Raw genomic sequence first — 64,296 nt, 5'->3', positions numbered from 1 at the left:
CCTAGGTTGGAGAGCACACCCAACTAGGCAAGAACCACTAGGCCACTTGTAGTGGTTAAATGACAACTAACTTGGGAATGAAGTTTTTGCACCACTTTCAAATCTGGATTGCTGGAGTTTTGTTCACTCTTATAGTAACCTCATCAGCATTTAGAATTGTAACAGGATAAAGTATCAATTCAATAACATAAAACTTTCAAGAATGAAAAACCAAGAGTAAACACCAAACTAAAACAGAGCTATCGACCACACCTACCTGTTAACAATACAGAGTTCTCCACACTATTCAAATAAAACCCAATTCTCATCTAACCACTTTCTACCAAAAACATCAAACACCATATTGAAATCAAACAAAAAGCTTGAAACTTTTTGAACTTTATACCAAAAGGGTTCACGTAATGCAATCCATTAGTTGAAAATAATGAACTTTATGATCATAGTTGAAAACAAGAGCTAGTTCAATGCTATAATGAATCCAATAATAACCAGAAACCCAATAAAGTAAGAGCCGAAACAACAGTAGTACCTCAAAGACGAAGTTATCAAGGAAGAGCCTAAGTGTAGGGAAGAGGAGAACAAACAAGGGAAGGGCCAAGAAGTCTCTGGGAACTGGGTATGACTCCTCCTCCAAGTACTTGACCCAATCACTGAGACCCGAATCCATCTGGATGGGAACCGAACCCGGGAATTTGGAGGAGAAGGAAGGACAGGACGATCTGCTGTCTTGGAATTTACGCCGAAGAAGACAGAGGCTGTTTTTGACTTTCGAAAAGGCCACAAGTGTTTATGATAGATAAGACCTTCGACGGTTTTCCACCGTTTGTCAGAAACTAGGTCCCTAAGGTTTTGGGACGACCCGGTTTGGTTTACCCGATTTTGGGCTTTTTGGGAAAGTTTTTGTCCTCGAGTCCAAGGGTGGTAATCAGCTTTGGACTCCTAAGTCTGGGGTTAGGATCAGCTTTGGACTCCTAAGTCTGGGGTTAGGATCATAGTATTAGTACATCATTGTTTGAAAATCATTCTGCACAAGTTTATTACATAATTAAATTTTTGGGATTTTAGAAAACAAAGAGTAAATAAGGGTACATTGACTCATAAATCTCGTACTATGATATTAGATACCGTATTTGATGTGGAAAATGATACAGTATTGCCAACTATAATATGTATTTTTCTAGAAAATAACGTGTTGGAACTTTGTCGAGATTTTATTAGTGGACGATGGAGGAAAGCATGAAGAAAAATGAATCTGATGCTTGTTCAATCCCGAAAGTGACATAAGGAGGAACATGATAAAGGATATCGAACCCAATAGCTTTACAATGTTGGAATCATAACTAACCAACCAGCCACAACTCACTCTAAGGGATCTATTATTAGAGCAACTTTTCGATCACATATCGACATCTCTAACGTTCGGTTTTTAAGTCTATATGAGTATATCACTTTTGCAAATTTTAATTGTGATTTACAATTATAAGCATGAATGGTTCAAGTTAGACAGATTTGGTTCGTGCATTGATTAAATCTAGTTCGATATCTTAAAAGTCATCAATTTGGCTGAAAATTTACATGAGTGATCTATGCATAGAGTTTTAAGAACTAAACAGTCGAGATGCTCATATGTGATCGAAAAGTTAATCCCACAAAAGATCCCTTAAAATGACCACAAAAATGAATCCCTTCATGGAACCGCCCTCGATCATATATATATATATATATATATATATATATATATATATATGCATATATGCAAATAAACTTTTTCCAATAAGATTAGTTATCTGATGTGGTACAAGAGGATGAAATTCTATCGTAGTTCAAACTTTGGAAAGTTGTTTGATTATGGATTCTTGCGAGCGTCTATGTGTGAGATTGATTAAGGGCCTTAACAATTGATGGATATTGCTAATGGCTTCTTTATTGTTCAATTCACTATATTGAGGAGGACATGAAATTCATTTGCACTAAACGCGGTGAGTTAGATACATGACACTTGAAATAAAAAATAGTATTGACATAATTTAGCACTTTTTTTTTTGGATTAATTTTAGTTTATCCCTCTGAGATTTGAGGGTGTCATCATGTCACCCCCTCGACTCTCAATTTTGAATTTTTACCCCCCAAACTTTCCAATTTCAGTCAGTCATGTCCAATTTCTCATATTCAGTCCAAATTAGACGTTAATTCTGACGATCTAACTCACTTTGAAGCCTTTTATGGTCATTTAAAGACAAAAAAAACTCATATGTGTCCTTAAAAGGTTTCAAAGTAGGTTAGATCGTCAAAATTAACGTCCAATTTGGACGGAATCTGAGAAATTGGACATGACTAACTGAAATTGAAAGGTTTGGGAGGTAAAAATTTAAAATTGAGAGTCGAGGGAGTGACATGATGACACCCCCAAACCTCAGGGGGGTAAACTGAAATTGATCTTTTTTTTTTCAATAAGATTTGATATTATTAGTTATCAAAGCCATAAAACAGGCCAGTGTTTAACATACACTTACACAAGAAATCCTGTAAAACCAAATAACCTATCTAAGCCAATACTAAACTCATTAAAATCTAAAGGGACGCTCGCTGAAGCGCAAGCCTAAAACAAGCAAGAACAACCTCGTTATTCTAAGAAAAAATCATTCATCTAGTCTAGTCTGCCAGCACTCAATTGTGGTACAAAAACAACTAGAAACATCTTAGAACAACACATTGAGATTACTCCAACTTTAGAAGGCTTATAACCAGATGTCTAATAGCAGAGAGACTTAAGAAAATGCTAGCTCATCCCCCTTAGGGTTGGAGCCAGCACCTTCCTCAGTCTCTTCATGAGCCAACAACCTCGGCAACAGGTTGGTCTTGCTCTTCTTGTCCATTGCAGCAGACTCAACCAGCCCAAGCTTGAACTCAAACATAAGCCCAAGAGCCCAAGCACCCCTCATTCAAAGGTTGAGCCAAGACCCATAAACCAAGGCCCAAACTCAAACAAAGAGAATAGTAGCCCTAGCCTGCCCTGGCCAGGCTACTTTTGCCGCCGTTCCCCCTTCTGGTGGCCGGCCGTTCCACAGCAGCATCAGATCCGGCAGAAAGCAACCTCCAAAGACCCGACGATCCAGGCGGCTTCCCCCTTGCAGCCCCTCGCACAGCATGCTGGAAATCACACGCAGCAGATTCAAATTCTATCTTCACCAAAGTTGTCGCCTACAACACCGATCACCTGCACCAATCGGATCAGAAAAACCTCTCGTTGCCGACCACCAAGAATGCCACCGGGATGTGCTCAACCCATAACACCAAGACCAAACGAGAATCATTGCAAGAGCAACAACAACTTTCACCAGCCACGATCACCACTGAGCCTGGGCTAGAAGAACCACCGACAACTAGACAGGTTCCTCTCTGTGTTCGGTGAAACCCTAGGAGAGAGCGCCGCTTTTTTGGTTTATAAACCAAGTCCTTCAGTAATTTTAATATAATTTATCACTTATGGCATGTGATGTCGCTTTTGGGAAGCGCATAATTTAACCCTGAAATATCGTTAGTAGTATAAGCAAATAGGGATCATTCTATCCGGGGATTGAGGGTACACTTGTAATTGTGAAACAAATAAAGAAAAGTATTATTTACAAAAATAAAATAAAGAATATAAATATATACAATTGTATAAACAAATAAAGAATTAAAATAATAAAGTATTATTTACAAAAATAAAATAAAGAATAAATATATACAAGTAAACACAAATAAGGGGGGGATTAGGATTCTTAAAATTAAAATTAAAATAAATAAAATAAAGAAAACATAAAAACATATATACAAGGGTGGAACGCAAGGAACAAAGATCAAAATCAATTCCATGTAATCAAATTCAATTCAAACCCTATAATTGTTCTTCCAAGTCATGAGAGAGGAGTTGATCATGTGAAACATTCGAAAGCAAATGATTTCCCATATTTTACTTTTCAATGCTAATTAACCTAAGCGAAAGCACCTAGATTAATTCTATCAAACATGCAATCAAGCCCTAGAAAGCTAGTCAATCATGACATGTTCAATGCATTAGACATAGAGAAAGGCTATCAACTCAAGTGTACAACTTAGTTATGGAAAAGTCCACCTAATTGCAATCCTCTTCAATTAAATTCGATTCTTGTCCAGAACCTTTACTACTTTTGATTCAAGTTACACAAAACGAAAAGTCGATTTCATGTTCTTAAACCTAGCACCAATTACATGCAAATCCTATAAGTGTCGACCCAAATAAGATAAACATATAAAAGTTTTCTGTAAAGCAAATTTAATCGAACAAACTCACATAAGCGACTTAGAATCACAATTATAGAATTCGAAAACTTTATTTAAACATAGAAATTGGGCTTAAACTTTGCCCTAAACATTATTGTTAACTAGAAACAAGTTCATACGAAATCAAACAAGGAAACCAAAAAGGTTACAAGGAAAAGGAACGAATTACACCGTGAGTGGAGATGGAGATGGAGAGCTAGATGGTTGGATCTTGAATCTTGGAAGCAAGCCTTCAAGGTGGATGATGGAGGATATGATCTTCACGGCTCCTTCTTCTTCTTCCTCTCCTTGCTTGAAAATGCAGAAACTTAAAACTAGAGAATGGAGAGAAAAATGAAAAGGAAATGGAGAGACAAAGAAGATGAGATGGATGAAGGAATTGGTGACTAAGGAAAATGGAGAGGAAATGGTGAGACAAGGAGATGAAATGGATGAAGGAATGTGTGACTAAGGAAAATGGAGAGGAAATGGTGAGACAAGGAGATGAAATGAATGAAGGAATGTATATAGGAAATGGTGACTAAGGAAAATGGAGAGGAAATGGTGAGACAAGGAGATGGAATGGATGAAGGAATGTATATAGGAAATGGTGACTAAGGAAAATGGAGAGGAAATGGTGAGACAAGGAGATGGAATGGATGAAGGAATGTGTGTAGGAATGAGAGGAGAAGGTGTTTATATAGGGAAGAAAAAGAAGAGTGAAATGATGAGTGGAAGAAAAATAATGAAAGTGGAGTATGTTAGTGTGAGTAATGATGGAGAAAACATGATGATTACACCCTAAAACATGGAATGTTTTTGGGTGATGATGATGGTGGATTAGTGTGAGAAATGATGGAGAAAACATGATGATTACACCCTAAAAGATGGAATATTTTTGGGTGATGATGATGATGGATTTCCTACTCATTTACTTCAATTTTATCTCCACCATTTGTAGGTAAGTGTGGACATAATGCTCATTTCACCATCATTTACTCCAATGTACCTAAGAAAATAGAAATTCAGTTAAAAATCGATTCGTTAAGGAATTAACTAAGTAAAATATGAGGAATTAACTATTAAAATACCACATTAAAATGCTCCTATCAAATTCCCCCACACTTAGCTTTTGCTAGTCCCTTAGCAAAATCAAAACACAAAACAAAATAAAGACTCAACAAAAAGTAAGTAAATGACTCTACTGCCCATAACTGTTGTCTCAGAGACTCCAAACTCATGGCTTTCACGTTAAACACTTAATCAAAATCACAAAGATAATTCCATGGTTAATAAACCTGTGACATTCATATGACTAAGCAAGATATGGAGAACTTAAGTTATACAGTGAATGATAGCATGTTTTGAACAAGTCCAATCCAAACTCACAGGGCATACTCTCGATTTTTCTCTCAGAAATGGCTATGCTTAAAAGCTTCACACTCAAGTATATGCAAGAGAACAAATTGTAAGGCAACAAACAGCTTGCATATTTCATCAATAAACACATTTTGTGAAGAATTTTTAAAGACCTCATGAAATGACTAAGTGCACAAATGGACCTAAACCATAAGCTCGACTGCGTAACTGACTCCACTAACCAAAGATTGCCCATCTCAAGGATCAAGTTAGCACTTAAAACAGGTTGTAATGGGGCTAAGCTAGGGTTTTCGAAATGAAGATTAAGGATACAAAAAAAATCCTAAGGACCTAGCAGAGCATATAAGGACCACCTTATGTCATTATTTTTGTAGACCAAATATCATTGTTTTGGGCCAAACCTTCACTCTAACCAACATGGGAATGGACAAAGGCATAATTTTCAACTTTGAGCCTTCTACAAATTTGCAAGTCCAAAACCACACTTCAACATTTTCCCAAGAGTTTTCTTTTCAATTTTTTTCTTCTCTTTTGCCGCTTTTCTTTCTTTCTTTCTTTCTTTTTTTTTTTTTTTTCAAGGCAAAATTTTTTTTCTTTTTTTTTCTTTGATTTTCCCCACCCCACACTTGTCTTTCATCGTCACCCCTACATACTATGTCATGCTCTACTAAGTCCCTAGCACAAGGGTAGAGATATCCTGTACTAAGCTCATGGTAGGGTAGTGAGGGTGATGAAACAAAGGTTTTCAATGTAGGCTCAAAGGGGTTCATTCTAAAGAGTCCCACGACGGGCACTATTGGGGACACAAGCTTGTTTGGCTATGGTGGTTACCCTAATGCCTTCTATCCTATCCAAGATCAGGGCATATTATGGCATACAAGTTTTGACAGTCACAAAAGTCGAGTTCTAGTATTCTCTAGTCCATTAATATCTATGACACATGATCATTGGATTTTCAAAGAAAGATGAGGTTTTGCAAATACAGCCATGAAATTATGAATTTATCAATAAGCACTCGAAAAGAAAGTATTTTAGCTCAACAACTCACTTAGGGTCAAATGAATTAGACTTAATCCTAGCATGCTTAATGAACCAAGTTACAATCCTATCTCAAATCTTCATACAAGCATCACAATGTCGATTAACCACAGAATTCAATTAAGTCCTATTTCGATTGTGAAAACCTTCAGCCATGAATTCAAAGACATGTTCATCCTAGACGTTAAGAGCATCCTAAGACTCAAAAACAAAAACAAAAGCAACGAAATTTTTTAAAAAAATTTTTGACATTTTTCGATTTTTTTTTTGTATTTTTCAATATATATGACTCAAGATAAAAGTGTAAATCCCTTCCCCCACACTTAAATATTGCATTGTCCTCAATGTAATCAATTATTAGCATGCAATGAGACACTTAAGCATATAGGGATGAAATTTACGAAAATGACTACTAAAACAAAGGAAAATTGGAGAAGTAAAAGGGAAAGAGAAAACAAATCTGCGTTGACGACTCCTCCACAGCTACGTTGGAATTGGGTTGCCTCCCAAGCAGCGCTTGTATTTTACGTCTTGCAGCCAGACGGTACCTACATTAAATAAAGTTAGTAACTATAATTAACAAAGAAATACAAAATAAAAACAAGTATAAATATTAATTACAAACTACAAGTATAATTAACAAGTATATTGTACATAAGACACAAGTTAAGTACTCAAGTGAGTATAAAACGTGAAAAGTATTTTTACAAGTTTAAAGTGTGAAACAACAAAATAATTTACACGTATAGAGTATTCACAAGTATTTCTTTTATTATAAACATTATTGATATCGAATCAAATTCCAAGCGGTAAATCAAGTGGACGTGCGGCCCAAGTATAGTCGCCTAGACACAAACTCCCTTTCAAATCGTTTGGGCAACCTTACTGAAATGGCCAGGTGGGGGAGGGCGAACACGAGAGGAAAAATCCATTTTGGCATGAGCTACTCCCACATTGTGGTTTAGGCCCATTTGCAAGCACTTCTGGATTCAAAAACCCGTCATGAACGTTGTCCCCTTCCTAGACACCATTCCACATAGGCTATACTTACTAAGATGAAAAAGTTCATAAGTGTGAAGACAGTTCAACAAGTGTTAATAAAGGCCGCCCTCAACCTTAAGGGACCTGAGCTAGGTACCAATAAGGGGTTTAGGCCAATATTAACAAAAGAGACTTCACCTATTCCTCTCAATTTACAACCTACAATTAAAATTCGTGTTCAATAATATAAATAACATCCTAGTTAATTTAAACTAAGTTTCAAATAATTTATATACAACAAATATATACAATAAATGACACAATTTAACAAGTGATTTTTCAATCCCCGGCAACGGCGCCAAAAATTGATGCGCCTGAAAGCAAGCGCACAATTTTTTTTTTTTTTTTTTTTTTTACAATTTAATTTAATTTCAACACTTAGGTACGGGAACAGGGAGTCTCGATGTGCAATGGGACTGAAACAGCTACCCTTTTTCAAGACTATGTTTAATCCAATATACCTTAGTGTATCACAACATCAATTAAAAACACAATAAAAACACAATCCAACATCAACTATTTTTTTTTTTATTTTTTTTTATATATACTAACTACTAAAACACAATAAAGCAATAATCCGTCCCCCATACTTAATTCATGCATTGTCCTCAATGTATAACAAATATAAATCATGCAAAGCATAAATCAAGCATAGAAGAGAAAGTTAACACAACGAAACCTAAAACAACTTAAAATTCATGAAAATAAAATAGAAGGAAGAGTTTAAGAAAGCAAATTTGCGTTTGATGTCTCCTCCACAGCTACGGTTGAAATGGGTTGCCTCCCATGCCGCTGCGCTTAATGTTTAAAGTCTCTCAGCCTAGACTTGTACCTCCATTTACTCCTTTGGAGGAGCGGTATGCGGGCGAGTGGCAGCCCTCTTGCTGGTTTCAGCCTTCAGAGGCGGGTCCTCATGTTGTGATGCAGTAGCGTCCTTGCGAGGAAACCCAGGAGGATAACTCTGCAAGTTATTGACTTCCTGAGCAAGCTTGTTTATTGCAGTGTGACAGCGGATCAAAGAGCAGTTCATCTCAGAGATGTAATCGATCATGCAATTGACTCTCCAATCTGTCACCATAATACCATCGCGGAGAGAGGAACGCAAATCATCAATCAAATCCGACAAGCTTTCCAGGGTGGCCATAGGCCGAGGAGCACGAGCAGCTGGTGAGGAAGAAGACTCTTCGGGATGCAGTCTGGGAGAGCGACGAGGCAGAGGAGGGGGACTGCGGGTACGCTCACGGATAGGACGATGGTCCCATGGACGAGTAAGTCCAGCTCTAGTGGCCGCTTGACGACCTTCTTCTTCCAAAGAGAGAACACGGCGTTGATTGACGCCCCTGCGAGAGGTAACCTTGGTTCGAGCCATAAGGAAGTAGAAGGAATTTGAAACTGCACGCTTAGACAAACCTTAGTAAAATCTGGAGGAGACAAAAAAGGATGTATATGTAAAGCACAAAATAGGGTAGAAATCTCAACAGGCACACGGTTTTAACAAAGCTTCTCCGGGAAGGAGAAGAGTTATGATAGTTCACGGCCCAAGAAACTCCCCCACGTGTAAATATTCCTTTCTTTTCCTGGATTTATGGCATGCTTTCGGCTATAGCTTGTCTGTCACGGATCCTCGAGATTCGTTTGATTCCCCCACGCGTCCTTTCTTTTCCTTGATTCACGGCAATTAAACCTGCTTTCTGCTGTAGCTTGTCTGTCACAGCTCCTCGAGATTCGCTTGGTTCCCCCACGTGTCTTCCACGCACCAACAGCTTTTCCGTGTTTTCGGGTGACTTTAATCCAACGCGTAGATTTAATCTTAGAGATCGTCCATCCAACGGTAGAGATCCGCTCACTCGTTCTATAAATAGGTGCATTCTGAGGGAGCGACTATTCACTCCAAAAGAAAATTCTTCCGAGTTCCAGCCTTTCTCTCTCAACCCTTCAGCCTTTCTTTCGAAACTCAAATCCTTTCTTCATCAACATGGAACCACGAACTCTGCAACTAATGGAGCAACAGACCCAGCAACAAATCGAGGATGGAGGAAACAACCAAGCAGCCGGGACTAATAACCGGTGGGCTCCCACACCGCCTCAACTAAGAATCCTCAAGGGCATTTACTATGATAAGGGTTTTAAGTACCCAACTCCAGAGCAGATTCAAGAGATCTGCCTCCATCTGAAACAGTATGGGCAGATCGAGGACAAAAACGTCTTCTTTTGGTTCCAGAACCTCAAGGCTCGTGAGAGGCAGAAGTTGAAGGAATTTCGGAACGTTCCGGTTGGTGGATCTCTCGATCTCAATTTTGGATCCACTAGTTCTACTGATGATGGTAGATCCATTGATCTAAACTTTGGGTCACGTGTCGGCTATGGTGTTGACCTATATTCCTCCTCACCCTTCAACACTAATACCAGTACTACCTCCTTTGGCACAACAGGAGGACAATCTTTCATGGAACAACGAGGAGGAGATCACCAGGAGATTGAAACCCTTCCACTATTCCCCATGCATGGTGAGGACATCTTTGGCAACATGAAGATTACTTCCGACGGAGGTAGCGGCTATGGCGGTGACTCTCGCATTTCCCTTGAGCTCAGCCTCAACTCCTACAAAGATGCAGACATGGCTTAGTTTAGAGTATTATTATTATTATTATTTTTTGTTTTTTTTTTTTTGTAAATAGCTGAATTTAATAAGACTGAATGAATGCAGTTTTTTTTTTTTTTTATATATATATATAAAGGACTCAAAAAATAAAAGACAAATATAAATATATATTGGACTCAAAATGAAAGACAAAAATATAAATCTCTTCCCCCACACTTAAATATTGCATTATCTTCAATGTAATCAATTAAAAGCATGCAATGAAATAAGTAAGCATATAGGGATGAAATTTACGAAAATAACAACTAAAACAAATAAGCAAAAACGAAAAATAAAAGATAAGGATAAAGAAAGCAAATCTGATTTGCATGGGTTGCCTCCCAAGTAACGCTTGTATTTTACGTCTTGCAGCCAGACGGTACCTACATTAAATAAAGTTAGTAACTATAATTAACAAAGAAATACAAAATAAAAACAAGTATAAATATTAATTACAAACTACAAGTATAATTAACAAGTATATTGTACATAAGACACAAGTTAAGTACTCAAGTGAGTATAAAACGTGAAAAGTATTTTTACAAGTTTAAAGTGTGAAACAACAAAATAATTTACACGTATAGAGTATTCACAAGTATTTCTTTTATTATAAACATTATTGATATCGAATCAAATTCCAAGCGGTAAATCAAGTGGACGTGCGGCCCAAGTATAGTCGCCTAGACACAAACTCCCTTTCAAATCGTTTGGGCAACCTTACTGAAATGGCCAGGTGGGGGAGGGCGAACACGAGAGGAAAAATCCATTTTGGCATGAGCTACTCCCACATTGTGGTTTAGGCCCATTTGCAAGCACTTCTGGATTCAAAAACCCGTCATGAACGTTGTCCCCTTCCTAGACACCATTCCACATAGGCTATACTTACTAAGATGAAAAAGTTCATAAGTGTGAAGACAGTTCAACAAGTGTTAATAAAGGCCGCCCTCAACCTTAAGGGACCTGAGCTAGGTACCAATAAGGGGTTTAGGCCAATATTAACAAAAGAGACTTCACCTATTCCTCTCAATTTACAACCTACAATTAAAATTCGTGTTCAATAATATAAATAACATCCTAGTTAATTTAAACTAAGTTTCAAACAATTTATATACAACAAATATATACAATAAATGACACAATTTAACAAGTGATTTTTCAATCCCCGGCAACGGCGCCAAAAATTGATGTCGCTTTTGGGAAGCGCATAATTTAACCCTGAAATATCGTTAGTAGTATAAGCAAATAGGGATCGTTCTATCCGGGGATTGAGGGTACACTTGTAATTGTGAAACAAATAAAGAAAAGTATTATTTACAAAAATAAAATAAAGAATATAAATATATACAATTGTATAAACAAATAAAGAATTAAAATAATAAAGTATTATTTACAAAAATAAAATAAAGAATAAATATATACAAGTAAACACAAATAAGGGGGGATTAGGATTCTTAAAATTAAAATTAAAATAAATAAAATAAAGAAAACATAAAAACATATATACAAGGGTGGAACGCAAGGAACAAAGATCAAAATCAATTCCATGTAATCAAATTCAATTCAAACCCTATAATTGTTCTTCCAAGTCATGAGAGAGGAGTTGATCATGTGAAACATTCGAAAGCAAATGATTTCCCATATTTTACTTTTCAATGCTAATTAACCTAAGCGAAAGCACCTAGATTAATTCTATCAAACATGCAATCAAGCCCTAGAAAGCTAGTCAATCATGACATGTTCAATGCATTAGACATAGAGAAAGGCTATCAACTCAAGTGTACAACTTAGTTATGGAAAAGTCCACCTAATTGCAATCCTCTTCAATTAAATTCGATTCTTGTCCAGAACCTTTACTACTTTTGATTCAAGTTACACAAAACGAAAAGTCGATTTCATGTTCTTAAACCTAGCACCAATTACATGCAAATCCTATAAGTGTCGACCCAAATAAGATAAACATATAAAAGTTTTCTGTAAAGCAAATTTAATCGAACAAACTCACATAAGCGACTTAGAATCACAATTATAGAATTCGAAAACTTTATTTAAACATAGAAATTGGGCTTAAACTTTGCCCTAAACATTATTGTTAACTAGAAACAAGTTCATACGAAATCAAACAAGGAAACCAAAAAGGTTACAAGGAAAAGGAACGAATTACACCGTGAGTGGAGATGGAGATGGAGAGCTAGATGGTTGGATCTTGAATCTTGGAAGCAAGCCTTCAAGGTGGATGATGGAGGATATGATCTTCACGGCTCCTTCTTCTTCTTCCTCTCCTTGCTTGAAAATGCAGAAACTTAAAACTAGAGAATGGAGAGAAAAATGAAAAGGAAATGGAGAGACAAAGAAGATGAGATGGATGAAGGAATTGGTGACTAAGGAAAATGGAGAGGAAATGGTGAGACAAGGAGATGAAATGGATGAAGGAATGTGTGACTAAGGAAAATGGAGAGGAAATGGTGAGACAAGGAGATGAAATGAATGAAGGAATGTATATAGGAAATGGTGACTAAGGAAAATGGAGAGGAAATGGTGAGACAAGGAGATGGAATGGATGAAGGAATGTATATAGGAAATGGTGACTAAGGAAAATGGAGAGGAAATGGTGAGACAAGGAGATGGAATGGATGAAGGAATGTGTGTAGGAATGAGAGGAGAAGGTGTTTATATAGGGAAGAAAAAGAAGAGTGAAATGATGAGTGGAAGAAAAATAATGAAAGTGGAGTATGTTAGTGTGAGTAATGATGGAGAAAACATGATGATTACACCCTAAAACATGGAATGTTTTTGGGTGATGATGATGGTGGATTAGTGTGAGAAATGATGGAGAAAACATGATGATTACACCCTAAAAGATGGAATATTTTTGGGTGATGATGATGATGGATTTCCTACTCATTTACTTCAATTTTATCTCCACCATTTGTAGGTAAGTGTGGACATAATGCTCATTTCACCATCATTTACTCCAATGTACCTAAGAAAATAGAAATTCAGTTAAAAATCGATTCGTTAAGGAATTAACTAAGTAAAATATGAGGAATTAACTATTAAAATACCACATTAAAATGCTCCTATCAGCATGCCATGACATGTCAAAATGGGTAAAGTTATGGTAAGTTAACATTTCTCATACATGTCTTATTTCATGTAATTTTTACTAATTTAAGGACTCATATAATCCCTTCAAAAAAAGACTCATATAATAACTAGAAGAAAAAAAAGTATCATTACGGTAAATAAGATTCTCATTAAAATAAACTAGATAACTAGAAAATAGAAATTTCATTAAAATAAATAGGGTCCTCGTTAGAGTAAAATATATTATCATTTAAATAATTAAATACTAAAGTGGTAATTGTAGTAGTTTCTCATAAGAATAATTAAACCTTAAAATGATAATTGTATGTATGTTATATGTTAACATGTTGTATAATTTTCCGGTCATAATATATTAAATTTTGTCAACACCAATTTTTCATACAATAATCTCATAAAAACTGAGCAAGGGGATAAATGATAACAGCACAAATAAACAGCATCAATCAATAGATTACTCGTGAAAAAAAATCAATAGATTGCTTGCATGAATTTGAAATCAAACCATATTTTCTTTCTCGTATGAATACGAAACCATGCATATAGGTACTCAGCACTGAGATATATAACACAGTCAGCTATCGATGTCTCTATGATATGATTGCAATTGGAGAGTTCCTGTTTAAATGCAAACTAGGGCACGTGTTGCATCGCTTATTAAGTTGGAGTGATCCCTCACACTGTAATTATACTATATTTACTGTTCATAAGACATTTTAGTGTATCGGCTTACTGTTCATAGCCTCATAGGCCATTTACTGTTCGTAAGCAGTCCCTTCATTGCAACTAACTATGACTATGATGCACCTCTAGATGAATATGATATGCAAATAGGGGATGAGCATCTTGACTATGTTCTTCGTAAATTTTGGCTCATAACCTTTGTTTTACACATTTAACAATTCCCTAATGTTAAATGAATAAAGAGAATTGGTTATAAACCTAACATTACATGAAGTCTATTACTTACCTAACACATGCTTTTTCATAATTATTCCAGGACTACGAAGGGAACTAAAATATAGCCATTTGAAATATCTGTACAAAGCCATCAAATTAGTGGAGCCAGCTTTAGTGTCTACTGATTAGCTAATAAAATTTAGGATTAATTTCAGTTTACCTCCCTGAGGTTTGGGGGTGTCATCATTTCACCCCCTCTACTTTCAATTTTGAATTTTTACCCCATAAACTTTCCAATTTCAAGCAGTCGTGTCCAATTTCTACTATTCCGTCCAAATTGGACGTTAAGTTTGACTTTTGAGGGCTAAAATGGTCATTTCAGCATAAAAAAAATTTAATAATTTTTTTTCTTCTGTTTTTTAGTTTCTTTTTCTTTTTCTGTTTTTAAATTTTTTTTTCTGTTTCTTCTTTTTTTATTTTTTTTGTCTTCAACCTATACACCACAAGTTATAATAAGTTTATAAAAACAAAAAAAATACTCTAGGTGGTTCATGGTTGAAAACTGCTCGCTGGTCTATGATATTTGTGATATATCTTCAATAAAGTGAACAATTTTAGGATATATCCCCAATAAAGTGAAGAAATATTTGTAAAAAATAATTTTACATTTTATCTGTAAATAAATACATGTATATCCCCAATAAAGTGAAGAAATATCTGTGTAAAATCATTTTTGGTCTACGATATTTGTGATATATCTCCAATAAATTGAAGAATTTTGTGATATATCCCCAATAAAGTGAAGAAATATCTGTAAAAAATGATTTTACACTTTATTTGTAAATATCTATATATCCCCAATAAAGTGAAGACATATATATGTAAAATCATTTTTTACAGATATTTATTTACGGATAAAGTGTAAAATTATTTTTTACAGATATTTCTTCACTTTATTGGGGATATATCCTAAATTTTTCACTTTATCGTAGACCAGCGAACAGCTTTCAACTACCTAGAGTATTTTTTTGTTTTTATAAACCTATTATAACTTGTGGTGTATAGGTTGAAGACAAAAAAAAAAAAAAACTAAAAAACAGAATTGTTTTTTTTTTAAAAAATTTATGTTGAAATGACCATTTTAGCCCTCAAAAGTCAAACTTAACGTCCAATTTGGAAGGAATAGTAGAAATTGGAAAGTTTGGGTAAAAATTCAAAATTGAAAGTAGAGAGGGTGAAAAAATGACACCCCCAAACCTCAGAGGGGTAAACTGAAATTAATCCTAAAATTTATCTATGATAGGTATGTAATTAGCTGAGCCAATGTGGGATAAAGTCCTTTAACTGTTGAGGACTTTATCTATGATGAGCTAATAGAATTGATCTATGATAGTGTTAATATTAGAATCGGTGATCCTGATTAATGTTAATTAAAAAGAGAGAGAGAGAGAGAGAGAAGACATAAGAAATATAGTGGTTCGTCTCCCACCTTAGCTGGAGACTACGTCCACTTGAATGTTTAGCTATGTGTGTTGGGCCTCCCGGCCCAAGTGGATTACAAAACATGTAATGGGATGGAGTTTAATTGGGAGGAGGGGTCCTTTTATAGGTAAGACAACCCCTCTTATTTACATTTTCTTAGATGTGGGATGCAAAACCCCTATTCTAGTCTTAGAAAACATGTTGTGGAGGCGTTTTGGCAAGGCTGGGGAGATGGCTTCCTGGCGAGGTATTGACTGCTTCCGACTACCGTGGCGTAGTTTGGACATCAGGTTACGGGATGCATGTCGCGGTTGGATCCAACCATGGCTTGTGGGCCCCTTTAAGAGAGTGTTACTTATGCTTGGTGAAATAACAAACTAGCTTGATAGTAGAGATATCTACAGATAGGTAATTTGCCGCCCTTATTAAATGTCTTGGTTTCTTAGCATTAAGTTGCAACTCGGACATGCATGGAATGTTTCATAGTTAATATAATGATCATGTCAACTATATTTTCTATACTTTTGAATTTAATTCTTAAATTACGTTGTGTTGGCTCTAAAAACCGCGGCAAAACGCGGGTAAAATTTATAGTATATACGAAACGAAACGGTATGAACTTTTTGTTGGAGTCACAGCTGGTACTCTCAGCAAGCTGGCACGTTTTGCATTCATTAGGGTTTACATCAAATTGCTATAGTCATGTAGACCCAGATTGAGATTGTTACTTTTCCCCATGTCAAAAAGGTTTTTTTTTTTTTTTTTTTTTCAACTAGCCATGTCAAAAAGGTTTGCATGTTTGAAATTTGAAAAGACACGTTGATAATATCATTTACAACAAGTTAAATTTAATTGAATTAACCGAACGATCTTGGTTCAGCCCCCTTGACCCTAGTACGTGGATCAACTCGCGAATCAGATGATAATGGTGTTTTATAACTTAACGAGTGTTTTAAATATAAAATTTTAGCTTTTCAAATTATAATTGATGCGTCTAACCATCTTAACTAGCGATTAGACTAACCCTATACTAAAAGACTTTATTAGTAATTAGACTGTTATATCTAGACACTTTTTTTTTTTGAAAGGGGACTGGTGCAGTGGTGCGGCTGACATCAAGTTTTGATTAATAAAACTATATAATATAAACGGATATAAAATCTGAACCCCAAATTACAATCATTATCAGAATAATATCCTGAAACTATGGTAAAATCTATATATCTAGACTTTTAGAATGAAAGGAATATTAATTGACCGCATCGTCCACTTAACCGCATCGTCTCCACGTGAATTGCAAACGCATTTTTATTGCCATTAGAGCAAGTGCACCCGTAGTCAAGAAAAGGCAAAATCGAGAAGTCAAGAATTCTACCAGTCAAGTTACTATTCACTGCCACTGGACATGGATTTACACCCGTTGTGTTTCTTGCCCGGTCAACACTGTTCATTATTATATAATTTTAGGGGGGTCTCGAAAATCGACATTTTTACACATACATAATTTGGGAAAACTTCCTTCATGAAAGTTATAGAGATCGTCGATACGATCTCGTGCATACATGGAACGCAATATTCGGAGTTCGTATGAATTTATTATGAATTTTTAACATCTGAAAATTTTCTATAAATAGCAAAAAAAAAAAAATCTATTTTGTTTCAAAGGACAAAATTTTTTCATTTTTTCATTTCCCCCCCCCTCCGGTTCTCTCTCTCGCAGCTGCACCAGACCCGTTGTTTTTCGTCCGACCCGACCCGGATTTTTCTCCGTCCTCCGGCCAAGGACCCGGCCCCCCCCCCCCCCCCCCCCCCGAGGTCGCCTCACCTTGTCCTGCCGCTCTGTGGCGTCGAACCGCCCAGAAGCTTCCCCCAGGCCGAGATCGAAGCAACCTAGGCGGAGCAAATCGTCCGGCCGCTCTGTGACGTCAGTCGAGCTGCCTTTGCGGCGCCACCCGTGGAGGGTCTGGTGATGACGTCGCCCACGTGAATCCTTGCGGCGCCACGAGTCGATGCCCAGTCCTCCACTCCCTCCATTTGGCGTGTCGACCATTGCTGAGCTCCTCATCACGTCAGCCACGATATGGCCTGGGCCTAGCGGGCATCTGGGCTTGGTCGGTCATGGAAATAGTCATGGGGATGACTATTTTCTTGGTTGTAGTCAAGAAAGAGTTGGTTTTGCCCGAGTAAAAAACCACCGGTGGAAGGAGCAAAATCCATCTCAAGGTCATATAGTCAGGTTTTTCTTGACTATGCCCAGTCAAGAGCAAACCAGTGGACTTGCTCTTAGAAGCGAATGCATACAAGGTAATAAAAAAGAGAACAATAAATCAGATCTGCTATCTAGCTCTATGCCTCTATATCTGCTCCAACCTCCAGGCTCCAGCTTTGACAATATTGCCTTCTTCAATTTACTACTCACGTGGGAAGGGAAGACAAGAGGAAAGCAAATCAGGATGCGATCGCCTCAAAAAGGAGAAGCAACTAGAATAATGGAGGGTCCTCTCACCTTAAACTTGTCTCCTAATTCTACTAATAAATCTAATATACAATGGGATAGAAAATGAAAGTGGGAAACAGCCAAAATTCGTGTTCAGAAGTATCAGGGGGGCATTGTGTGCCCCAAACCACCTGGATTCGAACTCTGATCTTCGTTGTTCTTGCCCTCACCGTTCATGCAAGGACCCATCTCAAAGAATTGTCCATTTTCCCTTATAAAGCTGTATAAAACACTCCGGAACAACATAGAACTTTCGCTGAACGATAATAACAAATATTCTCGTCTTATCTTCATTTTGAAGACGTGATTAAGGAAGGGAATTTATACCTTGGCTTACCAGAACACTGGAGGCTTTGCAAATTCATAATGAGACCAGCAGCCAGCTCATGCATTCACGCATTGGAATACTGATCATAGAGGCCTAGCTATGAACATAAATGCATACATCAGCAGAAGTAGTTAAAGTGAAAATATGTCATTTCAGAACTTATTACAGCTGCCTAGAGAAGTAAACTCACCCCTATATCTATATCCAAATCTGCAAGTATGATTCATCATGCAGGAACAATAAATAAGGCATGTGGCTAGATTTAACCATGATTTTTTTTCCTTTCTTCTTTTTCTGAATAATTTAACCTCGCTTTTCTGATCCTGCTGATACAAAATTCAATATTTACGGCAATTCACATGTACATATAGATAATCTTGTATATTATATGAGTAATTAGCAAGCTGGATTGCATATAAGCAATGAAGGTGAAGAAAATAATTGATCGAGCTGTTTGTTGTTGTTGTCTTTCCCCCAATAACACAAAAGACATCATCTTGCTTTGAGGAGACACACACACATCATCAAATTGGCGGAGATAGAGACATTTGACTTGATGAGTTCCTCACATTCAATTCTCATATAGAGATATAACTAGCCTCATCTCTAGACCCTAGCTAAACTCGAGTAGTCCAGTTGTGTTGTGGCCTTGTGGGTTGCCTTCATTGTTTCACAGGTAAAAAGTCTGTTCATCTTTAAATGAAAGACAAGATGGGTCTTTAAGGGTGTGATGAAAGCTAACTGAGGTAGAAGAGAAAAGGTCCTATTGTATCCCATTTGAAGAAATATGATGGGTTTTATATAGCATATATACTCTTACTCTCTACCGAGCCAGCTAGCTTAGATAATCATAGCCTAGTGACCTATTCTGTCTATGTATTTAAGGCTAGCTCTCTCTCTCTCTCCGTCTCTATTGCTTCCCTTTGCTATAATGTGATGGGCAGAAGAGAAATTAATAAAGATGAGTGTATCTGCTCTTATAAAAGCCAATGAGCAGAACCACCTCATGTCCTTTCAAATTTAAGAAGCAAGCGGCTTATATGCCTTCCTTCAATTCCGTCTCCTCTGCATAATCTGCAAGATGTATAAATTTCACTTTCATTGACATCTTCTTCTACCTGTCTTCTTCTGCTCAGTAAATTAAGTCAGAGAATTAATGGGTATTTAGATTTCCAGGCGGTGTGGTCATTGGTGTGATGAGTGATACTTGTGTATTTTATATATACATGTATTCTCGCTTCTAGCTAATTACAACTATTTAAGAGACTCTGGGTTAAGCTTTGTTTGTGTAGCTTTCAAAACTGAGATAGGTATGTTTTTCTGTTGAGAGTTTTTCGTGTGGTTTAGTAACTACTACTATTACAGCACTACTTTAGTTCTGTTAGATGTATCTGCTACTACTTTCTGATGCTTGTTCTTGTTGATCTTGGTTATAGTTATGGACCCTTCCAAAATTTATGGAGGCCATCATGCAGAGGAAGAATGTCAAAGCAGTGAATCAGGGTGGACAACGTATCTTGGGTCTCGCATAGATGGCGAAAACGATCATCACCAACATGATCAAGATCACAGTGATGATGATCGCCATGATGGAAAAACACATGGCTATGATCACAAGGATGACAGTGATGATTCCATGGTTTCTGATGCTTCTTCTGGCCCAAGTACCCATCAGAGGTCCAGATCAGTTCATGTCGGCAAGCAAGAAGAGAAGGCCAAGACCAAGAAGCCAAGTGCATCAGGAGCTGGAAGGATGAGAAGGGACTTCAGTAAAGCAGCCGAGAAGAAGGGGAAGATCATAAACTCTAAAGCTAAGTAGCTAGCTCACTCCAGTACTAGCACTTCAGAAATTAAGGTGATAATTAAGGTTTGGAAAACTTAGGCAGGCAGCTAAATGCTTTTCAAGTTCTTCAGCTAGCTAGTTCATAGTTGTTTTGGTTTGCGGCCAGGTGGGCGGAATTAGGCTCACCTAAGAAAAACTGGGCTACAGTTTATTTTGGCTAGTATGGTTTAGTTGTCAAAGTTTTTGTTTTAAGAACAACATATATAAATATTTTTCTTGAAAATAATTGTCCATCAGCTAGAATATAATGCTCAACTGTATTTATACTCCTGGATGTACTAAATGTTTGTCACAGATAAAAAAGAGTACTGCTTCTGCTGCTGCATGATATGTCTGGTTAAGTAACACTATTGTCTGTGTTGCAAATAGCACCTTAAAACTAAATAGTGTGTTCAAACTGATGATATCCAACATAAAGACACAGTGGTGGGTTAGTGAAAACACCAGGCTGGCATTTAATATGTCCAGGCCACACAATCTGCTACAGATTATTATTGGAGTAGAATCTCATTTGACCAAAAAATAGAGTATGGTTTATGCTTCCTACTATATGGTTTATGTTTCTTCCCTTTAGAGTTTGGACTAGTAAAGAGGATTCTCTTTTTCCTATTGTTGAAAACAGCCGAGTTTGGACATTTTATATAATGAGTTGCATGTGTTCAAAGGTAATCATAAAGATTAGCAGGTGAATTATCTTTTTCAATATTTTGCCCGATTTTTTGTCTTTTAATTTGCATTGAACAGAATTTTCAACTTCTTGCTTTTAAAAGCTTTCAAGATATAGGAAGGTTATAATAATGTTTGCTTCTTTAAGCGGTATTTTTTGAATCTACAAAACAAATAAAAGAGATGTATCCAACTCTTAGCTTTAGAAATGAACTCACAATCTGTTTATACGGTTATTTCAATTTTGGAAAGGACGAAAAAGGAGCATTATTACACGACATCATGGACTCCCTTGTTAGGATGAATGAATGAATATCATTCAGAAAAGAGTAGTATGGTAGACTAGTAGATGCTGAATGAATAATGATCATTTTTTTTCCAGTGAAAACCATTCATTCTTTAAGATCATAAAAGTTCACCCATTTAGTAATTAGTAGTTGCTGGGGGATCTTCACACATATCCTAAGAAAAACGTAGAATAGTTAATAGTTGATACAATCATTTCTTCATGCAAGTGCAAACACAAGGAACATGACTAATATATGTATCTTGACAGAAACGCGGAGTAGCATACGCGCGCTAACCTATAACTAAATCAATCCGAATTTTGCACAACGAAGCAAAGAGCACGCGACCTAGTACGGGAATTCATCTCCAGTTCTCCACTATAACACGGCTGTAGCAAGTCGAATCAATTATTCTGAACTGCTTAGGCATCAGCTGTAGGGCATCTTGTTGCTTGAAGTCAGTGGCTATGGCCTCCTCAGATGGCTTGCTTCCAGTGTCTGCTGCAGCATTTGAAGTGCCAGTCATGGAGCTGGTGGAAGTCTTCTTCCTTTTGGTCGGAGAATGGCCTTGGAAAGTTTCCTCAACAATTGTTTTAACCATTTCTCTTTGTAAGAGCAAGTCCACCGGTTACTCTTTAACCGGGCAAAGAATGGATTTGCTGAGGTGGTGACCGGGCAAGAAAAAAAACCATCTTCCACCAACAGAAGCTTGACCGGGCAAAGTCAGAAATTTCTTGACTTCAATCAAGAAAAAAGGCAAGAGGATGACATTTTCCTTGCCCAGCCAAGGCTTGTGCCAGCTTGGCCCACACCCAAACGTGGGTGACGTCTGAGGAGAGAGAAGAGGTGAGGAGAGAGAAGAGGTGAGGCGACCTCGAGGGCAGCAACATCGTGGAACTGAAGCAGCAACAGCAACAAGCAGACCCGCATGGGTTGCTTCGATCTCGGCCTGGGGCAGCATCTGGGCGGGCTGACTCCACGGAGCGGCCGGCCGAGGTGAGGCGACCTCGGGGGGGGGGGGGGGGGTCGGGTCCTTGGCCGGAGGACGGAGAAAAATCCGGGTCGGGTCGGACGAAACCCGCCAGCTCTGGTGCAGCTGCGAGAGAGAGAACCGGAGGGGGGAAAATGCAATAAACAAAAATTTTCGTCCTTTGAAACAAAATAGAATTTTTTTTTTGCTATTTATAGAAAATTTTCAGATTTCAAAAATTAATAATAAATTCATACGAACTCCAAATATTGCGTTTCATATATGTACGAGATCGTATCGACGAGCTTTACAACTTTTATGAAGGAAGGTTTCCCAAATTCCTAACGTATAAAAAGTCAATTTTCACGACCCCAAATAACGTAAAAGTGGATGAACAGTAAAAGTGGATGAACAGTTTTGACCGGTCAAGAAAAAAAACAGGTGCAAACCCATGTCCAGTGGCAGTGAACAGTATCTTGACCGGTTGAATTCTTGACTTCTCGACCTTGACATTTCTTGACTACGGGTGAACTTGCTCTAAGTTCAATGGTCCTGACTCCTGACCTCATAAGCACCACAAAAACCTCGATCTACAATGCGCTCATAGTTCAAGGGATTAGGGACGTACAATTTCAGGCACAGTTCCGCTCTGCCAGTCATCAACATCTCTAGGTCCACGATGTAGAGTACAGGCGGTTCCGACAATGTAGGCAATAGTAACATCATCCATTATATAGTCCCTTCAGGAGAAAACCAAGCACATGCATGCAACACTTTTTCTCTTCATGCCAGTCAAACAGCCAGGAGGGGCGTCCTAGCTTGTTCGATACAATGGTTGAAATTTTCCATCCTTTAACATTCTGAATTTTACCTGAAACCAAATGATAGTCCACAACATAGTTCTCAATGTGGAATGGATCGATTATCAGTATTCCAAGCTGGACATTCATTGAGAATGGGAATATAAATAGTGTCTCCAATAGCTCCCTTAATGTGAGCAGGGCGAATAGCTGCAGTCAAGCAAATGAGAAATTCATCATATTCTAAAGAATAATAATCTTCATCATGAGAGTAACACTATAATTACGCAGTCATAGTATTTCTGAGCTGCCTTGGAAATTGAAACATATAGATGGTGGATCCATGCAGAGATATAAGCTCTTGCAGCATATGTCCAAGGAGGAATGCCTGAAGGAGGGGCGAATGCTTCCACTAGCCATTTCAAATGTTGCCACTGACACTGAAAGAGAGGAATGTAAAGCGAGACCAGCTCATTAGAGATGGTTTGAAGATTTAAGGTAACACAACGCACGGGATGGTCGTACATTGCATCCAGCCCAATGCGACAATGATGGAGGAAGTTGGTTGCTTTTGACAAATCAGTCTGCACAACCCCTTCCATCTTAGCCATATCTGAAAGAAAACAAAGAACATACAGACCATCAACAGGGCCGATCTTGAGAATTCAGAGACCTAGTGCGAAAATTTGACCGAGTCCTTATGTTCGTTGCATAATAACTTAAAGAAAATGAATGAGTATAATAAAATAGGAAAGTAAAAAAAGAAAGAAAGAAAAAAAGTAGAAAAAAGAACAAAGAAAGATTAAAAAAGAAAAGGAGAAAAGAAAAAAAAAGGGAAATGAAAAGTAAAAAAAAAAAAAGGAAGGAAAAGAAATCCATAATATGATCAAGACAACACAGCTTGACACAACGTGTAAATCATATTTTTTTATTTATGGAATCTTAGCCAGGACCGGTCTCTGGTCCTGAGAATTCAGAGACCTAATGTGAAAATTTAATCGAGTTCTTATGTTCGTTGCATAATAACTTAAAGAAAATGAATGGGTATAATAAAATAGGAAAGTAAAAAAAGTAGAAAAAAGAAGAAAGGAAGATTAAAAAAGAAAAGGATAAAAGAAAAAAAAAAGGAAATGAAAAGTAAAAAAAAAAAAGGGAAGGAAAAAGAATGAAATTGAGCCCACGACTTGAAATTGTAACAAATGGAATGATGGCTCGTGCGCATTTGCCATCCTACCAGCTGCACTACACTTGCTTTTGTAGCCATTTTGGAAACTAAATTCAATATATTGACTTATACCTACATATACGTATTTGAAACTCGAAGTTGGAGGCCTCCAATTTTCGGAGGCCTTGTGCGGCGGCACAGCTTGCACACCCTCAGGGCCGCCCCTGACCATCAACCCAACAAAACGGGAGAGAGAAAAAAATCTGAGAAAATATACTAGTCTCATCATCAATCCACTCAAGACATGCTCCAATTATGACCAGCTACATACTCATTCAAAATCTAATGTGGTTGGATTTGTGCACACACCTAGTTCACTTAGCTAGAGAAATTTGTTCATATATAACTAACCATTAACGACAACCTTCACCTTTTCCATTCCAAAACTAAATCTGGCCACAACTCTAAATAGTTTGTGCAGCTCTTAATCACTAAATAACCAATTAAATAACCAAAAAATTAGCAGATCTTTTGCTATTGACACTTCCATTGGCCCTCGACAATACTTTTGAAATTCCATCTGAACTATCTAATTGAAGAAACTAATTGAAGAGCATGCAATACAAAAGTTTATAACATAAACATACATACCAATACTTATTTCAAAGAAAACAACAATAATTGGGTAACTCACACAATGCTAAGCAACCAAAGGCCCAAACTAACTCCCAAAAGGCATGCCCAATTCGAAACCCGAAATGCAAACAATAATCAACCCTGACCACAGTAGAACATATAGGGTTGTTCAAAGATTATGTCATTTTGTTATCTAAAACCCGAAAACATAATCTTCAATTCATGTTTCTCAACAGCTACAGCACGGCGTGCAATGCCCACTCTTCTCACAAGGCCCAAGTTCCTAATTTTTTTTTTTTTTAAAAATTAATTAAAAAAAATTACAATTTCGTAAAAGAAGCGCGCGAGGATATGACACGTGGACGAGCCAAAAATGGTGACGTGGATAAAATTAAACCTTGTCCATCCTCTTCTTCCCTTCTTCAACGTTTCTCTGCAATTCTTCTTCACTTCATTTTTCTCAGTGGGACTGAGAAAAATGTCGAAGCTGATTCTCCTCCAGGCTTCCCACCACCTCACCCCAATCCACACCCGAGCCTTCACCGCCGTCGTCGGAGCCTCTCTCTCCACGCCGCTCCTCCACTCTCACTGCCGTCCTCTCTTCTCTCACTCTCCTCCTCCTCTCTCTCTCCGCCGCCGCCTCTCCCTACGCGCCTTCGACGACTCGTCGTCCGCCACCAAACCAGATGAAACGACCGAAAACGGCGCCGTTTCAGCTCCCGAGGCTAAAATCGACGCCGAGAATGCCAAAGCTAAGACGGACAAGGACTATCCGAGCGGCGAGTTCCAGTTTCAGGAGGCGAGCCTCTGGAAGAGCTTCGTCGTGAAGCTTCGGATGCTCTTTGCTTATCCTTGGGAGCGGGTCAAGAAGGGAAGCGTCTTGACCATGACATTGCGCGGCCAGGTTTTTGATCCATTCTCACATTTTTTGCTTTTGATTTTGTGTATTTACAGTGTTTGGTGTTGATTTTCAAAGAGCTGTGGTTTTTGGTTTTCCAGATAACTGATCAGTTAAAAAGTCGATTCTCTAGGGGATTATCGCTGCCTCAAATTTGTGAGAATTTTGTGAAAGCTGCACATGATCCCCGAATTGCTGGTGTGTATCTTCAAATTGAGAGCTTGAACTGTGGATGGGGTAAAGTGGAAGAAATTCGGAGGCATATATTGGACTTCCAGAAATCAGGTACCGACTAAATGTTGCGAATTGTGATTATGTGTTTGAAGATGTGCATTTGAGCTTATATGGATTGTTACAGGTAAGTTTGTTGTGGCATACGCACCTGCTTGTAGCGAAAAAGAGTATTACCTTGCTTCTGCTTGTCAGGAGATTTATGCCCCTCCAAGTGCTTATTTTTCCTTGTTTGGTCTCAGTGTTCAGGCATCATTTGTAAGAGGTTAGTTTATCTGCTATTCTTCTCCCCATTTATGTATTAACTTTGAAATATGAATGTTATGGTTTTGTCTGGATGCTTATGACTGAAATCATGTACTTAAGGAGGTTGGCATGAAATTTTGTTTTTCAGGTGTTCTTGAGAAAATTGGAGTTGAGCCACAAGTGGAAAGGATTGGTAAATATAAAAGTGCTGGTGACCAACTTGCGCGCACGAGCATGTCCGAAGAAAATTGTGAGATGCTGACAGCATTGCTCGATAACATATATGGGAACTGGCTGGACATAATTTCTTCTACAAGAGGTGCTTTGGGATTTGGTATTTGGCTAATGTTGTGGTCTTTAAATAACCTATTGACTAACTAAATGTTTCTGCAGGAAAAAAGAGAGAAGATATTGAGAAGTTTGTTAATGAAGGGGTGTACCAAGTAGAAAAGCTGAAAGAAGAGGGCTGGATCACAAACATACAGTATGATGATGAGGTATGCTTAATGTTTAGAGAACCAATATCTGTTCCATAGATCAAGCATTTAGAGAACTGGGGAATTAGAAGGCTATATTGATATGTTTTGGGATCCAGATATTGTAGAAAGTATATTTACAGAGAGTTGAGAGAGTGTGTCTAAAGTTCAGTTTCTCTCCATGCTCCTCTAGTTTTTCAGAGTGTATTGAACTTCAATGTCAGGGTATTTACCTGGTCTAACTGTTTTACAATATACAGGGTTCTTACGGGTTACTAATTTTGGATATGTTATGATTAAGTTGTTCAGTTGTTGAAATTTGATATGAAAGTCATCAGGGGAGTGGTTGTTCTTGAAAGCTTTCTTCTTTATGTGATAATATTCAGGACGCATTCAAGTAATATGCATCCCTTTCAGGTTACTTCAATGTTGAAGGAAAGACTTGGAGTACAAAAAGAGAAAAAGCTTCCTATGGTTGATTACAGGTAGTCATCAGTATGTGACTTCTGGTTTGTGTTGATTCATATGACAAAAGTCGTATTTTTAAGTATAATGAAATATCTTGTGGTCTGATCGATAAAAACCATTGGTTACTTATTTCCTTCTTCTTGATTGCAACAGGAAATATTCTAAGGTTCGGAAATGGACTCTTGGTTTATCAGGCGGTAAAGACCAGATAGCCATAATAAGAGCCTCAGGCAGTATTAGTCGTGTACGAGGTTCTTTTAGTCTACCTGGATCATCTATTGTTGGAGAACAGTTCATTGAGAAGATCCGTACTATAAGAGGTATTGTGGTCTTTCTAATTTAAGTTCATAGGTTAATCATGTAATATCTCGTGTTTTGGAATTGAGAACTCTGAGAACAGGTTATTTGCATCATGATTTGTTCCAATCTTTAGCCTGCGTCTTATGATATTCTTTTGTCCATCCAGAATCAAAAAGATACAAGGCTGCTATTATCCGAATTGACAGCCCTGGAGGTGATGCCCTTGCTTCTGATTTGTAAGTGCTAGTATATATTAATGTAAAATATGTGATCCTAAACTATATAATTCTGATTGTGTTGTCAAATACTGTTTGGCAGAAGAATTGCACACTGTCTATGTCTGCATGCAGTTAACTGGTTACCAGATGTGTTAATGACTTAATGGTTTGCAGGATGTGGAGGGAAATCAAACTTTTGGCTGCATCAAAGCCGGTCATTGCATCAATGTCTGATGTGGCAGCAAGTGGAGGATACTATATGGCTATGGCAGCAGATGCCATTGTTGCAGAAAATCTAACCTTAACTGGTTCCATTGGAGTTGTCACAGGTGAATATGAATTTATTTTATATAATTGACTTGGAGAAAAAACAAAGTTGATAGGAGTAGAACTATTAAAAGAGGAAGTTGGTCAGATAGTATCAAAGTGATCTATATCCACCTTGGTAAAAGCAGAGACAGACGCATCTAAATGCGTAATAGATATTTGTAATACTTGTGATCGTTTTTATCTGTTCGCCGTTTAAAGTCTTCATACCCTTTCGTTTGGTATTCAGATGAGTCCTCTAAATTCTGTAGTAGTTGTTGTCTTATAGTTTTCTGTTTGCAGGGAAGTTTAACCTGGGAAAACTGTATGAGAAGATTGGGTTCAACAAGGAAATCATATCAAGGGGGAAATTTGCGGAGGTTCTTGCAGCTGAACAACGACCCTTCAAGTACATTGTCTTGTTGCATACTCTGTTTTGTGTGCTCTCTTTTATAATCCTAGAGAGAGACAAAATTATTAATTCTCATTTTCTTCCTAACTCAGACCAGAGGAAGCTGAACTCTTTGCTAAGTCTGCACAGAATTCGTATAAGCAATTTCGGGACAAGGCAGCTTCTTCCAGATCAATGACTGTATGTTCTGATGGAATCTTCGTTTTAGTTTTAGTCACTTTCTTTTTTAGTTTTGGTCACTTTCTTTTCACTCCTTTCTACCTGGAATTTAAATATGTCCCTTCTGTTATGTTGCCAGGCAGATAAAATGGAGGAAGTTGCACAAGGGAGAGTTTGGGCTGGTAAAGATGCAGCTTCGAGGGGTTTAGTTGATGCCATTGGTGGACTTTCTCGGGCTGTTGCAATAGCAAAGCTCAAGGCAAATATACCACAAGACACAGAGGTTGGTGACAAAAATCTTATTTCAGTGGCTAGGCATATAGGAGAGATAATAATAAGTTAATGCAGCAAGTTAGCTTCATAATTTGTTGTGTGTATGATCTTCTTGCGTTTTTTACTTTGTTCTTGTCAGTATCTTTTTGTAAAAAGTTCTTTAATTGGTTTGTTCCAATTATTCCAGGTTACACTTGTGGAGCTTGCAAGACCCTCCCCTTCACTGCCAGAACTTTTAAGTGGCGTAGGGAGTACTCTGGTTGGAGTCGAGCAAACGATGAAGACACTGTTGCAAGACTTAACATTTTCTGATGGAGTTCAAGCCCGGATGGATGGAATCTTATTTCAGAGACTGGAGGGAGCTTCTAATGCCAACCCCATCTTCAATTTGATAAGAGATTACCTTGGTTCCCTGTAATCCGATTTCTTTTTTCTTTGGGTTATATAGAAAATTAATTCAGGTCCTTACACGTTGATAGAGGATATGTCCCTTGATAATTTGGGAATGGAGCCTGTTTCAGACCCTCAGCCATTGGACTGGGGCTCTCAATTGTACAGCCATATATTAATTCAATATAATTTATACAGGATTATGATTCAGTCGTTACAAAGATGCAACAATCCATATGTCATAGAGAGGCTTTATCCATAAAGGAAATCTACAGCTAGATTCATTCCCAACATATATGCCTTTGCCGAGTGTTACAATACCAATGACCTAAAAAGTGCAAAAGCAAATACAACAATAGCCCCGATGACTGAAACGACTGTTGTGGTAGTTAGGTAGTAGAACCAAGTAGCTACGAGCTCATATGGGAGGTTGGGGGTTTCCTTTAAATCCTTTTGGTCACTTTGTTATATCAAGCAAGTAAGAATGGAAGCAATTACAAATCAAGATTGTGAGCCAGCAGAGCGCATGGATGAAGAATGCGACACATTTGAACCAGAGAGCGGGAAATGGAATAGTGATGGATATGAAGATTGCGGTGACCCCAAAAAAAATGCCTACTCGCTCGAGCACGTGAGCCGCTTGTTCGAAAATGGAGCGAATACATCTGCCTACAAAGCAGCAAGTACAGGCAAGTATGATGGTTAATCCGAGGAAGCAAAAGATTGCAGGGAGCTGTGAGCGGATTTGGGCGGAGAGGAGAGCCATTTCAATGGCGGATGCCGAGCAGAGCACAACAAGTAGTTGGGCTCTGCTGCTGGTTGAGCCATTTCTACGTCAGGAGTTTCCGCGATGACTCCGCGGACAAATGTGTTGAGCACACTGGCAGAAAACCTCTTTTTTTTTTTTTTTTTTTTTTTTTTTTTTTTTTCTGGGTACTCTTCGGACAGAATACGAAACTTATAGGCAGAGTAGTGCCGAGTAGACTACTATGAACAAAATATACAAACTTTGTTCAGTTGTTGGTAGTAAATTTCAAAGAAGTTGTCATAAAAAAACAATTTCAAAGAAGCTTCCGTAATATAGGTAAGTTGAGTCAACACGGCAGCCAAATCACCACATTGGGCTTTCAGGAAAGAAAGGCCCATATCAGTTTACAAGCAGCTACGTTGGGCCTACCATCTCTATTCTGAGAATTCTCTACAAGACTTCATTCTTTTCTTTTTTTATCCTTCATCGTCTCTTCTGTACTTAATTAACACAGAGGCCAAAAAGAAATCAAAGACTGTTGAGTAGGTATTAATACTTTAATAGCATACAATGTTTACCGGTGATCGGAGACAAGAAGAACGAACTGGAAGATGTGGAACTTCAAGGCTGCAATACCTTCAGGTCAAGTTACCTCCTCCTGCTATTTGTTCTAATTTTACACAATCGGTTTTCGCTTAATCTTCCTATTGAATGATTTAGTTGCAGAATTTGCATTCGCCGGAGATGATTGTAATTTATTTCACTTGGTCGTATACTTCCCTTTTGTTCCAGGAATTGATGATTCAATTTTCGAGTAGTACTAGTGAAGGTATGCTGTGTTTGATGAATCATTAATTTATGTCTTTCTTGTTATTTCATTAATACTTGAAATTGATGGTGCACTTTTATATATCTATAGTTGCGATGCATTGACTTTAGGTGCCATCGTATCTCACGCAAGGCCGGTCCTGAGATTGTAGAGGCCTGAGGTGAAGATATACATTTTTTTTTCCTTATCAAGTTATTTTTTATTTAATTTAATAATTATAAAATGATAACAGCGAAAAGAAACATATAATATTTATGTTATATAACTGCTTCAAAAACATACGACTCGAGAACATGTCTGTACAAAAAAAAAAGAAATTAATTCAAAAATATACAAAAACTTAAGAAAACATATGCAAAATGTCATTAGTGGGATTCAAACTCATGCTGAAAAAGACTCCTTATAGACAACCTTGCCATTGCTCTAACTTATAACACTAGTGATATAGGCACAGAGTTTATATATATTATATAATATTTACTGAAAGTCAGAGTGATAGGAGCATTTTAATGCGACGTTTTAACTGCATTTCCCTACATTTCTTACGTTATTTCCTTATTAAAATCCTGTTTAGGAAAGTTTCCATTCTTTGATTGGGAAAGTTCATATTTGTAGAAAGTTTATATTTTTGTAGTTTCTATTTATCATTTTTAGTAAGTTGCCATTTTTCATTTTAGGAAAGTTTCTATTTTTCTTATTAGTTTCTATTTTTAGGACCTCCAAGCAAGTGGAAAATCTTGAGGAGGAAAATCAAAGTTGCAACCAAGTGGAAAATCTTGAGGAGGAAAATCAAAGTTGCAACTAAGTGGAAAATCTTGAGGAGGAAAATCAAAGTTGCAAGCAAGTGGAAAATCTTGAGGAGGAAAATCAAAGTTGCAACCAAGTGGAAAATCTTGAGGAGGAAAATCAAAGTTGCAACTAAGTGGAAAATCTTGAGGAGGAAAATCAAAGTTGCAACCAAGTGGAAAATCTTGAGGAGGAAAATCAATTCAAGTTGAACAAGTGATAAACAAGTGGGAAGATATTTTTTTACAAATTTGTCTAACATATCTAGCCCTTCATTTATGTTCATCTCCACCCTCCATTCATCATTTTTTGGGCTATAAATACACTTCTCCTCTCACTCTCAAAACCAATTCCTTCATCCATTCCATCTTCTTTGTCTCACCATTTCCTCTCCATTTTCCTTAGACACATTCCTTCATCCATCTCATCTTCTTTGTCTCACCATTTCCTCTCCATTTTCCTTAGTCACCATTTCCTACAAAAATTCCTTCATCCATTCCATCTTCTTTGTCTCTCCATTTCCTTTCCATTTTTCTCTCCATTCTCTAGTTTTAAGTTTCTGCATTTTCAAGCAAGGAGAGGAAGAAGAAGAAGGAGCCGTGAAGATCATATCCTCCATCATCCACCTTGAAGGCTTGCTTCCAAGATTCAAGATCCAACCATCTAGCTCTCCATCTCCATCTCCCCTCACGGTGTAATTCATTCTTTTTCCTTGTAATGATCTTTTGTTTTCCTTGTTTGATTTCGTATGAACTTGTTTCTAGTTAACCTAACGTTTAGGGCAAAGTTTAAGCCCAATTTTTATGATTGAATAAAGAATTTCGATTCTTATGTTGTGATTCCAAAGTTGCTTATGTGAGTTTGTTCGATTAAATTTGCTTTACAGAAAACTTTTATATGTTTATCTTATTTGGGTCGACACTTATAGGATTTGCATGTAATTGGTGCTAGGTTTAAGAACATGAAATCGACTTTTCGTTTTGTGTAACTTGAATCAAAAGTAGTAAAGGTTCTGGACAAGAATCGAATTTAATTGAAGAGGATTGCAATTAGGTGGACTTTTCCATAACTAAGTTGTACACTTGAGTTGATAGCCTTTCTCTATGTGTAATGCGTTAAACATGACATGATTGACTAGCTTTCTAGGGTTTGATTGCATGTTTGATAGGATTAATCTAGGTGCTTTCGCTTAGGTTAATTAGCATTGAAAAGTAAAATATGGGAAATCATTTGCTTTCGAATGTTTCACATGATCAACTCCTCTCTCATGACTTGGAAGAACAATTATAGGGTTTGAATCGAATTTGATTACATGGAATTGATTTTGATCTTTGTTCCTTGCGTTCCACCCCTGTATATATGTTTTTATGTTTTCTTTATTTTATTTATTTTAATTTTAATTTTAAGAATCCTAACCCCCCCCTATTTGTGTTTACTTGTATATATTTATTCTTTATTTTATTTTTGTAAATAATACTTTATTATTTTAATTCTTTATTTGTTTATACAATTGTATATATTTATATTCTTTATTTTATTTTTGTAAATAATACTTTTCTTTATTTGTTTCACAATGACAGGTGTACCCTCAATCCCCGGAATAGAACGATCCCTATTTGCTTATACTACTAACGATATTTCAGGGTTAAATTATGCGCTTGCTTTTAGCGACATCACAGAGCTTTGAGGCCCCTAAAAGCCGGTGGCCTGAGACGGTTGCCTCAGTGGGCAGCCCTCAGGGCCGGCTCTGATCTCACGGTATGGAAGGCTTCTGTTGAAACCTATAGATTATGTACTAATATAATATTTCGGGAAGTATGTATAAGAAATGGCTTGTTCATTCAGATTGATGTTTATAATCTTTGGTGGTTTGAAAATGGTGTCCACAAATAGTCAGGCTGAGGCTATCTGTGTTACAAATTTTAACGGCCACTTATTCATCTGTTGGATATGCATGTCTATCAAAAAACTTCAGTTCTGTTCTTCCCAAGGAGAGACAAGTTAAGAGAAAATTGTGGCTAATCTGGCAGACTTTGCTTATGGTTCTTACAACCCTGGTTTAAGATTTTTGCTTTGATGTTGAATTGATTTAGCTGTGATGGTCAAATTGTTACGATCGTAGCCATGCAATGACATATAAAGAAGGAAAAACGAAGAGAAAACCAAGTAATTAGAAAAGCAGATTTTTCTTTGATGGATTGTTTTACAAGAAAGCTAGTAGATATAGAATTGTCTAGGACACATGTCGACCAACCAGTGATGACCCTTACCTAACGTATTCCCAGCACAAGGACCAAACGTTGGCATCAACTAAACAAACGCAGCGTTTCGACTGTAAATAAAAAGATTAGATTTTTGAACATCTATGCACAGACAAATTATAGGTTTCTTAATCAAATAGCATTCATAAACAGGATCATTGCAAGTTTTACTGGTTCTTTTATAGACCTTGCCAAGTCAATAATTCTAAGCTCATTTTTGGTTATATTCTTCCTAAGCATAGGAGTTACAAAAGAAGATTGCAAGCCAAGAGATGGCGTAGATGAAGCTTGTAATGCATCTGAACCACACAGCTGGAAACGGAATTGTAATAGATATGAAGAATGCCGTGACTCCAAAAAAGATGCGAAGTCTTTCGAGCACCTGAGCAACTGGTGGGCAGTTGGAATATATGAACTGAGTTGCTAGTAAAGAAACAAGTAAAGGCAAGCAAGAAAGCAAGCTCAAGAAAGAAGAAGACTATAGGGAGCTGGGAGTGAACTTGTACGGATAGGAGAGCTATGTCAATATATAGCTGATGGCCTGATGCTAAGCCAAACACAAATGATCTTTGTCCAATCTAGGTTGCGGTATTGTGGTGCTAGGTCAGGCGCTGCTACTGGGTCAAGATGGCGATCCTCAAATGGGCTAATACTAATTTTCTCAACTAGCTGAATCATTTTTCTGATTGCTGCAGTAATGATAATTTTTTTTTGCTTTTTCATAAACTAACTAGGATTAGGCGATATTAGCTTCTCTGCAATGGTCTGAAAGGGGTGCCGAAGCACCCACACAACCCCGAAGGGGACCACTACAACTAGGGGCCCACCGCCCTTCCCTCGCTAGGAATCTTATTAATAAAAGGTAGCCGAAAGGCCAAAGTACATGAGGAAGGGGACTAGGCCAAAACCACCTCAAAAAAGGAAAGCTACAAATATGAAGGTACTGCACTAGGGGACTCACTAACTTGAACAAGAAATTAAAAACCCGTTTAAGCAAACTGGTAATCTGTTCTAGCAGTAAAATCATGACCAAAAGAACTAATTAAAAATTGGGGAATTATGCTCCACCAATGTGTACCAATATTCAGGGCACCGTAATTTGCAAGCTTATCAGCAACACGATTACCTTCCCTATATGTATGAGAGATATAAACCTGCTGTTGGTCAAAAGAGTTCATGGAATTCCTCCAACGGGTGCGGGGACGCCATGGGACCATGCTATATGCCTGAAATAATGCAAAACCAACATGGAATCTGTCTCAATCCACAAAGGAAACCAGTTCCTCCCACGAGCCACCTTAATTACCTCAATAACTGCTAGCATCTCAGCATCAATAGCCCAAGAGACAGATGCTTTACAAGAGAAGGCACCCAAGAATGTTGCATCGTTGTTTCTAAAAACTCCACCATATCCAGCATGGTCAGTATCATGAAAGGAACCATATGAGTTTGCTTTGAACCAGCCTACTGGTGGAGGGTTCCAGACCACTGGGATGATCATTTTGCAGCCTAGCTATTTTGTGGCAGAGAGGGGCAATGGTCACAAATATATGAGAGAGAGTCTAGCAACTAAATTTGAAGGAAAGAGTTCTAGTACCCAGCTTTTATAGAGGCTTTGTAGAATATAGAGTAGTGGACCGGGGAAAGTTGAGAAAATGGGCGAAAAGTTGAGGGGAAAGTTGAGAGAATGAGAGATGTATGTATGGTGACTTGAAGAGCATGTTGGGGCTGACCATGTTGGGATGATCATAGGGATGCTTAGTTTCTCAATTAGCCGGAACTTTGCCAATTTCTTTATTCACTAAAATCAACATGGTTATTATAACAAAATAAATACAAATGTCAAGGTCTAATAGGGTGGGGATGACCCTGTCGGGCATGATCATGTTGGGCATATTAATGATGCTTCATTTACGATATACTAAAGGGCCTATCACTATTCCTTCATATTTGGAAAGACAGTTTTGTCCTACCGTTAGGTCATTTGTTAAGCTCTCTATCTCTCACAGCCAAGGACGTAGTCAAGAAAATGGGTTTGGCTAATTTTAGCTATATAAGCAAGGTATTCTAATGGATATATACAACAATAGAGAAGCTATGGAAACAAACAATTAATGTATTCAACCCATCATACAAATAGACTTTTGATTATAACCCAAATGAAACCGTGGAGGAAGCCATGGCTACTAAGGAAATTGAACTTTGATTATACAAACATGAATATTGCATCATATACAAATAGAATCGATGAAAACGCAAATGAACAACAATTCTAATTGACCCTTACTTCAATTAATGTATTCAATTCCTCTAAGTGACTAAGCCTAAGATATTCAATTAATGTAAACCCACAACAAATAACTCCAAACGAAGATTGAAACAATCGATTAAGATTTAAGAGGACCTTGAGCTCTAGAAACAGGAGTCATGGTGTTAGGGGCCGCACTTGTAATGCTGTAAGCAACCTTGTCCAAGGTCATTGGTCAAGCCTTTGGTTGGTTTGCTTGTGTGCCAGGGATGTTTTGGTAATTTACAAATTATGTAATTTATTTTATTTTAGCATTAGTCTCCTCAGCCTTTTTCATGTTTCCTCCTGTCATGTTCATGTAAGGCTGATATGCTCTTTGGGGGGAGGAGTTCCTAGTCAGCATAGTTTGGACTAGTGAACTAGTATAGGTAAGCACATGTACTTTTGCCTCCCTTGCCGTCTTATCATCAATAAAAGAGGAATTATTCAATCATCTGTGTCTCATGAGATTGCCCTTTGATCTTTCCTTTCGATTATTCATTGTTCTTCGTGGTTGCCCAATGTTTATATAATTGTGTTCTTGCTTGTTGCTAGCACTATTTTAATATTGTGTGGCTTTCATTGTTCTTGCAAGGTACTTACTTGGCTGACTTGCTTGCTAGCAAGTGCCGCACGGTCTGCTTTGAAAATTGCAAAGTTCGGCCTGTGACAGTTGGTATCAGAGCCAACTCGGCTCAAGAAGCTCACTACGATGACATGCAAGATGACAAACCACCAAAGATTCGATTAGTATGACCAGCAACTCGGAGAACTTGCGGGGGTGCCCGACAGGTTGATTGATATCACTAATGTGTTGGACCGCGTTGACCTAGATGGGTTGGCGGCACGGATGACAGAGGTGGAGAGCCTAAAGGACCGAGTTGTGGCCCTTGAAAAATGTAAAGCTCGAGGAAGCGGAAGGGAGATAAATGAGGAAGAAACTCCCATTTCGGACGAGAAAATGGAGGCAATGAGTGATGCCCTTGACACACTCCAGGTGACGGTGGACAATATGGCAGAAGATGTCAGAGCCACCATTGATGCATTCAGGAACGAGCTGGTGGAGATGAGTACCAAGCTCAACCTGATCATCCGTGCGATGGGAAACCAACCTGTGACAGACTACATGAAGTTAAAGATACCGGAACCTCAAGCATTTGGAAGGACGCGAGATGCCAAGGAGCTTGAGAATTACTTATTTGATATGGAGCAATACTTCCGAGCAGTGAAGCCAGACTTGGAAGAGATGAAGGTGAACATGGCAACAATGTATTTGTCGGGAGATGCGAAACTATGGTGGAGAACCAAGTATAATGACATCCAAAGGGGAGTATGCACCATTGACACTTGGGAAGACCTTAAGAAGGAGCTCAAAGCTCAGTTCTTCCCCGAGAATGTCGAATACATTGCCAGACGGCAACTGAGGGAGCTCAAGCACACCAACAACATCTGAGACTTTGTGAACAAGTTCTCTGTGCTCATGCTTGACATCCCGGATATGTCTGAGAAGGATCGGCTGTTCTATTTCCTTGAAGGCTTAAAGCCATGGGCGAGGACAGAACTTCAGCGCTAGAGGGTCCAAGATTTGGCCTCCGCACAAGCTGCTGCTGAAAGGTTGACGGACTACACATTCGAAGAGAACTCTTCTAAGAAGACTCCGCCGTTTTCGAATACGAATGTCAACAGAAATGTAAGGCCTGGACCGAGTAGAAGTGGGGGAGCGGAGTCCAAATTTTCCAACTCAGGAGGAAGGGACAGGAGAATAGTGAACGTGAGGGACACAACAACGTCCAAGCTTGTTGCCTCGACAGGGGTCTTCACCCCTCGACCTTTTAATCCCTCGGTATGCTCCAAAGCCACTAGCATGCTTCTTGTGCAGAGGACCTCATAGAGTGAATGAATGCCCTCATAAGACTGCTCTCTCTGCCCTACAGGCTCATATTCAATCGAAGGAAATAGTGGATCAGCAAGAGCCTGAGGAGGAACCTGGTCACATGGGAGCTTTGAGATTCTTGGGTGCGGTGGAGAAACAACCATGATCACCTAAAAAGTCCCAAGCTAAAGGCTTCATGTTCGTAGATGGTAGTATTAATGGGAAAGGAGCCAAGAGCGTGATGGTTGACACATGGGCCACTCACAACTTTGTGTCAGAAGCTGAAGCTCGGAGGTTGGGGTTGAAGTTGGAGAAGGATGTGGGCAGCATGAAAGCTGTGAACTCAAAGGCCTCACCCACAACGGGCCTATCTCGAGGGGAATCATTCAAGTTGGGTCACTGGCAAGGGAAGACCGACCTCGTAGTTGTTCAGATGGATGACTTTGATGTCATATTAGGAATGGAGTTCTTATTAGCGAACAAAGCCATTCCCATTCCTAGTGCCCAACACTTTCTAATTATGAGAGAAAGGCCGTATGTGGTTCCCGCAAGAATCGAACAACCAAGTGAACCCCGGCTCTTGTCCGCCCTTCAGTTCAAGAAAGGCGTAAAGCGTGATGAGCCTACCTGTGTAGCAGTTCCCATGATAAGGGATGAGATTAAAGGAGAAGTGATTCTGAAGGAGATCGAGGGGGTATTGGAGAGCTATATAGATGTGATACCTCCCAACTTCCCAAGGAATTACCCCCGAGAAGGAGTGTGGACCATGAGATTGAACTGCTTCCGGGGGCCAAATCGCCTGCAAAAGCGCCTTACAGAATGGCTCCCCCAGAACTGGAGGAACTTCGAAAGCAGCTTGAGGACCTGCTGAAGGCAGGATTCATTAGGCCATCTAAAGCCCCATTTGGTGTGCCCATGTTGTTTCAAAAGAAGCACGATGGAAGTTGGAGATTGTGTGTGGACTATCGGGCTCTTAATAAAGTCACTATGCGCAACAAGTACCCGATCCCTCTGATTGCAGATCTGTTTGACCAACTCAGTGGTGCCAAGTATTTCACAAAGCTAGATCTTCGCTCGGGGTACTATCAAGTTCGCATTGCAGAAGGCGATGAATCAAGACCACGTGCGTCACCCATTATGGCGGCTTCGAGTTCTTGGTGATGCGTTCAGGTTGACCAACGCGTCAGCCACATTCTGCACCTTGATGAACCAAGTCTTCCATGAGTACTTGGATAAGTTTGTGGTAGTCTATTTGGATGACATTGTGGTATATAGCTCCACCCTAGAAGAACACGTAGATAACCTTAAGCTGGTGTTCCAACAGTTGCGGGACAATCAGTTGTATGTCAAGCGCGAGAAGTGCTCATTCGCGCAAGTGACCATTAAGTTTCTAGGTCACGTTATTGAAAGGGGTCAAATCAGGATGGATATGGAGAAAGTAGAAGCCATAAAGGAGTGGCAAAACCCCAAGAATGTGAAAGAGCTACGTTCTTTTCTTGGGTTGGCTAATTACTACCGACGTTTCATTGAGAACTACTCAAAGAAGACAACCCCCTTAACTGAGCTCTTGAAGAAGGGAGTGACATGGGACTGGAGTAGTGATTGTGAGAAGGCCTTTCAAGATTTGAAGAAGGCCGTGATGGAAGGTCCGGTCTTTGCCTTACCTAACCTGAATCAGCCGTTTGAAGTTCAGACGGATGCTTCTGACTTTTCCTTAGGAGGTGTTCTACTGCAACGGGGGCATCCTTTTGTGTATGAAAGTCATAAACTCTCGGAAGCTGAGCGGAAGTACATGGCTTAAGAGAAAGAGTTGCTAGCCGTGATTCACTATTTGAGGACGTTGCGACACTATTTGTTGGGGTCAAAGTTCCTTGTGAAGACGGACAATTCTGCAGTCAGCCACTTCCTAACCCAGCCAAAGTTAACTCCTAAGCAGGCTGGGTGGCAGGAGTTTCTTGCAGAGTTTGACTTCCAGTTCGAACACAAGGCTGGGCATACAAACCAAGTTGCTGATGCTCTCAGTCGCAAGGCAGACCTTGCCACCCTCAAGGTGTTGGCCGCTTTGTCGAGCAGTATCATTGCCACAGACATCAAGCAACGTATCAAGGAGAGTTTGGAGAAGGATCCCATGGCGTAATCCCTCATAAAAATGGTGAAGGAAGGGAAGAGCCGTCTATTTTGGATGGAGGATGACATATTGATGGCCAAAGGAGGACGAGTGTTTGTTCCGCGAGCGGACGGACTACTAAGAATGCTCATGAGGGAGTGTCACGACACCCTGTGAGCAGGTCACCCAGGATGGCAGAGAACCCACACACTTCTCAAGCAGGGTTATTATTGGCCCCAGATGCGGGACGATGTCACGGAATACACCAAGACTTGCTTAACATGCCAGCAAGACAAGATTGAGCGTCAAAAGACTCTAGGGCTATTGGAACCACTGTACATTCCGACTCGCCCATGGGAGAGTGTCTCCCTTGACTTTATTACTAACCTCCCGAAGGTGGGCCTGGTAATGGTTGACAGGTTTTCAAAGTATGCCACCTTTGTGCCAACTCCAAAGTATTGCTCGGCGGAAGACACAGCAAGCCTATTCTTCAAACATGTGGTGAAGTATTAGGGTGTGCCTCAAAACATTGTCAGTGATAGGGACACTAGGTTCACAGGAACATTCTGGATCGAGCTATTCAAGTTGCTCGGGTTTGAGCTCAACATATCTTCAAGTTATCATCCACAGACTGATGGGCAAACAGAAAGGTTCAACGAGATGTTGGAGGAATACTTGCGCCATTTCGTTCATGCCAATCAGCAGAATTGGGCGCAATTGCTAGATGTTGCACAATTTTGTTTCAACTCGAAGAAGAGCTCATCCACCAACAAGAGTGCTTTTGAAATTGTCACTGGCCAACAGCCTCTCTTGCCTCATACTGTGCAAGAAGTCTACAAAGGGGCGAATCCGCGTGCTTTCAACTTCACAAAAGAGTGGAAGACCAATGCCGAGATTGCTCAAGCCTACTTAGAAAAAGCGGCGGGGAGAATGAAGAAGTGGGCAGATAAAGGCCGCAAGCCCAGGGAGTTTGAAGCAGCAGACATGGTCCTTGTCAAGCTGCTCCCGGAACAACTCAGGTTCCTGCGCTCCATAGACAAGCGACTATTCTGGAAGTATGAATGACCGCTCCCCATCATTTCTAAAGTGGGGAAATGCTCCTACAAGGTCGATATTCCTACCTGGATGAGAGTCCACCCCGTCTTCCACGTCAGCAACCTCAAGCCGTACCAGCCAGACCATGAAGATCAAGCATGCTACCAGCCTGTTTGAGAGCACGTCGACATCAGACCACCCAAGCCAAAAGAAGCGGAGGAGATCCTAGCAAAGAGAGTGACCATAGTGTCAAGGCGCCCATGCCAGCAGTTCCTGGTCAAGTGGAAGGGTCTTGGAGATGAAGAAACCAGTTGGGAGAATGTTGAATACCTGAAGAATAAGTTCCAGCAGAAGATTGAAGACTTCAAGGCCAAAGTCGTCGTCGAGAGCGCCGACAGCTTAAGTATGGGATGATGTTAGGGGCCGCACTTGCAATGCTGCAAGCAACCTTGTCCAAGGTCATTGGTCAAGCCTTTGGTTGGTTTGCTTGTGTGCTAGAGATGTTTTGGTAATTTACAAATTATGTAATTTATTTTATTTTAGCATTATTCTTCTTGACCTTTTTCATGTTTCCTCCTATCATGTTCATGTAAGGCCGATATGCTCTTTGGGGGGAGGAGTTCCTAGTCGGCATAGTTTGGACTAGTGAACTAGTATAGGTAAGCACATGTACTTTTGCCTCCCTTGCTGTCTTACCATCAATAAAAGAGGAATTATTCAATCATCTGTGTCTCGTGAGATTGCCCTTTGATCTTTCCTTTCGATTATTCATTGTTCTTCGTGGTTGCCAAACGTTTATATAATTGTGTTCTTGCTTGGTGCTAGCACTATTTTAATATCGTGTGGCTTTCATTGTTCCTTGCAAGGTACTCACTTGGCTAACTTGCTTGCTAGCAAGTGCCACACGGTCTGCTTTGCTCATTGCAAAGTTCGGCCCGTGACACATGGTCACGTGGAGTTGTGGAGGTGAGTCGGTGGCAAGCCTAAGCGTTTGAGCCTCAGAGTTAGAGAGAGTTGCGATGAGGATTGAGGAAGTCGATCGCTGCTGTTGCGGGAGTGATTCTCACTTCTAAAACAGTCAGACCGTGATTGAGACACAAAATGTTGAGACCTAGTCTCTTCGAGTAGAACACTGATGGGCTTAGACAATTAGTATAATTTTTTTATTTTTTTTTATATATTTGGGATAATACCTATATTTGGCAACTTTTGGCTCAAAATCTCCCATGGACTACAGCCCAAGCAGCCATGACCGTAGCTGCGTCGCTGCTCATAGCAGGAATTTGCCAATTTATTCGTTATAATCAACCATGGTTATTAATCTATCATAACAAACCAAGCTCTAGTAATGGTTTTCCTCCATGTAAATTTTTTTTTCAATGAAAGCTTTATGTTGCTTGCCAGAAAGTGTTCTGATCCGAAGAAGTCAAGAAAGCAGTGATCACTCAAATTCTTTAGGACGAAAGAAGTCGTGAAGCTCAAATTGTCAGATACATGCAAGCTAGCAGGCGAGACCCAAACAAGATCCTACAAGTGGAGGCCCAAACAGTTTGATCAAGTTACAATATGACTAAGCTGAGTACACCGGGCTGTTAAACCTCAACCCAAATGGAATCTAGAGCTTGATGCATTGATGAGACTGAAAATGCTAAGCAGAATCTAGAGGAAGAGAGAAAACAAGAAGACAATTACATCAGTGACAAAGACGTTTTTCATTTCCTTCCTACTAAGATTCTAAGAATGGAAGTAATTACAAAACAAGATTGTAAACCAATTGAGCACATAGATGAAGCAGGTGACACATTTGAACCACAAGGGAAATGGAATAGTGATGGATATGAAGATTGCCGTGACCCCAAAGAAAATGCCAACTCGCTCGAGCACATCAGCCACTATCAGATAGTGAATGGATTTGCTAACAAAGAAGCAACTAAATGAAATTATGATGGCGAGTCCAAGGAAGCAAAAGATTTCCGGGAGCTGAGAGTGGATTTGGGCGGATAGGAGAGCCATTTCAATCGCGGAGGCTGAGCAAAACACAACAAATATCTTGGCCCAGTCTAAGCTGCGGTTTCTAGCTACCGGTGGTTGATTAGTTTCTTCTTCATCTGGATGATGAATCCAGCCGAGTTTCGTAAGAATGTGGAGGGCAAATGCCTTCAGATTAATTTTAGTATACTTCATGTTGTTGGTGTTGTAATGTTCTTGAATCATCATCTCCTTTTATAATGTGTGAGACTACAAGGGAGTAGGGAAGCTGTCAGGAAATGAGGAAATAGACTACTTGAACCACCTCAGCTGCAGTAATGTTTGACAATAATGGACCCCGGAGCAGCAATGTTTGTGTCGATGGGCACCGGAGAGTCAAGCCTCAACTTAATCACACACTTCCCCCTTCTAATTAGTCCCTTTCAATTACCTCTCAAAACATTATTTAACTGAACGACAGTTGAGATTTGTACATTAAGAAATTTAAATCGTCAAGAACTCCGGCGTTGTCCATTGCCAAGTATTGGGCCAACAATAGTAACCCAATTCACAGATCACCAAAATCACCACCCTTCCTCACGAGGAACAAACCACCACTTTTCCACGTCCCCATTTTCGTCTCTATTCTCAACAGAGACGTCTGTTTTTTGCATCATTTCCAAAAAAGTTGCCAAACCGGGGGGATAACTCTTCTATGCTAAGTACAGGGCCTAAAGGAAATCAGAGGCTCTTCCTTTTCAGAATTCCTATCTGAGGTAACAGTTACTACGATGTTTATTTGTATGAGTTCAATCTGTTATGTAACTCAGTTCCGCCCAAAAGAAACTCCGAGTTCATTCAACAGTGAAAGACAAATATGAGCTGCTTTTGCAGTGGTTTGGTTATTTGTGTTTTGGGTCAAGTATTAGCAGAAGTGCACAACTGTAGTAGTAACAAAAAGTTTTCAACTTTATGAGTAGGAACAACAGCATACAATGTTTACCAATGATCGGAGACAAGAAGAGCGAACTGGAAGATATGGAACTTCAAGGCTGCAATACCTTCAGGTTACCTCCCTCCTACTGTTTCTTCTAATTTTACACAATTGGTCTTTGCTTTTTGTATGCTGGAGTTGAACCTAATGTTTCACTTGGCCATATATTTATACTTTTGTTGGAGGAATTGGTGACTCAATTTCAAAGTGCTACTAGTGAAGGTGTGTCGTGTTTGGTGACTCAATTTCATGTCTTTCTTGCTATTTCAATGTTACCGGCCTGTAAGTGAGGGGATTGGGTTTTATACTGAAGGAAACGAAGTGCCGCATCTTTTTTTTACATAATTGGTGAACCCAAAAAAAGATGGCATGTTTCATCAACCAAAAAAATAAAATCTTACATGCAAGTTTAGTACTTCCTCATTGTTTCATTGTTGGTTTATATTATTGGAAAAATAGGAGTTGCATTGTTGGTTTATTTACTCTTGCTTACTGAGTATAAATTTGAAATATATATTGATGTACTACTTGAAATAAAATCAATCAAGATCTATTTGATTGAAGCCTGTATGGCGTCTATTAAGTAGCCCTATCACAGTAACAGAAAAGAAAATATGACTTACGAAACACATGGGAAAGTTGCAGATCGACAGAGTGCTTAATTATGGGGTGATTGACCAGTTTTACTATATACGGATCGACCCTCTTGCCAACTCATTCATTTTTCATGTTTTGGTCATATTAAGCACATAAGTAATTACAAAAGAATATCACAAGCCATGAGACTGCGTAGATGAAACATGCTATGCATTTGAACCAGACAGCCGGAAACGGAATTGTGATGGATATGAAGAAGGCACTGACGCCAAAGAAGATACCAAATCGCTCGAGCACCTGAGCGACTAGTGGACAGTTTGAATGAACCAAATTGCTTGTGAAGAAACTAGTAAAGGCAAGCAAGATAGCAAGCTCGAGAAAGTAGAAGATTATAGGAAGTTGGGAGTGAACTTGGACTGATAGGAGAGCTATGTCGATTGCTGATGCCAAGCTAAACACCACAATTATCTTAGCCCAGTCCAAGTTTTGGCGCCGTGGTACTTGATGATCGGGCACCACTGCTTCTGGGTCGCGAGGAGTTGGAAGACCATGAAATGGGCTAAATTTCTGAACTGGCTGCAGCAGTTTGGTAATAGCCGCAGAAAAATTCATTTTGCTAGCAGCAATTTGGTGGCAGGAAAAATGGAAAGCCAAGAAGAAAGGGGAAATTTAAAGCAAGCGAATGTGAAGAAAGGAGTGCTGATGTTGGCTTCATATATAGCGTGATTAAGAAAATGACCGACAAGTCGGTGGACCCATGACTGGATTTTAGCATTTAGGGGAACGACTAACTAATATTGAGTCGGTATGTTGCCGACTCCTGGGAGTAGGGTCTGCCGATGTGGCATCGGCAACCGCAACGGTCAACGGTATGCACAACGACGAAATTAAAGGATCGGGAAGGCCATTCCAGCCCATACGAATTAACATTCCTCATCACCGAAAGAAAGTTATGATTAATCACTCTTTGTATATGAATTTAAAGGTGAAGAAAAAGTGAAAAACTTATTTTTAAGTTTCAATTATCTATTTAATGTATGTACATCATATTTTTAAGAGGACTTCGTCATGCGAATAACTTACATAAAAGCAAGATATATGTATCAATAATTTATTAGAAATTTGACTATTTAGTGATCTAACAAATTATTAGACTATTTTAGTGATCCGATAGTCTTACTAAAAAGATGAGACGTTGTACATAAAAGAATAATTTGTTGTTATAAAAATGTGAGAGAGGAAGGGAGATTGTGTTAGAAAAGTAGACATCCAAAACGTCCAATAGTTTTTCTTTTTTGGTCTGGTCAAAATGTCCAAAATTTCGTTAACGAAGAAATGAAAGGAAATTTCATAAAACGTCCATCACATGATGCCAAAAATTCGGTGAACTAAGGTCCGTACTAGTAGAAGGTAGAACCATAGAACGTACCCCACAATAATTTGTGTTAAGAGATAAGGTCCTAGCTAATCACCCAGCGCGGCCGAAGTATTGTAACCTGGCTCGTTGGGGCTTTCTTCTTCAAGTTTATGTCATGTTATATCTCTGTGTGTCTTGGGCTTCCACTACACGTTCTTGTTGTTATGAGATCTCGGGTATTATAGAAACATTTGTGCATTAACATGAAAGTATAATTATGAAGTAACTAATTCACAAGTAAATTGTTTCGTTGTCAATGGTGGTTAATTAGTACTTAGTAGGTATTTTTTCGTTGTAGATTTTGCATTCTGTTGTGCCCAAGTAGTACTAGTGGTAGTGCGGGACTGTTGGTCAATCACACTTTCATCTACATCCCAAGCATTTTCCAAATTGAACTTTAAATGTAGACACAAAGATGACTGTGGCCAAAGAATAGTAAGAACACAAACCCAATACTAGTGTATATACTACAGATCCAAATCCAATCGACTCTTTTTTGAGCTATAGGTGTAGCGTCTTCCACTATTAATTAAACTTTGGAAAAAAAATATATGAATCAAAATACAACCATTACATCAAAATCAATAGCAAGTAACTAAGGGCTTAGTCCGAATGACAACAGGATGTTTCGATACGTAACTGCTGCACCAAAGTCCAGCGCAAATACCCAACCAAGCTGACCTATAAAACGAAAATATATTGCGCGCGGATACAAAAAAAAAAAGAAAAAAAAAGAGGGTGACCAGTAGCAAAGACACAATCATTGATTGGTAGGTGAGTTATGCAATTGGGTCACTTTACTATCTTTGCAACGCCGCATCAAAGAAGGGAGAGATTATGAAGCTAGAAGTCGTTGATGTCATGAAGAGGTATGCTGCTTCTCAAGCAGCAACTGTCGGCTTCAGTAATGCAATTTTGGAGAAGAGAAAATTATACGAACAGTATCCGAATTAAGGTAGACTCCTAATTTCAGTACCTGATTATGCAAAATTATCACTTTGGTATCCAAAGTTTGAAACCCGACCCAACAATCATACATGCCGTTATTAATGGTGTTAAGTCTTGTGCCACTTAATTAACACATTTTGAGAGATATTTTGGTCATTCCATGTCTTAATCCAGATTTTTTATATTTTTAATTCATTGCAATTTGGTTTCTCTCTCCTTGATTTCTCCCCATTTGTTCTCTTCATCTTTCAGAAACACCGACAACCCCGAATACAGCAAAACTGACGCTCCCCAGAACCGCTGTGGTTCCACCCCGATTCTTACGACCCCGCCGGCAATCCTAGCTTGGCCAGTCGAAGCCCGACACGGAGACCGCTGTTTTCGGCTCACAGAAACAAAATCGAGTCGCTGGCGATGAGCTTCTTCTAGTTCATGACATGCTCTACCCAGTCGTTAGCAAATGAGGATAAGGGGTGCCAGATTCTGGCGCAATAAATGCCTATTGTCTGCACCGGGTGGTCGGCGGAGTAGTCAACCCTCGGGAAAATGGTCTCGGCGCAGTACCTCGGGACGGAGAAGCCACTGCCATTGTTGGTGTTGGACTGTGTCAAAGTTTTAGCGAAAGAAGAAGGCTTTTCCAGATTGTCAAACCCATCAGAGCCCACAGAGCCTTGGTCTTGACTCTTGAGCAAAAAGCTCGTTGCTCTTGGAAGGGACCAGCCAGATTCTGCTGAAGACCTCGTCGGTTTTCGGGTCGGCCATGTATTCCCTCACTGTTCACCCCCCTCCTCTCTCTCTCTCTCTCTCTCTCTCTCTCTCTCTCTCTCTCTCTCTCTCTCTCTCTCTCTCTCTCTCTCTCTCTCTCTCTCTCTCTCTCTCTCACTTTGTGCAACAGGGTTTACGAATTTCAGAGAGAAATTAATAAAGTTTGTGAAGGATTTGATTGTGTATTGTGTTTGTGAACTGCGATTCCATAGATTGTTGGAATTTCTTGGGTTGCGATTTGGGTTAGTAGTGGTGGAGGAGGCGGACGAAGTGGAGGAGTTGGTTGTGATTTGGGTGGAGTTGTTGAATTTGGGTAGGGATGGCAATGGGGAGGGTAGAGTAAGGGGATTAAATTACCATCCCTGTACCCGACTTCATTCCTCATCTCCTTACCCGCCCCAATCCCGGTAATAAGATATTGGGGATTCCCTATCCCCGTCCCCATTGGGGATTAGGTCCTTGTACCCGCTACAATCCCAGTTAATAATATTACTAATTTATTATATAAAAATTCATGCAAGTAATTATGAATTGTAAAATATGAAGTTAAAATCAAACACCAAAATAAAATGTATTTTTTTTCAATCAAGGAAAATTGACATGTTGTTAAAGATCTTTTATTTAAAAAAATCTTCTTTTTTTTGAACATTAAATATTAACAAAATTTAAGTATGGACAAAAAGATGAAGTTTATGTAAATATTTATTTATAAATAATATCAAAAATACATATAATAAATATAATATATATATATATATATTATTTCAGATTATTCTTATTGGGTGGGTATGGGTATGGAGATCAAAATACTATCCCCGCCCCGTACTCGATTTCAGAATTCGAATACTGGGGATTCTCATCCCGATTTCACCCGAATTTCTCCCCGTTAGGGTCGAATACCCAATGGATACCCTACCCGATGAGAATTTTTGCCATCCCTAAATATGGGTTTGATTGAGAGAGAGAGTGTGTGTAAATTTGGGTTTAAATGACAATTACCCTTCAGGTTTTGCCACGTGGCTGAGTGTCACGAGCCGCACTTAAGAGTAGTGCTATCGTGACATTTTATAAGGGAGATACCGAGAGGGGCGAGCCTTGGAAGCCCAAGGGCGAGCTTGAAGCTAAAGTGATGATGAGTGGCATTGTCGTAATTAAGTGGAAGTTCCGGTTCGAGGTACTTCAGCTTGGAATTTGGGAAAACTCAAAACACGAGAAATGTCCGGGACGTCGAAACGAGTTCAACGCACTTGATAGCATGTCATTTAGATTTTATGTGAATTAGTTATGGACAATTAGTCTCCTCGGCTATTTTGATGTTTCCTCCTGCCAGCTTCATGTAAGCAAGATATGCTCTATAGGGGGAGACATGGTGTCAAGCTCTCCACCACCCCCGGTGCTGGCCTTCATGGGGCACTAAGTGAGCTTCTCCCGGGCACAAGTGGGGGCCTAGGGGGCCAGGCATGTGTCGTCAGAAAGGGGCGACACATGTTTCCATGAGTCAGGAAGTCTCGTGGATAGTATTGGCCGAAAGGCTGATATTGCGGGTCAACGTCAGGGACGAGGTTCCAATGAGGGTGATCCTTATGCCATCGGCGTTAGACAAACATGTGGGCTTACGGAAGATATGTCGGGACCTCGTGGTGCTCATTGGCCACGGAGCAAGCAACGTGGGCATGTGTCGTTCGACCTTGGCCAAAGCAAAGTGATGCCAGCAAGCACGGGGGGGGGGGGGGGGGAGACCCCGTGCTAGACTAAAGGAAGCTTTGGAGGGGCATCAATGTTGAGTTGCTCACTCGAGCGGCGTGCCAACAAGCAAGACGGTATGCCTCTTGAGGATTGGCCTACGGGCTAGAGTATGCCTTGGAGTCATGACAGTCATCAAGAAGAGAACATGGTAGCCTTGTTAGATGGGAAAAGCCACAAGGCCTCGATGGCTTGTCAGGTTGGTACTCAAGGCTTGAGTATACAGGCAAGGGTTACCCATGAGCCGAGTGGGCTGTCTAGGTGATGCCCATGAGGCGAAGTATGAGGGCATGTGTAGCCCAAGAGCCCAGTGGGTTGCACAAGTGATACTCACGAGGCAAAATATGACGACAGGTGGTGTCCACGAGCCGAGTGAGTTGCACAAGTGATGCTCATGAGGTGCAGGATGAAAACAAGTGTTGCCTATAAGCTCGTAGGGTTGTGCTAGTGATGCCACAAGATGAAGTAAGCGGGCACGTGCTGTCAAGTAAGGTGTGTAAGTGATGCGCACAAGGTCAAAGTACGCAGGCATGGGTTGCCCTTGAGCTGAAGACTGAGTGGGTCGCATAAGTGATGCCTATGAGGTGAAATATGCAAGACATGTGTTGTCTTGGAGCTGAGTGGGTGGTGCGAGAGATGCCCACGAAGTGATGAAGTGTGAATGACTCATGGAAGAAATGTGAATGCCAACTTGGTCTCGGTACACAGTCATGCTACTTGCTATCGACGGGTCAGTAATGGGTTGGCTCAAGCTGGGATGACATGAAAGCCTATCGGTTGGGCGAGTGTCTTGGAAGACAACCATGACACAAGGAAGCGATCGGTTAGTCACAAGATGTGAGACTCATGCGGGAGTAGCTTTCGTTGGTAAACCTCAACAAGCAAGAGGACGATGTCGAAGGGGGTTAAGTTGACAAGAGAAGCACACAGAAAGAAAAACAAAAATGAAGTATCAGGAAAGTAAGGAAGATAGGCTGGCCTTGGTTCAGAGGAACCTTGGCGCCTCACGGGCTAAATCCGTTGCGTATAAAGTCGGCCTGTGACATTGAGCTCTTAACACAGTTATGGACGGCGTGTACTATTGTTGGGCTGAGCTTCAAACTTGGGGTACCAAAATCGGGTACTGAAGTTAAGAGTGGGTCTTAGTTCATGTACTATTTGTATAATTTTCTCTTTGGAGAAATAATGAACTTTGAGACAGAGTAGGTCTGTTATTAATTGTATGAACTGTGACGTCAGATTCTGTCTTTGTTGCAGATCTTTCTGTTTGAATGTTCAGAAAATCTACTTATTCTTAGTTTGGCTTGGCATCATCGCTAGAAATGACACTTGTTTATTTCACTATATACGGATGTAATCTTGAAATAGTTGGAGTGTGAAGAAAAATGATGGTGAACACATTTCTTTAATGAGACTGGAACATCTAGTCCCAGGTATTCGGATCTTGCAGATACACAACAATTTTTTTTTCTTCTCCTAATGATCAAAATAACTATTACAAACAGAGATCCTTAAGGGATTTAAAACAACATTTTGTCGAACATTTTTTTTAATGAGAGAGGAAAATTCCCCCCAAATTTATTAATAAAAGAAGAAAGAAGAAATACTAACTAGATAGGGGGGGACATGAACCTAACCCCTCCAGTAAGAAAATTGAAAGACATCTGACCAAACATTTTGTCGAACATTACAATATGACAAAATACATATTATTTTTCTTATATTAAATTTATTTCTTTTGAGTTTTGACAAGTTTAATTAATTTTTCTTGTCAATCCTAAAAACTGTGAAGGTTGACTTTGAACTGCTAGTTGTTGGTTGAGTTTGTTCTTACTTATTGGGCATGTTTGTAATTACAGCACAATATTGCAGACTAGGAGACAACGTAGATGAAGCAGATGACAGCTCTGAATCACAAAGGAAATGGAATGATAATGGCTATGAAGAAGGCGGTGAGGCCAAAGAAGATACCAAATCGCTCGAGCATGAGAGCAGGTACTGGGTAGTTTGAGTGTATGAAGTTGCTCACAAAGACGCAAGTAATGGGAAATATGATTGCAAAGGCGAGAAAGTAAAAGGTTACGGGGAGAGTGGAGTGAATGGATTGCAAGGCTATATCAATGGCGGCTGCCAGCAAGAGACGGCGAAGCCGGTGATACATTTGAACCACAAAGGAAACGGAATTGTAATGGAAATGAAAAATACAATGCTGTCACGCCAAAGAAGATGCCAAATCGTTCTAGTACTTGAGCCAGTTGGGGACGGCTCAAGTGAACGAACCAATTTGGCAATGGAGAAACAGAACTTCTCTCCCTCGGCGCCTTCCGCCACCAAACCAGACGAATCAACAGAAAACGGCGCCGTTTCAGCTCCCAAGGCTAAAATCGACGCCGAGAATGCCAACGCTACCGAGCGGCGAGCCTCTTGAAGAGCTTTGTCGTCAAGCTTCGCATGCTTTTTGCTTATCCTTGGGAGCGGGTTAAGAAGGGAACCGTCTTGACCATGACATTGCGAGGCCAGGTTTTGATCCATTCTCACATTTTTCGCTTTTGATTTGTATTTACAGTGTTTGGTGTTGAATTTGAAAGAGCTGTGGCTTTTGGTTTTCCAGATGACTGATTAGTTAAAGAGTCAGTTCTCTAGTGGATTATCGCTGCCTCAAATTTGTGAGAATTTTGTGAAAGTTGCATATGATCCTCGAATTGCTAGTGTGTATCTTCAAATTGAGAGCTTGAACTATGGTTGGGGTAAAGTGTAAGAAATTTCGAGGCATATATTGATTGGACTTCTAGAAATCAGGCACTGACTAAATATTGCAAATTGTGATTATGTGTTTCGAACTTCAATTTGTGTTTGAATATGTGCATTTGAGCTTATATGGATTGTTACAGGTAAGTTTGTTGTGGCATATGCACCTGCTTGTAGTGAAAAAGAGTATTACCTTGCTTCTGCTTGTCAAGAGATTTTATGCCCCTCCAAGTGCTTATTTTTCTTTGTTTGGTCTCAGCTTTCAGGCATCATTTGTAAGAGGTCAGTTTCTCTTGTATTCTTCTCCCCATTTATATGTTAACTTCAAAATATGAATGTTACGGTTTTGTCTGGATACTGATGACTGAAAGCACTTACTAACTGAGGTTTGCATGAAATTTTGTTTTTCAGGCATTCTTGAGAAAATTGGAGTTGAGCCACAAGTGGAGAGGATTGGTAAATATAGAAGTGCTGGTGACCAACTTGCGTGCACGACCATGTCCGAAAAAAATTGTGAGATGCTGACAGCATTGCTCGATAACATATATGGGAACTGGCTGGACATAATTTCTTCTACAAGAGGTGCTTTGAGATTTGGCATTTGGCTAATGTTGTGGTCTTTAAATCACCTTTTGACTAACTAAATTTTTCTGCAGGAAAAAAGAGAGAAGATATTGAGAAGTTTGTTAATGAAGGGGTGTACCAAGTAGAAAAGCTGAAAGAAGAGGGCTGGATCACAAACATACAGTATGATGATGAGGTATGCTTAACGTTTAGAGAACCAATATCAGTTCCATAGATCAAACATTTAGAGAACTAGGGAATTAGAAGGCTATATTGATATATTTTGGATTCAGATATTGTAGAAAGTATATTTACAGAGAGTTGAGAGTGTCTATAGCTCAGTTTCCCTCCATCCTCCTCAGGTTTTGTCAGAGTGTATTGAACTTCAAGGGTAATTACCTGGTCTAACTTGTTTTACAATATGCAGGGTTCTTACGGGTTACTAATTTTGGATATGTTAATTAAGTTGGTCAGTTGTTGAAATTTGATATGAAAGTCATCAGGGGAGTGGTTGTTCTTGAAAGCTTTTTTCTTTATGTGATAATATTCAGGAAGCATTTAAGTAATATGCATCCCTTTTAGGTTACTTCAATGTTGAAGGAAAGACTTGGAGTACAAAAAGAGAAAAAGCTTCCTATGGTTGATTACAGGTAGTCTTCAGTATGTGACTTCTGGTTTGTGGTGATTCATATACAAATGTCGAATTTTTAAGTATGATGAAATATCTTGTGGTCTGATAGATAAAATCCATCGGTTACCATTTCCTTCTTCTTGATTGCAACAGGAAATATTCTAAGGTCCGGAAATGGACTCTTGGTTTATCAGGCGGTAAAGACAAGATAGCCATAATAAGAGCCTCAGGCAGTATTAGTCGTGTACGAGGTTCTTTTAGTCTACCCGGATCATCTATTGTTGGAGAACAGTTCATTGAGAAGTTCCGTAGTATAAGAGGTATTGTGGTCTTTCTAATTTAAGCTCATAGGTTAATCATGTAATATCTCGTGTTTTGGAATTGAGAACTCTGAGAAGAGGTTATTTGCATCATGATTTGTTCCAATCTTTAGTCTGCGGCTTATGATATTCTTTTGTCCATCTCCAGAATCAAAAAGATACAAAGGCTGCTATTATCCGAATTGACAGCCCTGGAGGTGATGCCCTTGCTTCTGATTTGTAAGTGCTAGTATATATATTAATGTAACATATGTGATCCTAAACTATATAATTCTCTAATGTGTTGTCAAATACTGTTTGGCAGAAGAATTGTCACGCTGTCTCTGTCTGCATGCAGTTAACTGGTTACCAGATGTGTTAGTGATTTAATGGTTTGCAGGATGTGGAGGGAAATCAAACTTTTGGCTGCATCAAAACCGGTCATTGCATCAATGTCTGACGTGGCAGCAAGTGGAGGATACTATATGGCTATGGCAGCAGATGCCATTGTTGCAGAAAGTCTAACCTTAACTGGTTCCATTGGAGTTGTCATAGGTGAATATGAATATATTTTTATATAATTGACTTGGAGAAAAAAACAAAGTTGATAGGAGTGTGACTATTAAAAGAGGAAGTTGCTTCTATAGTATCAAAGTGATCTATATCCACCTTGGTAAAAGCACAGAGACAGACACATCTAAATGCATGATAGATATTTGTAATACTCGTGATCTTTTTTATCTGTTTGCCGTTAAAAGTCTTCATACCCTTTCGTTGGTGTTTAGTTAAGACCTTACATGGGATTGGATGGGATTGGACATCCTTATGTAGTCTAATCCCAGTTATCCCATGTTTGGCAGCAATGAGGACTATTTTTAATGAAACTCCACAGTCCCAACAGTGGCCCCAACACCTTCTACCACAAACCCACCAAAAACTATGGGATTGTGCAAGCCTCCTTCTACTCTTCGCAGAGGAGCTCTCTATGGTGGCCAGGGCTCTCTCCGAGTCGCATTTCTTGAAGTCGGCAAGAGTGTTGATCAGCATCTCCGGCGCTCCGGCTAACACGGCTTTCTCACGCATCTGCTTCACCAGGCACAACACGAACAAGGCTTTGATTCCGATTTTCAGAGCCCTCGGATGAGCGATTGGGTTCCAGAGAATTTCGATCACACCCCGGCCAGGAGGTTCTCGATCAACGCATCGTTGTCGGACTTTGCGAGGGGGAAAATTACCAGAAGCACGAGCACCTCGCTGTTCAACTCAGGTCGAGTAGGCGGGTTGTTTCGGCGTCGGAATTTGAACCATGCCGAAAGAGCAGTTGGCGACGCACCACTCCTGAATGAGCCGACGGAGAGTGTGGTTGGGGATGAGGGTGAAATCGGCGAGTTGGGTTCGGGTGACTGGGCAGGTGGTGTTGCTGGGGGCGACCCAGGACTCGATGCTGGGTCCACGGAGGCTGCTTGGAGTTGGAAGCCATCATTCGGGGTGGTGCTGGTCTGCTCCTTAGTCCCTGTCAGCACCAAACATAAGTCAGGTACTAATCTAGCTTAAGCCAAGTTATGGTAGTCCTGGACTCCTATAGAAATTAAGGTTGGGCATCAGAGTCCTATGAAACAAACACAACCTTAAATTCTTTAAGTTGTAGTTGTGATATAGTTTTCTGTTTGTAGGGAAGTTTAACCTTGGAAAACTGTATGAGAAGATTGCATTCAACAAAGAAATTATATCACGGGGAAAATTTGCGGAGGTTCTTGCAGCTGAACAACGACCCTTCAGGTGCACTGTCTTGTTGCATACTCTATTTTGTCTGATTTCTTTTATAATCCTGAAAGGAGACAAAATTATTAGTTCTCTTTTTCTTCCTAATTCAGACCAGAGGAAGTTTGCTAAGTCTGCACAGAATTCGTATAAGCAATTTCGGGACAAGGCAGCTTCTTCCAGATCAATGACTGTATGTTCCAATTGTTGGAGAGGAAAGATCACACATTGGAAAAGTGACAAATAAAATATAACTTATAAGTGGGTGGATCTCACCCAATTGTACCGAGGCCTTTTGTGATTAAAACCCAACACCTATTGGGTGGTCAAGTTGGGACAATATCGGTACAATGGTGGGCCACGGGCCACGCTTGTCGCTGTTTAACATGGTATCAGAGCGGGTCATTCTCCAATTGCGTCTCTACGTAGGCACGTATCATGAGCCCAAATTGGGGTTCCCTGTATTGCCATTGAAATTACCAAGTGTCCAATGAATGTGGGCCTTGGATTGTATTGACCAAGTCTCTGATATGAGGCTTGTGTCCCAATTTTCAATGTGAATTTGAATTAATTAATTTCACGTGCAGACCTAGAGTTAGGTTGCACGTGAGGGGGCGTGTTGGAGAGGAAAGATCCCACATTGGAAAAGTGACAAATAAAATATAACTTATAAGTGGGTGGATCTCACTCAATTCACTACTAGAATAATGTCATTAGACATCGCCACTATTAAATCGGTCAGGATTGCACCTGATGTTAAAAATCGTTTTAACATCAGTTTGTGAAAAAACCGATTTCTATTGTTATTATAGACATCAGTCACTAACTGAACCGATGAGAAAGGTTTTGTTGGAAAAAATTTTAAAACTGCGGAGGGACTAACTTTGAAAATTTTGAGAACGCGCGGGGACTAAAATTTCATTCCCCCCAACACTTCGTATTTTTTCCGCTTTCTCTAAAATTTCGAACCCTAGCTAATGACTTCGCAGCTCACCTTGTCGACCTCATCATTCTCCAAGCTGAAGTTCGTCGAGTCCCGACCTCCTTCTCCGACCCAAGCCGACTGGAGCCGCCTCCAACCTGACCCCAAGTCCCCGACCTCAGTCTCTGACCCCGTGTTCCCCTGCCTCGCTCTCTAACCCTGAGTCCCTGATCTCGTTCACCAGACCTCGAGCTTGAGATCTGATCTGACCTGGAGCTTATCGCCGGACCTGAGCTTGTCATTCTCCAACTTGAGCCAGCTCTAGCTAGTTCTCCAACGTCTAGTCTTGTAGGTCCTCTCTCTCCTCTTCGTGACCACCAATACTGATTTCCTGTCAGGTTTTGATCTAAAGTTCAGTCTTTTTTGTTTAATTCTTGTGTATTTGAGTTGGGTTTGTCTTTGAATGGCTTAAATCTGTGGTATTTTTAGCTGATGCCTGTTGATTGTGTTTGATTTTAGTTCTTGCACATGTTGATTGTCCGGTTTTGATCTAAAGTTCATAAAGTTTGCTGCATTTTTTTTTCCGTTTCGTCTTTCTGTTTTCTTGTTTTATTCAGAAGAAAAATCAAGTGAGGAAATTCTTTTGCTAAGCATCTTTTAGCTTAATTGCAAAATTGTTGATGTCGACGGTGCTGATCAATATTGATGTTAGTTGTCTTTAGGTGTGTGCAGCGGTAGCATTTGGAGTTGGTGTGGGTTTTAAAGACGGCGTTTGCAAGGCAACCGAGTTTTTTGCCGGGTATGAAGAAATGTGTGGTTTATGATCTTGTTAGTAGCTGATAGAAAGTTTGAGCTCTTTTTATTTTCTAAACATTTAGTCATTTGACTACCTTAGTAGGTGAAAACATATATAGTGTTTAATTCAAAAGAATAGGGAACAAGCAGTTTGATCTGGTGATAGTTTTCATCTGACTGCATGGTTTGTGTATTGTGTTTGTCAGTGAGTCTACATGTTATTATCATTTGCTGCATCTACCAAGTGTTGGGACATTTTCAGGTATTTACTGGAGCAAAGTTTGTCAGTGGACAACTTGTTTGTGTTTGTTCTGATTTTCAAGTACTTCAAAGTGCCACTTATGTATCAGGTCTTTTGTAATCCTTTTAGCATTCTAATTTGTGTTCCATATGTTCTCAAAATTTCTATGTAGGTATTGTTTTTGAAGGAATTGTGAATAGTTTGCTCGTTTGACTACAGGTTCGTGTTCTTTCATATGGTATTGCTGGTGCAATCATCTTTAGGTTGACATTGATACTCCTCGGAACAGTCACACTTCAGGTTAATATAACTCCTTTGTGTGTGTGTGTGTGTGTGTGTGTGTGTGTTTGTCTATCTGTGCTGGTTTCTGGTTTGTATTGCTCTTTCTGAAATGACCTACTGTGTTGTTTTTCTAGAGGTTTGAGGCAGTAAATCTTTTCCTCGCTGCAATATTACTTTACTCATCCTTCAAGGTATATATTCTTTGCTCTGAAAATGGTGTGGTATTTGTTATCTTAGATTAGTTTTTGAGTTAAAGATCCACTTTTGCACTTAGAGACTAGGGTGTCTCTGAAGATTTGATTAAGAACCTGATAGTTGGCTAAGGTGGTTCCATGAATATGGTTCTGTAAACCTAGTTTCGTTTTTTATTTATCTTGAAAACCATTTCCACCTTACACACAACAATGAGGACAATGAGATAGGAACTTGATTCACAACTTCTGATCTTTATGTGCTTCAGTCTGTCACTATACGACTATATCTTTGTAATATCCTTGCTCATTTTATTGCGAGTCCATTTTTCATCAAAGAAATGCAGATGTAGGTTCTCACGATGTTTATTTTCTTGTTCTAGTTATTTTCCAGTGAAGAAGATGACACCGATCTGTCTGACAACTTTGTTGTGAAGACATGCCAGAAATTTATCCCTTTCACCGGTAATGATTTGGCTGTGTATATAATTTATCCCTTTCATTTCTTTCTCAGTTTGCACAAGAGAAAACTGAGAATTGATATATCACTCTTCATTAGGCTCAGCCATTGTCACTTGAAATTGGGGAAGTGGTGACCCTTTTAGAAATGCAGTTTTAATGAGGGAAATTTGATGATCATTCTGATTAATGATCAAGTATCGATAACTGGTGTTCCACTAGCCTAGCAATTACTTAAATTTTTTTTTTTGAAGTCGTATTTTGTCTTCATTGGCACAGAAGAGTTCCAATTTATCTGATTTCTGTTTATTATGGTTGTCTTGCAGTTGGCTACTATTTGGTTGGAGTGCAAGGGTTCCTTAAATGGTAATTTTTCTTCGTCAATAATGTTTATGTTGATTCATTGATTTGATTGTATCCGGAAGTAATTCTCTCAGATGGAAAAGAAAAAGTAGGATTGTTTTGGGTTCAATCTTCTCAGGATTGTTTGGTTGGGAAAAAAAGAAAGAAAGAAAGAAAGAAAGAAAGTAGGATCAAGATGGGATTTTCCTTTCTGTTTTTATAATTTTCTCTTTGTTTGCTATATGTTCACTCCATTTTTGGTTTTCAGATGTAAATTGTGTTTCAATGGTAATTGTGTCAGGAAAAGTATTACTGGCAAAATATTTCATCAGGTGTTTTTGTTTAGGGTTTTCCTCTTCTAATGCACTGTTTTCACTGGAGAATGTTGATTGTGTCCTGTTCAGGTACACTGCATTGGCCCCCCTTTGTTATCGAGGTGCAGCAACGGCAGTCTGAAGATAAGGTATTCTAATCATTTAACTGATTTGATTTGTTGTTGTTTTTTTATTTTTTTATTCTTTTTATCTGAAATTTTGTCAGTGATATTGTTTCTTTCAACCATTCTGTGCTCTCAGAATTAACAGATGTATTGATTATGGTCTTTTTGATATTGGGTTGTGGTTAATTTCACTCTTTTATTGGTATCTCAAACTGGTTTTGCGTGATTTGTAGTCTTTGTAAAAGTTACAAGTCAGCTGGTGGATGAGTGCCAAACCATTTGGATCTACTTAATTTGATCAATTTGTAATTCTATGTTTTATGATTTGTTGCCTTGTGACCTGCCTTTAGAGCACTTAAATGTGCTGCAGTGTTGAGTAGCTGTAGTTAACGTAGTTTGCTGTAATTCAGGTTCTGTCTTCCCAAGTTCTCTTTGACATTTTGACATTCAATTTAATACAGGCACGACTTCAGGTTTCTGAAGTGGTTCTCGAGCAGATAAGGCAATTTAACCACCTTGATTTGGAGCTTTATAAATATGCAAAGGATATCTTTACAAAGCGACACAAGCATGCAGTGCAAGCTTTTGGGAGTTCAGTAAGTCTCTTAATTCCAGGCTTGACAATCCCATAGATAAATACACCTATATGCGTGGCAGGATGTGTTATAGAGTAGTCATGTTGTTTCTGATTGTCTTTCAATTGAAATATACAAGTAACTATGATGTTATTATGTCAAAATTTGGCTTGGGAACTGAAAATGCCACTGTCTTGGCTACTACCTTTGATGGCTAAAGAAATTGAGTTCCTCTTGTATCAAGAAATAATGATAAACAAGTAGCAAACCATATGAGCAGTTGAAATGAAATCTATTATGCATATGACTTTGTTAGATATTTATTTATTTTAAGTGTGGTATTCTCTTTACCAATGTACACTATGCACATATGATGATCAATTCATTGAGTACATTTTACTTATTTGTATGCTTTTGTCATATCACATCACATGTTCTTCAAATCATGCATGATTCATATTTCTAACTTTTCATTGGGAAGTAATGTAGCCTTTTTCATACCAGCTGATGGCTGCAACAGAACTAAATTCCTTTCATTAAAATGTATTGAAACTGCAGGACAGATGGGAGAGTATCCGGAGTCCTGCTTGATTTTCTAGTATAGTAATGATTATTTTTCTGTTTATCTTCTCTTCATCGTACAATAGTGAGGCACACAATTGGCTCAATTTTTTTTTTAAAATTTTTTTTAATCACTCCATCTATGGCATGCAGGTGCTTCAAAGGTTTTAGACCAAAAAATGGCTGTGAGAAAGACTACAGTTGGGACATGTTTCACAGGTACTCTGGGGCCAAATTGCTGAGACAGATCAATCTGGGTGAGATGGATAAGAAGATTAAGAAGAAGGAGGGTTTTGAAACTGGATTTTGAAGGGCTCTGTGCAAATTGTAGAGATTTGTTCTGGCGGAGTGATGTGAATGAGTCTTGCATAAAGAAAGAGGGAAAGAATTTGCGAATTGGTTTTGAGGAGTTTTTTCTGGAAGAACATGAATGTTCTTCACTTCCACAACTTTCACAGTTCATAGTAGGAATTAAGAAAGACAGTCTTTGCTAATGAGATGGAGGTGGTTTGTAGGGCTGAAAAAAGACTTTTTTACATTTACAGAGGTATATAATCTATCATTGCATTATTAGATACAATTTGTATGTTATTTTCATTCTTCAGGTGCATGCATATCATTGCATTTCTAGAAACTTGGAAAAGTATATCAATTACAAATTGGAATTACTTGCTTCAGAAAAACGAGAATAAGGAAGTTTCCAAAATATCATTGCATTATTAGCTTACACTTTGTATATAAATTCTTGTACTAATAAAAGAAACAATTGCTGATCTTTTTGTTGCAGGAACGTATGCTTCTCTATGTCGCTCTTTTGGCCCTTGGTTTCTCTTCCTATCTGGGTAACAACCTTGGTGCCATAATCCATGTTCATGGCAGCTTCAACTTTTCTGCTCTTCTAGCGTTGAAATATTCTCCTTGATAGCTTCAACTAACTGCTAGGCTAGCCTTGTAGTATATAGGTGCATATATGAATTGGGGTTTTATTTTGCCCATTTTGTAAACTGTTAAGGATGATGAATGTCGGATATAATACCCCAATTTGCAATTTATAATCACAGTTCTATTTTGTGGACAGAATCCTCTTTATAGAATGTGATGTTTAGATATAAAGTTGAAATCAGTTTTAGCCATAAAAACTGATGTCCAGAAATACAGATACATCAGTTCCAAAATGAAAATCGATGTTACTAATATATCCAGACATCGGTTCATTGTTAAAAACGATATACTACCGAGTGCCAGACATCAGTTCCGAAATGAAAACCGATGTTACTAAAACATCCAGACATCGGTTCATTATCAGAAACGATATACTACCGAGTGCCAGACATCAGTTCCGAAATGAAAACCGATGTTACTAAAACATCCAGACATCGGTTCATTATCAGAAACGATATACTACCGAGTGCCAGACATCAGTTCCGAAATGAAAACCGATGTTACTAAAACATCCAGACATCGGTTCATTATCAGAAACGATATACTATCGAGTTCCAGACATCAGTTCGGAAATGAACACTGATGTTACTAACATATCCACACATCGGTTCATTGTCAGAAACGATGTCTACAACAGTATTACTCATCGGTTCTTAAATCAATAACGATGTTAAAACTCAAACTTGTGTTATATAATCTATATTTCTTTAAGCTTTAAATACAAAAAATGTGGGTTTAACAATAGTAAAGCATGCAAGTTTGTTATCATTTAAACTTCTTTACATCGGTTTATTATAAGGAACCGATGTCTACCCGAATATTAGACATCGGCTAAAAACCGATGTCTGCATTTTCCGGATCTTTCTCATCACCCACAAAGACATCGGTTGGATTTTTTTTTCTCATCGGTTTTTGACCGATGTCTGGGGCTATAATTCTAGTAGTGATTGTACCGAGGTCTTTTGTGATTAAAACCCAACACCTATTGGGTGGTCAAGTTGGGACAATATCGGTACAATGGTGGGCCACGGGCCACGCTTGTCGCTGTTTAACACCAATTGAATCTTCATTCTAGTTTTAGTTACTTTCTTTTCACTCTGTTCTACCTGGAATTTAAATATGTCCCTTTTGTTACGTTGCCAGGTAGATAAAATGGAGGAAGTTGCACAAGGGAGAGTTTGGGCTGGTAAAGATGCAGCTTCAAGGGGTTTAGTTGATGCTATTGGTGGACTTTCTCGGGCTGTTGCAATAGCAAAGCTCAAGGCAAATATACCACAAGACACAGAGGTTGGTAAAAAAATTCTTATTTCAGTGGCTAGGCATATGCTTGAGATAATAATGAGTTAATGCAGCAAATTAGCTTCATAATTTCTTGTGTGTTATGATCTTGTGTTTTTTTACATGTACTTTGTCAGTGTGTTTCTGTAAAAAGTTATTTGATTGGTTTTTCCAATTATTCCAGGTTACACTGGTGGAACTTGTAAGACCCTCCCCTTCACTGCCAGAACTTTTAAGTAGCGTAGGGAGTACTCTGGTTGGAGTTGAGCAAACGATGAAGACACTGCTGCAAGACTTAACATTTTCTGATGGGGTTCAAGCCCGGATGGACGGAATCTTGTTTCAGAGACTGGAGGGTTCTTCTAATGCCAACCCCATCTTCAATTTGATGAGAGATTACTAAAGGGAATTTTATTTTTCTTTGCGTTATATAGAAAATTAAGGCCCTTACACGTTGATGGAGGATATGTCCCTTGATAATTTGCGAATGGTGCCTGTCTCAGACTGTCAGCCATTGGATGGGGGCTCTCAATTGTACAGCCATATATTAATTCATTTTGATCTATACAAAAAAATAAAAATAATTAAAAACAAAAATTCTATGTTTCTACGGACGTTGATGGAGGATCTGTGTCCCTTGATAATTTGCGAATGGTGCCTATCTCAGACTGTCAGCCATTGGATGGGGGCTTTCAATTGTACAGCCATATATTAATTCATTTTGATCTATACAAAAAAATAAAAATAATTAAAAACAAAAATTCTATGTTTCTACGGTACAAGTGACCCAAACTCCTAAATGCGATTTCAGTTCTTAATATTTGTTGTCAACTTTTCACCAAATAACTAAAAAAAATCATTTGGTATTATCTAGCCGTTTGTTGTTGATAGGAGCATTTTAATGCGACGTTTTAACTGCATTTCCCTACATTTCTTGCGTTATTTCCTTATTAAAACCCTGTTTAGGAAAGTTTCCATTCTTTGATTGGGAAAGTTCTTATTTGTAGAAAGTTTATATTTTTGTAGTTTCTATTTTTCATTTTTAGAAAGTTTCCATTTTCAGTTTAGGAAAGTCTCTATTTTTCTTATTAGTTTCTATTTTCAGGACCTCCGAGCAAAAAAGTGGAAATGAACTCATAAATGGAAATAGGAGCTTGCGAACACCAAGGGGAGCAAAGATGAAGGTACATTAGAGTAGATGAAGGTGAAATGTACTAAAAGATCAATTTTACACATATTCCTACTCCGAGGAGAAACCAAGCCAAGCAAAGAAGAAGGAGCGGCCGCCTGATCAAATGAACTTCAAATGAGCTGAAACCCTGCAGATCCATTCTAGACACCCAAAGGAACATTTCATATGAAGAGTGCAAGATCCAGATAGAAGTGGAAGGCCTTCAAACAATCAGTCCAATTTTCTGTAGAAGCAAAACTGGAAAACTGGACCTGTAAGAGGTCCAGCAGCATTTCCGGC

General features: G+C 39.1%; 2 protein-coding genes, 1 long non-coding RNA gene and 1 pseudogene across 17 annotated transcripts in view; 3 read left to right on the top strand and 1 right to left on the bottom strand.

Annotated features, from left to right (window-relative positions):
• LOC112176153 (LAG1 longevity assurance homolog 3) overlaps nucleotides 1-827 on the bottom strand; it is a 3,238-nt gene extending 2,411 nt beyond the window's left edge. For 9 of the 11 annotated variants that reach the window (XR_002926827.2, XR_002926829.2, XR_005803876.1 and 6 more), the window contains exon 1: nucleotides 530-827. Coding sequence is in view for 4 of the 11 variants with exons in the window: in XM_024313978.2 (XP_024169746.1) it covers nucleotides 530-667 (138 nt within the window). In the remaining 7 variants the exon portion in view is untranslated. The remainder of the gene's footprint in view (nucleotides 1-529) is intronic. The other 2 variants (XR_002926825.2, XM_024313977.2) reach the window with 1 other exon arrangement.
• A 24,670-nt stretch (nucleotides 828-25,497) lies between these two features.
• LOC112176562 (serine protease SPPA, chloroplastic) lies at nucleotides 25,498-29,658 on the top strand. Of its 2 annotated transcripts, XM_024314553.2 has the most exons (13): nucleotides 25,500-25,964; nucleotides 26,060-26,243; nucleotides 26,317-26,454; nucleotides 26,584-26,754; nucleotides 26,829-26,932; nucleotides 27,329-27,396; nucleotides 27,533-27,699; nucleotides 27,846-27,915; nucleotides 28,072-28,226; nucleotides 28,507-28,612; nucleotides 28,708-28,795; nucleotides 28,914-29,057; nucleotides 29,235-29,658. In XM_024314553.2, exons 1-13 carry the CDS (start codon nucleotides 25,539-25,541, stop codon nucleotides 29,463-29,465), a joined length of 2,052 nt encoding a protein of 683 aa, XP_024170321.1. In that variant the 5' UTR covers nucleotides 25,500-25,538; the 3' UTR covers nucleotides 29,466-29,658. The 2 variants fall into 2 exon arrangements, with proteins under 2 accessions (XP_040367895.1, XP_024170321.1); XM_040511961.1 differs by lacking the exon at nucleotides 29,235-29,658 and having other exon boundaries at nucleotides 25,498-25,964; nucleotides 28,493-28,612; nucleotides 28,914-29,055.
• A 22,026-nt stretch (nucleotides 29,659-51,684) lies between these two features.
• On the top strand, nucleotides 51,685-55,181 carry LOC112177284 (annotated as a pseudogene).
• A 1,549-nt stretch (nucleotides 55,182-56,730) lies between these two features.
• On the top strand, nucleotides 56,731-61,531 carry LOC112176563. 4 transcript variants are annotated; one of them, XR_005803880.1, is made up of 9 exons: nucleotides 56,731-57,068; nucleotides 57,443-57,519; nucleotides 57,976-58,056; nucleotides 58,173-58,229; nucleotides 58,613-58,694; nucleotides 59,931-60,065; nucleotides 60,603-60,642; nucleotides 60,759-61,152; nucleotides 61,393-61,531. It is a non-coding gene; the product is annotated as an uncharacterized LOC112176563 (long non-coding RNA). The 4 variants fall into 4 exon arrangements; XR_005803878.1 differs by having other exon boundaries at nucleotides 60,603-60,647; XR_005803879.1 differs by lacking the exon at nucleotides 60,603-60,642.
• Nucleotides 61,532-64,296: the final 2,765 nt, after the last annotated feature.

Source organism: Rosa chinensis, chromosome 7 (genome assembly GCF_002994745.2).
Source record: "Rosa chinensis cultivar Old Blush chromosome 7, RchiOBHm-V2, whole genome shotgun sequence".
Taxonomy (NCBI): Eukaryota; Viridiplantae; Streptophyta; class Magnoliopsida; order Rosales; family Rosaceae; genus Rosa; species Rosa chinensis.
The sequence above is the reverse complement of the archived record's forward strand: the minus strand, read 5'-3'. Positions and strand labels throughout refer to the sequence as shown.

Excerpts from the sequence above, each read along its gene's own strand:
- LOC112176562 (XM_024314553.2), top strand. The coding sequence starts at position 25,539 with ATGTCGAAGCTGATTCTCCTCCAGGCTTCCCACCACCTCACCCCAATC. Across the intron at positions 27,700-27,845 it reads GAAGATCCGTACTATAAGAG|AATCAAAAAGATACAAGGCT; the intron begins GTATTGTGGTCT and ends TTGTCCATCCAG. Across the intron at positions 27,916-28,071 it reads GATGCCCTTGCTTCTGATTT|GATGTGGAGGGAAATCAAAC; the intron begins GTAAGTGCTAGT and ends AATGGTTTGCAG.